This window comes from Squalius cephalus, assembly GCF_949319135.1.
Source record: "Squalius cephalus genome assembly, chromosome: 11".
NCBI lineage: Eukaryota > Metazoa > Chordata > Actinopteri > Cypriniformes > Leuciscidae > Squalius > Squalius cephalus.
In genome coordinates, this window is record NC_137132.1 from 38,914,066 (window position 1) to 38,986,154 (window position 72,089).

The 72,089-nt window shown below is 39.7% G+C and overlaps 1 protein-coding gene across 1 annotated transcript; it reads left to right on the forward strand.

The window, feature by feature from the left end:
• Window positions 1-28,976: 28,976 nt before the first annotated feature.
• Window positions 28,977-39,527, forward strand: LOC307167880 (uncharacterized protein; the record flags this gene model as incomplete). Its single annotated transcript, XM_079887186.1, has 13 exons — window positions 28,977-29,125; window positions 29,458-29,545; window positions 30,094-30,245; window positions 30,355-30,380; window positions 37,350-37,415; window positions 37,504-37,596; window positions 37,815-37,892; window positions 37,977-38,039; window positions 38,305-38,355; window positions 38,444-38,658; window positions 38,811-38,970; window positions 39,053-39,105; window positions 39,501-39,527. The coding sequence occupies 13 exons, from the start codon at window positions 28,977-28,979 to the stop codon at window positions 39,525-39,527; spliced, it is 1,221 nt and encodes a 406-aa protein (XP_079743312.1).
• Between the last annotated feature and the right edge of the window lie 32,562 nt (window positions 39,528-72,089).

Below are 72,089 nucleotides of genomic sequence, written 5' to 3' on the forward strand. Positions count from 1 at the left end.
GTACCTCAGGGACCTTCCTGAGAGGGTCTTAAAAACTATGACTGAGGCTAGGGCCCCATCTACCAGGCGCCTTTTATGCTCTGAAGTGGTCAGGGTTTTCCAGCTGGTGCTCGAAAAAACTCTTTGATCCAGGGTCATGTGTGGTATCTGTGATACTCTCCTTCCTACATGAGCTGTTGGACGCGGGCCGTTCCCCATCCACGCTCAAAGTGTATGTGGCAGCCATTGCAGCTCATCATGCTCCGGTGGCTGCCCAGTCACTAGGAAGAAACGACCTGGTGGTACGGTTTCTAAAAGGAGCTAGGAGGTTGAACCCCTCCAGATCTTGGGCCATCTTGGGACCTCTCCACGGTCCTTGGGGCCCTGAAAAGTCTACCTTTTGAACCGCTCCAGTCGGTTGATCTTAGACCTCTCTTGCTAAAGACTGCTCTCCTGCTGGCACTGGCATCTATCAAGCGAGTGGGAGATCTGCAGGCCCTCTCTGTGAGCCCATCATGTTTGGAGTTTGGGTTGGATGACTCCAGGGTCATCCTCAAACCCAGACATGGCTATGTACCCAAAGTGCTCTCAATGCCGTTTAGAGCACAGGTTATCACATTATTAGCCCTTCCCCCTTCTGCTGAGGATGGGGAAGCTAATCTACTCTGCCCTGTCAGAGCACTGAGAATATATCTGGAGCGTTCTGCGTCTTTTAGACAATCAGAACAGCTCTTTGTCTGCTTTGGTGGCCGATCTTATCGGTTATCCAGTCACTAAGCAAAGACTGTCTAGATGGATAGTGGATGCCATATCTATGGCATATACCTCAGTGGGTCAGGTTTGCCCTATAGGTATCAAGGCTCATTCGACTAGAGGCATGGCCTCGTCTTGGGCTTGGTCCTCTGGTTTTCCCATTCAGGATATTTGTGATGCGGCTGGCTGGTCCTCGCCTTCCACATTTATGAAGTTCTATAATATGGAGATACCTTCCCTGCAGGCGAAGGTATTTTTGGTATGATTAACCCTCTGAGGTCGGCAAACGCGCCGGCGCGTTTTGCTGGATTTTCTTCACATTGTAGCACTATAAACTTAAATTACTCCGTCATTTATGGTCATACAGAAAAAAGAAATATAAAAAAGAATCTGTGATATTTTTACTTTTGTATGTGTCCACTTACAATCAAATCAAAACATTGTGCTTTTGTAAAATAAAGAAAATAAACAGGGTGTGCTTTCTGCCTCTCCGTCGCGGTGAACTTTTTTTTCTTGAGCACGTCTATAAACTGAAACAAAACTCAGCGGATACTTGTCACACATTTATGAGCCATATACCTTTATACACATTTAAGTATGTACTTTTAAATGATCGGATTCAAACTGAAAACAAATATTCTCTGTTTAAGTAATTTGTATAAAACCAACAAGATGTCCAGCTTCTCAAACGCTTCCTAATTATTTTTAATTTGAACACGCCCACTCGCGCAAAAGAGATTGACATGCAAATCTCCACATGGAACGCGATCGCGCTCATTACCTCAAAAACAAAACACCAAAACACTTCACAAGTCTCTGCTTTTCGTCGAGTTTGAAAGACGCGCCGTGAGCTTACATTGGATTTAGGCTACCTCAGAAGAAGAACGCGATTTGAAGACAAGAAAGATGTAAGGTAAGAAATTCTTACATATTAGTTTGTTATTGTTGCATAAATTTCACATTGCAGTTGAACTGTTGCTAGATATATGGTGAATATTATAATATTTAGACCTGTGTTTACTGTTACTGTGTTTGTGGATATCTGCTCAAATGTAGATATGTATATGGTAACCATAATCAGGGCCGTTTGAAGGAATTTGGGGGCCCCAAGCAAAATGGACATGGAGGCCCCCCCAATAAAAAACATATTATAATATGTAACCATATTCCGTCCGTTCGAAAAAAAAGTTGCACTAACTGTTTGTTACAAGCAGCATTTGCCGTCAGGCAGGTAGCTAACATAAACATATTTTTTCTAGCCTATATACCTGCTGCAAAATTACACCATTTGTACAAGACAAGTGGAGCTATTTTATCCAGTGTAATTTATCACTTACCACTAGGGGTGTAACAAAATTCACGGTTTGGTATGTTTTCGATACAGCAAAAAGAAAGAAATGCCAATTTCCTTGATTTATTTATTTTTCTTCTTTTTTAAATTAAAACTAGCATCATAAAATATGATTTCTTTTTACTTTGAGCAATTCTGGAGCTATAATTGACTCTTCTTAGGAGCATATAAAACAAAACAGCTCCTTGGAAAAAATTAAATGTAATTGTAGTAGGCCTAGTTATAAACAAATGTTTATTTTAGTTAAGATTAACATTTGAGGGCATTGTATTCATAATGTCAAAATAAAACCGACGTAATGTTACTTGAAGGCATTATAGCCTACTATTCCTGCCAAACTATGTGAATGTTTCTCACTAGATCTCGCAGCGATGTTATTACTTCTGTGGCGAATTCAAATGCTTTCTTTACTGGATCTCTTATTAGCGCTGTGTAGTAACAGTGTCGCATGATCACGATCGGCTCGCGCTGCACTGGTCCAAACTGATAAACAACGGTCCGTCAACCACACAATAACGAGTAGCCCAGTTTCGTTCCGCTTGCATTACGTTTGCACATTTGATGCTGGGCAATGTTGTCGCGCCGGCGTCTCTACATTATGAGCGCGCTTGCCAAGCGCAACGCGCCTACATTTGAAATAACGAAATTTTGGTCGGCAGGAAAAATGATCCAACGAACCGTTCGGTTTGAAAATGCGTACCGAACACCGAACCGAAAGCCTCGTACCGAACGGTTCAATACGAATACGTGTATCGTTACACCCCTACTTACCACTATCTTGTTTTTTCTTATCCTCCTCTTCCTTTCTCTTCATTCTTTTCTGGCTTCCTGAAGCATAATTCCGCTTCATGATGACTGCCGAGGAGGTTTTGTATTTTGCCGGCAGCAGAGATCACGTGGTTGGCTGGCTGCTGTCAGCGACTACTGAGGGGGGCCCCCTTGAGGGGGATCCCGATAACAGTGTCATTGCACTTTACTGCATTGACTATCAATGGGGCGCTCACACAGTTTGTCGTTGCATTTTATTCTTAACCAGTCGTTGTCTTGGGGCCCCAGGCCAGCTCGGGGCCCCAAGCAATTGCTTGGTTTGCCTGCCTTGTCGCGACGGGCCTGACCATAATGTTTTATATTTTGGATCGCGATCGCGTTTGAAAAGCACCAAACGGCTTCATGTTTTTACTATTATCTCATTTCATATCATCATAACGAATGGAAACATTTGAAGTAACATGATAATCAATATATTTTTCTCTAGCTTAGTTGTTACTGAAATATTTTGGAAGATTTATAGGCTGCTATAGGTTATTGTTATTATTATTTTATGCAGCACTGCGCATAGCCTATGCCTACAAGGCACAACAAACCTGGTGTTCATTTATATTATTGTTGGAAACATTTGTGTGTGTGTGTGTGTGTGTGTGTGTGTGTGTATTCTGTGAATTTTAAAAAGCAATTTTAACCAGAAAAATCTAAAATTTATTCCCAAAATCGTGCAGGCCTTTCTCTTGATATCAGTATGTTCACTTTTTTTTCTTTCAGGGCCCAGATGCCACTGAGTACTGCTGACTTCAACATTCACATGAGTCTCTGTACATGAACATGGTAAAGTGAAAATCATACACTTTGGAAATGAAAGGTATGTACAATGTTTTTAGGAATGGCACAAAGGTCTCTGTCTTTGGATCATTGTTTTCAATGAGTGCTTTTTTGTCATTTGTTGTGTATCTTTGGATTATGTTGTGTTGTAAATAAATCCAAAAAATCTAAAAGCCATTCTTTTTTAAATCTCCTCATTCTTTGTGCAAGGTTGCTCAGAATGACAGGGCCTGATAGCTCCTAATAGGGCCGTTAGGGGAGGGTCTTTGTCTTTCTCAGGTGTGAAAAGCTTACATATTACTGAGCTCCCGCATAAAGCTTTTTCACACAAAACACGTCGTACATTTTTTAAATCAATATATTGTCTTATCTGAATGAGCAGTCAGGGTGATTTTCACATAGTTTTGAAGCAAATATTCTAGGCTACGTGATACAATTTTCAAAAGTCTTGTGAAGAAATAATCAGTATGGGTTTCATGACCTTATTTCAGTGAGAATTCTTTTTTTGTATTTTCACAAACCATGCATAAATGTCATTATCTCAAAACAACAAATATTTACACACATGCTGCTGATATATTATTGTAGCAGAGTTTGTGCTGAATACAGTGTAATTAGAATTTAGCCATGAAAATGTCACAAGTAACAGAAATAAGCACAAATGTCAGAGCATGTCAGAACACCTCCAGGGCCCAGAAAACAGCTCAGACCCCAGAGGGTTAAGGCCCGACGGTGTCTGGTCTTGTCTACAAATTATGTCACTGTGCACGATCACATATACATTTATTTTAAAACCCACCTTTGGCCGGTTATATTTATACATTTTATTATAAAACCCTCCTTTGGCCGGTTATATTTCCCTATACTAATAGACCCGACAGTGTCCGGTCCTATTAGTACATTATATTGGTTAAGTTACTAACATATAAATATGTATATATTACTAGACCCGACGGTGTCCGGTCTGTTCATTATATATACTTGGGTTCTGGCTTGTTTCTGTGAGCTCAGGGGTCCTGAGCTGCAGAAGGCAACCAGTTACTTATAGTGCGGCCTTTTGCATGGCATCCCCACTGCGTATAGCTACGCAATACGAAGTGACCGTTTGAAAGGGAACTACTCGGTTACTATCGTAACCTCAGTTCCCTGAGAGTAGGGAACGATTATTGCGTAGCCGGCCACATTATAGTAACCTCGCAAGTTGTCGCTTCAGTCGTTTAAACCTGCTAAAATGGCGTTTTTCGGGGACTAATATGGGCTAAGGCCACGCCCCCTTGGTGGGCTCTGACATGTAATGGCGTGATGCTAGCTCATTGGCGCACACGTCAGAGGCGCCCGCACCAGTGGATTTGCAGTTGCCGCAGCACAGCCAATGATTGAGCCAGACACTCACTGTGCTAGCTGTGCAGCTGCAAAATGCGTTTTACATTATAGGCTTCAGTAAATCGAGGAAAAGGAGTTTCCCCACTGCGTATAGCTACGCAATACTTGTTCCCTACTCTCAGGGAACTGAGGTTACGATAGTAACCGAGTAGATTTAATAGTAGGGGGGAAATGGTTAAATTTTTTTCCCGCTATTTTCATCTTCCGGTTTTAAAATCTTCATCGTGTGGCAGAGCACTATAGTACTTTGATGACTCATTGGTGTCTTATAATTATTCATGTCACTGAGTTTTCTTATCCAATAAGAAGACACTTGCTCTTAATTATTCATGACACCACTTGGAACTTTCCAATGACAGACATGTCAAACTGTGATATCACGTAGTAGATGATAGAGCAAATGATGGGACGCGCGTTTGTTTTCGTGGTGCAAAAGTTCCAGTGCATCTTTCCCCGCGATGCTGCCAGGGCTAGACTCCGGCCATCAACCACAGACACATCTAAACTATGTGTGTGTAGCAACCATTAGGGTTGCCAACCGTTCCGTATAATACGGAATCGTCACCTATTTGACACATAAAAGTCTTGTTCCGTATTGAACTGATACGGAACACACTTTGTTCCGTATTTTTGAGAATCAATTCAGTGCAAATCCATGACAGACACATCAGACTATGAACGAAGACAATTGTAGGCTATGATAAGAAAAAAAAAAAAAAAAACGACGGTGCGGTAGATATTAATTAATTTGTCTATGATCAGCGTAGCATTTTTAACATCTTGGAACATCATCAGAGAATGCCCTTTTAATTGGTCGTTTCAGTCATTGTGAGTCACGTATCGTAGCAACGATGACGACAAGTGACAACAGCGGGAAATGTAAAAATGACTACCTCCGAGCAGCCGGCGAAAAAGAAAAGAGCACAAAAATTATACATACAGGTGTTGTGTTGCTTGAATGCAGTATTTGAGTGCAATATTTTATATTTTCTTTATTATCTGTTTTTTCATGTATTATTGTTTTGCACTGGAAAGAAAGTTAACTATAATGGAAGTATAATTATATAAAGATATTTGCACTACACTTCCTTAAAATGTTGTCTCATTAAATTAAAAATATTATTTTTTGCACTGGAAAGAACATTCTAGAAGTCTAATTCTATTGCATAAGTTCACACAAGGCTACAGAAAACTGTTGTGTTTATTTTTCTTCAAATGCAGTCTAAGCCGATGAGTTTTGAATGATATATTTTGTATGTGTTTAAGTTAAAAATAAAACGTATTATAAACTAAACAAATCCATGGTTCATTGTTGGCAAAATTACCATGATAGCCTTTATATTTCACATCTATGTGGTTCAGTCTTGTATATTGATTAGGCCTACTTTGCTATTCTATAAATATATAGGCCTAATAAGTTGTAGGCCTATCATAATATGCTTTAATGTATGAAATATATTTATCTAAATATCAATTAGTTTCCACAATATTCACCAGAAGTCATCATTTCAGGGGTTATTTTTCAAAATTTTCTTCCGTGGGGGCATGTCCCCTGCCATACCACACCCACTTCCCCTCCCCTCCCTTCTTCTCACAGCCATCCACGCCCATTTAAGTTGCATTTTTCAAAAAGATTGTGAGCTAGACTTGAGCTGGAAGAGGGGGGTTTCATGACCCTTTAAGCAGCTCTCCAGTGTGGAGCCATAGCTAATGATAAAAACTTTTTTAAATATTTAACATCATAATAGTGTATATCAAAGTTTATTTTTGTAGTGTTATTTTTAATTTTGTATTTACAGTGTTTATATATAATATTTATTAATATTATTAATTTTATACTGTTTATCTGTAAAGACTGACTTTACCTGATATTTTGTAGTGATTTTGAGTCGTCGGATCAGAGGACCAAATCCTCTAAAAGATGCAGAAATCAATGTAAAAATGGGTGAGGACAAAGACGTAATAACCGGGAGATATATAAATCCCATCAAAGGTAAGTTTTTTTTGTTTGTTTGTTTCCCTTAAACCTTAGCCTATCTCTTAATTAGTTAGTTAACTTCTATTATACTAGATACACAATGGTCCACCAGAAATACAGTGATGTGTACAGTGTAACATGCATGCCTTGGATAATCTAATAATGGAGTATAATACATTTCAAAATAGACCAAAGTGTTAGATCTAACAACAAAGAAGATGGAACCTAGGGGTGTCTTCACACTAGACGATCTGAACTGTGCCTGAGCAAGTTTGACCCCCGAAGCCCGGTTTGTTTGACTAGTGTGATTGCTTACACACCTATTCATCTAAATGCAGGTCTCCAGGTGCACAGGTGCTACTGCCCTCAAATGTTAGTCCTAATTAAATGTATTTATTACTTATAATTAGGTTGGTCTTCTTTTCTGTTTTTGTTTCATAATATAAAAAAATGGTGTGAAAGTAAGCGGTACTGTTCAAATGTGTTTTGGTCAAAGGCAGGGTAGGTGATTTGATTCAAAAACATTATTTGTTATGCTGGTTGAAATTCTCTTAACATCCCGATAGCAATCACTAAGTTAAGTGGTCTAAATGTATTTATATCATCTGTGGGTGGCGTAGGACCATAAAATGTCTGTCTAATCAAAATGTTCGGTCTGAACATTACGATAGGCTGTCCTGCCTGCCTGTCAAATATGTACAGTATTTGCATATCTCTGCGCTCCCTGTTTACGCAGACATACGTCATCAGTGCGTTCCAGCGAGAATGAAAGCCGCTATTATTGTAATATTATGTGCTTTGTACTGTAATGTTTTCTCACCGGTGAATGAGACATGAGATAATCTTGACAGCACTGCATTCAATCCTCCGCAAACGCTGTCTCTCATCGTGTTACTGGTTAGTCTCTGCTCTACCTGAGCGTGTTCATGTGTTTGAGGAGGCATGGCTTTGCAGAGTGATTATGCTGGGAGGGTGGATTATGCTTGCTATGTTTATGCTTGCTATTGCTAGCCTTTCCCAAAATTGCCTACCCTACCTTTACGTAGTTTAAATTGTTAAAGGGATAGTTCAGGATTTTAGACATGAATCTCTATAGCTTCCCCATAAGCAGTGTGGTGCATTGACCATGACTTACCCCCGACAGCGTCCTGTGAGCCGAGCTCCGGTCCAGTTTTGGTCAAGATGAAATTAGTCCAGCAAGTTTGCTGGGGTCACGGCAATAAAGCTTTTTTCTTCTCAAATCAATTTGTGTTCAAAAGAGTGATATATTTGCAGCACAAAACCGCTGTCTATGGAGAGGTCAGACCTCGTAATGGCTTGGCACTATTTTCTTCCCCGTCATATCACTGCGCGCTGCCGCTACCTACAGCCAGCTGGGAGCTGCGCAGGCGCACACCACTTTTTCAGTTGTTCGGCAGTGTTTACAGCAGTGTTTACGTGCTCAGAACAGCTACACGAATGAGCTAACATAGCTACTCACCAAGAGCGATCAGTTTGTACAAGCTTTGTGGCTCCAGCTTCAACTTGTTCAACTTCTCTGTCCATCCTCTCTCTTTCTGTCCTTTCTAACTCCATCTGGCGTAACTCGTCATCTGTGTATTCAGGTTCGTAAAGATATCCTTTTGGCTGTGTGTCGAAGTCAATGTTGTCATCGTCGCTGCTGTAGTCAGACATGTTATCGTTCTCTTTACGAGCTGTAAACAAAGTGACACGTGCGCGGCTCCCAGCTGGCTGTAGGTAGCGGCAGCGCGCAGTGATATGACGGGGAAGAAAATAGTGCCAAGCCATTACGAGGTCTGACCTCTCCATAGACCGCGGTTTTGTGCTGCAAATATATCACTCTTTTGAACACATATTGATTTGAGAAGAAAAAAGCTTTATTGCCGTGACCCCAGCAAACTTGCCGGACTAATTTCATCTTGACCAAAACTGGACCGGAGCTCGGCTCACAGGACGCTGTCGGGGGTAAGTCATGGTCAATGCACCACACTGCTTATGGGGAAGCTATAGAGATTCATGTCTAAAATCCTGAACTATCCCTTTAAACAGTTTCTTCTTGATTTTTATTTCATTTGGGTCGGGGTGTGTTTGCCACAACCCTTATCTTGAAGGTTCCTTTATTCTTCAATATAGGGGAACATTATTAGAAAAATGGAAATTGAAAAAAAAAAAAAAAATTATACATACTACTTCAAACACAGAGGGCGTGAGTACTGGTAAGTTGCCTGTATTTTGCTGTATGTAAACCCCTGTGCATCTTTTGAAATGTGTTTCTCAACCCTGAAACCAAATACCACACACAGTTTTTGGGTTTAGTAAAGTGATTACTAATGATGTAGTCCTTTCTAGAGCATAACTTTAGTAAACATTTGTAACAACTACATTTTTTTTTTTCATATAGCATTGATGCCTCCTTTGATGACGTCTCACTTGGGAGACTGGTCAATGACAGTCAAAAGCCAAATGGCAAAATGAAAAAAAAAAAAAACTCAACTGGAAGGAAAGCCTCATCTTTGTTTATTTGCTATGAAAGACATCAATAACGGTGAAGAGAAAACCTATGATTATGGAGGACATGACTTGCCATGGCGTTCTCGCTGTGAGCAGGAAACGTGCAAGGTAGAATGTTTCCAAATGTTATTAAAGTAATTATACTAATATCATCCAGTTGCTTCAGCTTTGTTTCTGTCTTCCAGCTTGTCCATGAGTCTGTCGCTCCAGCCATGACAGGAAGTGAAGTCACGTCTCCTGAAGAGGTTCGTTAATACTTTTGACAATCAAGTTTCACACGCGTTATAACATGATCTGAAGTGAAATTCTCTTATTGCTACTAAATGGGATTTAGCCGTACACTATTGTTAAAAACACTTGTGTGTGTTAACAGTACCATGAGTAAACCAAGAGTAAACACACACAAGTGTTGTAAAACAATAGTCTACTGCTGAGAATGGTTTCGTATCTTAGGACATCAATGTGTCGTCACGAGCCACAGGGTTTAATTTGGATTTGCCTCTGCATGTTTTTTTTACTCTTATAGATGGAGTTCCCATTGCCGTGCATTATACGGCTGACACGGTTGTTAAAAATCATCATTTGTGTACTACTGAAGAAACAAAGTCACTTATATCTGATGCCCTGGGGGTAAGCAGATAAACATCACATTTTCATTTTTGGGTGAACTATCCCTTTAAGAAATGCATAAAGTGATACCTCTTTATATTCTCCTTGTTTTGGTCATTTATAGGGCCAGTGTAGCCACAGCTCGTAATTTGCTCACAGTAATTCGACAGGTCTGAAGTCTCCTCGATCTAGAAAGAATTTTAGATTTTCTTGAAACATTCATAAAAGGTGCATGGCAATAGAAAACTACATAATTACTAATTGTTTTCAGATATACCATTTTAATCAGTGGTGAAAATTCCATGTCATTAACATTATCCATCATGATGTTTTCAGGGTTTCCACTTAATAGGTAATTGGGTAACACTATATATTACGACCCGCAAACAACTGTGTAAGTAAACCGAAATTACGGTGTATGTTTCTGTAATTATAGTGTACTTCCGTGTAGGTATAAGGGAACAATATGTTAAGTTTTGGGTAATAAAGGGGTAACAAACAGATATACAACCTGCAAAGAACTTCATAAGTAAACCGAAATTACGGTGTACGTTTCTGTAATTATAGTGTACCTCCGTGTAGGTATAAGGGAACAATATGTTAAGTTTTGGGTAATAAAGGGGTACAACCAGATATACAAGCAAATTATTTATAATGTAATTATTTTAAAACTAACAGGTACCTATTCTGTTAATATATTCCAGGCAAAAATTGTACGTCTGTTGTATATAAAAGTTTTTATCACATTTCTGGCAAAATATGTTCTTGTGCAATGTAGTTACAGGGTAATTTTGACATCTGTGGGTTGTAAATTAAACATATTTATGTAACTCCTGCGGGCTGTAAATTAAAGTGGCGCTGTAACACTTACCCTGTAACTACACAGAACAAGGGGGTAACAAGCGGCACTTTAATTTACAGCCCGCAGGAGTTACACTTACCCTGTAAATACACAGTTGAAACGGATAACATAAACACTACTTACTATGTAACAATACGAAACAACACTATATGCACAGTAATTACAGAGAAAGGTACTCTTATTAAAAAAACAAAACAAAAAAACTTTTAATTACACAGTATATTTGCCCTGACATTTAAGTGTCATTGCAATACAATGTGATAAGGTAAGTACTAAGTACTACATGGTACGTTCTAAATTAAAATCATAGCAGAAACTAATTGTTTTGGCTTAACGTTAAGTAGTTTAGTAAGAAAAGCCAATAAATTAAATTTTTTATCATACTGTGCTTACATACAGCCATATATATATATATATATATATATATATATATATATATATATATATATATACCTGTTAGTTTTAAAATAATTACATTATAAATAATTTGCTTGTATATCTGGTTGTACCCCTTTATTACCCAAAACTTAACATATTGTTCCCTTATACCTACACGGAGGTACACTATAATTACAGAAACGTAAACCGTAATTTCGGTTTACTTACGGAGTGGTTTGCGGGTCGTAATATAAAGTGTTACCGGTAATTGTAACACCACTCCTGTAGAAATCGTGGAGCTGGACCACCTTGTGCGAGACTTACGGCAAATATTTCCCCAGCAACTCTATATAACAAGGACAGAAAAAAATCATGAAATACAACTTCTACAGTCAGCAAGTACATTTAAAACTTTAATGTTCAAAAGGCATTTGCTCTTAATTGGATTATTCGCCAAAAAAGAAAAAAAAATGAATAGAACTTCTATAATAATATTCAAATAATACCTTTGTTTTCTACAGAAAAAGGCATTTACTTTTATTTTCTGTTTTTACAGAATTTTCTGTTTTTAGACTCCTTATGTTAGTCTAATCTAAACAATGTTCGATGAACTATTTCTTTAATGACTTAAATTCTTTAATGACACTTACCGCAACAGGCCATTGTCAAGGTAATTTAAAGGAGAACTCCGGTCAATTTTAACATTGAGCTCATTTTTTTGTAAATTTGGAGAGCTGTCAATACAGAGAACAACGGAAAAAATCGGTGTTGTCTACACCGTGTTATTCTCTTTTTAAAATTGCACCCTGTTGACTTCAATGGGGCAAGTTTTAAACCTGCTTTTAGCCTCTTAACATCCTTGATGTGTCATTACAAGTAGAGCCCTGCACGGGCCAAAAACTCCAGCCCTAACCCGGCCCTGGCCCGTGGTGTTCAAGCCCTACCCAGCCCCAGCCCGACAACGGCTGCAATTTTTTCAGCCCGAACCCGACCCGACCCGACCCGAGACCAACATCAATATCACTTTAAACTCTCTCTGACGCGCGCTCTTTGATGCGCACTCTCTCTGATGCGCGCTGTCTCTGCTACACGCAAACACACGCACGTCACACGCTACTAAAAGGTAAACTTTCATTATTGGCCTGAAACATCACCAATCATGCCCACAAATATTGAACAGACTGTCCATTAGAGAGAAGCATAAGCATGCAGTAGAGAATACAGCGCTACGGGATCCAACGGCAAAAATAAGTAGCCTAAATAAACGGCCTACCTTTCTTTGCTTTTAAGTAACTGAAGAACAGTGTTCAAAACAATGTTCAAAAATGAAGAACTCTTCGCCAACTGGCTAATGTTAAATAAAAAAAATTAAAAAATCCAACTTCTCCCTGATCCTCTGCATGGTCAACTGTCACCTGTTAATGCACGTGAGTGACGCGTGCGTATGCGTATTGCGTTTGTGTTGCTTAGGCGATGTATAATATTTATAATATAATAAATATAACAATATTTCATACACATTATGTGACGTGTGCTCTGCACGTATATTATGGGCACAATGAAAGGAGAGAAGCTAAATAAGCCCGAGTCCGACCCGAGCCCGATCTGTAAAAAAAAAAAAAGGCCCGAGCCCGGCCCGAATGGACTTAGCGTGTCGGGCCCCGTCGGGTCCCGACGGGCTTGCAGACCTCTAATTACAAGTGCCCAGCCATTGTGAGTGATTCCTTCAGAGTGAACGCGGTGAATCTGACTGCAGTAGATGTGAAAGATATGAATAAAAATGATGTTATTTCAGCCAGCGCACATACCTGTATTTTCTTCCTGTTTTCGGTCGAAGTCCACAGTAGTCGATTGTCGAGTTCACGCGCATAGGTTATCACGCGCATAAACTCGACAAACTTTGCAGACAAACAGGACACAAGTCAGAATAATGTCAGCCCAAGCAACAAGGTAAATACCTTTTCTTCAGTAACAGGAGGTAAATCAGGTGAATCAGGAGGTAGATTAGTCAGCTAGAAATAGGCAAAACATTTAACATACATTTAACATAACACATGAATACTCATGAGGTTTATTAAAACAATTTATCTTACCTCTGGTTCTGAGTCAGAAAGCATCTCATATTCAGCAGTGTTGCATTCCTGTACGTGCAGAGCAAGAATCTGTAGTGGCATAGATGTGGAGCATTTCTTACATTCTGCGTTAGGCGTTTGAGAGAACTCCTGGGCATCAGATGGTAGAGGTGACAGGTCAAACTCATCTTGTAATGGATCAATGTACAACATTGTTTTCCCCCCTCCAGTTGCACTTCTAATTGTGCTCCCACAGTAGCCTTCAGACTCTGGAGGAACTAGATTTAAGCGTCTTCTACGCTGTCCACCTGAATAAATCAAAATGATTAAATTAAAATGCCATCCAATTCCATTAAAACTGTATATGATGTAATTGTAAGTGCAACTTTGTTAATGTAGTGCCTTCTAGGAGTGTTTACAAAAGTACTTTACAAAAAAGAACAGATTAAAATAAACTAACAATAGAACAAACAAAAAAAAAAAAAGTAATATTGTCATACAATCTTAACTCTGCAAATTATCTTTTCATTATGTTTAAAACAGAAAAAAATACTGTCAGTGCCAATCTATTAAAATGTACAAAAACAAATGACATGACATTCACGAAACTATCTGCACTGTGTGATAATGTTAGTTTACAGGTCATACCAGTTGCTTTGTAGAGAAGCCAGGCTCCAGATGCTGAGTTCACTTTTGGGTACGCATCACTGAACAAGCTAGAGACCTAAAATCCACATTTAACTCAAGATCAGAAAATAATGCTTACAAAGGTTTTTAGTTGTTGATACCTAAGGAAGGCATAGCTGTTTAATAAAGGAATGGTGTGTAAATATACATCGCCTCTGAATGTGTCAAGTCATCAGGCATAGGAAGATTCCCCAAGCCAGCTTGCAAAAGCTGCACCTCATCAGCTGGTGAAGGGGCCGTGTCTGAACTTTTGTTTAAAAGAAACACTGAAAACACAAAGGGATTCCATAGTTTGTTGAGCTTTGCTGGTCTACTACAGCTGGGTAGCCGTCTCTTTGAACCACGCTTAAAAAATCCAGGGAAAGACCTTCAATAAAAATTAGTATTAGCATTATGTTTATTACATGAATGTGTGTGTCATTCACCACCTTCACCATCTGTCTTTTCTGCACTACATTCCCCAGGATCCTCTTTGGTGCACCTGCACTCACTCTCCCCTGAGTAATTATCATCATCACCTGTACCTCGTCATCTCACCCCTTTATATTCAGCACTCACCCTTCAGTCATCGTCTGGTCTCGTCGATTCATGATACACAGACCCTCTACATTACCTACATGCATACTCACCGTTGATCCAGAATCTTCTTCAGCCTGTCTTCATTCCGTCTTCAGAGAAACTTCATCTTCATCTGCAAGAGAGAGATAGACTTGGTTATCATTCAGTTAAGCTTCATCTGATTATCTACTTCCTGTTTACTCACCTTTCACGCTGTGTCCTATCCATTCTGCTATTAAAATATCAAACCTACCATCTTGTCTGCTTCGTGTGTGCAAACCTGACAATGTGTTTATTGGGAACACAATGAACCTCAAAATTGCCCCTGACTACTACCACTGCTCTAATTATAAGTGCTCAAATGTGTTGTAAATACATGTTAAATACAATGTTGCTGTTTGTCATTGTCATGACTGTAGAACTGAAACCTGGCCATCTCTTGGTCCACTGTTTGACACTGCCCCGACTGCTGAACGGACTGCTGACCCGGCCTTGTGCTGGTTTTCCCCAGCGACTGCTTAAGAATTTCAAGGATGTCATGTACAGCTGCAGATGCAGCGTCTGCACCAAGATTTCTGCCTTGCTGTAGAATAAAGACCAGTTTGATATCTGTACTACATTGACACAACCTTGAATATAATAACTGTGCAAAAGAGCAAACAATCAAACTACATAACATCATGACATCAGTGCATTGCAAACTTGTGAATGACAATAATAACCCGCAACGAACTGTTGCACACTGTACATGAATAAAACTTTCATCGATGTTATTGGTTTCTTCAGTAACACAAACTTACTTCAAGCTGCCTTGAAGGACAAGTGGACAACTGTGTCTCTCCTGAGAGCTCATCTTTACAGACTGAGATGATCGAAGGTCAAATATCATTTACATATTTAGTCAAGTCATCCTCATTTATATAGCGCTTTTAACAATGTAGATTGTTTCAAAGCAGCTTTACAGAGACAAACGTATAATTTAGGGTAAAAGCGATTGTTTTGGCTTTATTTCGGTTCTTTGCTAAAGTTCTACCAGAAAGACTCGGGAGAATAAATACTGTAACAATTAACATTTATTAACAGCCCAACAAGCAATCAAGTTCTTTGGCGTAGGCCCCGTCCGTAGCTTGCAATCCGAGGGTCCGGATCTGCATATCCTGCCTGAAGACGAAGGCAGGGGCGCAGCCGACCCCCTGCGAGGTATAGGAAGGGACCATCCTGGTGGTGTTGGGGAGGATGGAGGAAAAGATCCATCTTGGTGGTGGTGGGGAGGATGGAGGTGATTTGAAGCATCAGCATCTGCGAACTCAGACGTGTGTAAGTACCGAACTTTTATACCACAAGTATAGGAATATGATTGGATAGATGAGAAGGTAATAAGTGACGTAACAATTGAGTCTTCCCGGCAGAACTTATGCTAGAGCTTCATTTATTTTCCAGCTAAAGTTAGTTTTGATTGATTCGCTTCCGTCGCAACGATCATTTGTTATTAAATTAGGGGCCGCTAAGACGACACCATTCTCTCTACACAGACTTTAAACGTGAACCTGTGAGAAACGCTGATGGCGGTCACATGAGCATTAAACATGGGTTCTATAGTTATGTGCGTTTGAATATATGTGCGCAGGTTTGGAATTCCCTACAGACCAAGCCTAAACAAAGTACTGTGGTTTCCTTATAGTTTTTGATACAGACTTTTATTTTATTTTGTCACTTCGGGGTAGGTACGCGAAACGAATTTTCCGGCAACGCTTTATCTGTAGAGTGGTAAAGGGATCCTCCATAGGGAGAGACTAGTTGGCACTTCAGCACTGCGTTGTCATCAGGTCCAGGCGAAGGTCCTTCGTCAGATCTGGATACGGCCTGGATCCGGCAGGCTGCGGGAAAACCTCGGGATAAACAAAGACACTAAAATTAGCGTAGATGCCATTCTTCTTATGATGTAACGAGTACATCAGGATTTATGGGAAGTGTTCCCAGTTCCAGCTGACCTAATCTATGCAGCCTAACATTGAATTATATAAGTCTATAATGTATTATGTGTATGCTTGGTCAAAGAGATGTGTTTTTAATCTTGCTTTGAACTGACAGAGTGTGTCTGCTTCCCGGACAATGTTAGGAAGACTGTTCCAAAGTTTTGGTGCTAAATAGGAAAAGGATCTACCGCCAGCAGTCGATTTTGATATTCTAGGTATTATCAACTGGCCGAAATTTTGAGATCGCAATAGACGTGAAGGACTATAATGCGTTAAGAGCTCGCTCAAGTACTGCGGAGCTAAACCATTTAGTGCTTTGTAAGTAATCAGCAATATTTTAAAATTTATACAATGTTTAATAGGGAGCCAATGCAGTTTTGAGGGAACCGGGCTAATATGGTCATACTTCCTGGTTCTGGTAAGAACTCGATGCTGCGTTTTGGACCAGCTGTAGTTTGTTTATTAAGCGTGCAGGACAACCACCCAGTAGAGCATTACAATAATCTAGCCTTGAGGTCATGAACGCATGAACTAACTGTTCCGCATTTGTCAATGAGAGCATATGGCGTAATTTATATATATTTTTAAGATGGAAGAATGCGGTTTTACAGATACTAGACACGTGACTTTCAAATGAAAGATTGGTATCAAAGAGCACACCCAGGTTCCTAACCGACGACGAAGACTTGACAGAGCAGCCATCAAGTGTTAGACGGTATTCTAGGTTATTACATGAGGACGTTTTTTGTCCAATAATTAGAATCTCTGTTTTTTCAGAATTTAGTAGTAGGAAATTGCTAGTCATCCAATTTTTTATATCAGCTATGCATTCCGTTAATTTTGTGAATTAGTAAGTTTCGTCGGGGCGTGAAGAAATATAGAGCTGAGTATCATCAGCATAACAGTGAAAGCTAATGCCATGCTTCCTAATGATATCTCCTAAGGTTAGCATGTACAGAGTGAACAGCAGCGGTCCTAGTACTGAGCCTTGTGGTACGCCATACTGAACTTGTGATCGATGAAACATCTCTTCATTTACTGCTACAAACTGATAACGGTCAGATAAGTATTATTTAAACCATGCTAATTTAATTCCACTAATGCCAACATAATTTTCGAGTCTATTTAAAAGAATGTTGTGGTCGATAGTGTCAAATGCAGCACTAAGATCGAGTAACACTAATAGCGAGATATAACCACAATCGGATGATAGAATCAAATCATTTGTGACTCTAATGAGAGCTGTCTCGGTACTATGGTACGGTCTAAATCCTGACTGGAAATCCTCACAGATATCATTTCTTTCTAAAAAGGAACACAGTTGTGAAGATATTGCCTTTTCTAGTATCTTTGACAGAAAAGGTAGATTCGAGATCGGCCTGTAATTGACTAATTCTGTAGGATCAAGTTTTTTTAACAAGCGGTTTAATCATAGCCAGCTTAAAAGTTTTGGGTACATATCCTAGTGACAAAGATGAATTAATGATATTAAGAAGAGGATCTGTGACCTCTGGAAGCATCTCTTTCAGTAGCTTAGTCGGTATAGGGTCTAACATACATGTTGTAGATTTACGTAAGAAGTTCATAAAGTCATTACTGCTGTGCTGCTTGGAAACATCTGGAGTTGAAGATTTATTTTTCGTTAGTTTAGCCACAATTTCAAATAAATACCTAGGGTTTTGTTTATTTTCTTCTAATAGGGTTGAAAAATAAGCAGATCTAGCAGCTTTTAAGGCCTCTCTGTATGCAATCGAACTGTCTTTCCATGAAATGTGAAATACCTCTAGTTTAGTAATACAAAGCACGACGTATTGCATACAAATCACCGCGAGAGCTTTCCAATATTAATTTTTTTCATTTTCATTGTGTTTTTCTTCTTTTGTAATGGCATATTTTTGATAGTTTCTGAAAAAGTTACGTTCAGTTGATTCATTTTTTTTTTAAACAAATATAAATCCATATAACACTGACTTGGTTTTGAGGATTTTGACCTGCGTGAAGCTCTTCGCACGTGAACGGCCTTCAGATCTGCGTTTTTGAAGAAGCTCCTGCCGCACTGTGGGCATCTGAAATCACACTCTCCGCTGGGGATTTCGATGTGGCTTTTAAGGTTCACTTTGAGTGTGAAACACTTCCCACACTGAGGGCAGAGGAATGGTGGTTTATTTGGCTTTTGTTCTTTTCTAGGAAAAATGGCATTCGGTCTGTGAGCGACTCAGTGATTTCTCTCCTGTTCTGAGGTCTCTGATACTGATGATCCTCCTCCACTTCATTCAGTTCTTCACACTCCACCTTCACCTCCATCAGGTCTAAAATCAGTTCAGACAAATAAGAAACACAAGTGACCAACAGTTTCATGGCAGAAAGCAAGAGAAAAAGCATCAGGGCTCCAGATGAACACATGAACTGATCCAGTGAAAATTACAATAGTCATATTATTACTGTACTGCACCAATACAATCAGTTCAGTCACTAATAATATTTACTAGTGATGCTCTGATTGATTGTCCGCAGATCAGTATTGGCCGATAATCACATTCTATGGTTCGATCAGTAGTCAATAAATTTCACCGATCTCACGAACTGATCGCAATTTGATGATGTAAAACTGTAAAAGGCCGGCGCTGACGCATATGTAAACGGTACACAGATGAGGCTTTTGCTCAATGTTCTGCTTTGTAACTTCACAAAACATTAGAAGTAACTCTATAGTAGGGGTGGGCGGTATGACCAAAATTCTGTTTCACTGTATGACTAATTTTATTTCACGGTAACGGTATATTTAATGATATAGTTATTTATACATGTAGTTATTCTGGAAAATCTATAAAAAGGGCTTTATATAACAAATTATCTACTTCAGAAATGAGAAGTACTTCTTGTTTGATTTTTCTTTTCTTTGGTAAATTATTATTTGTTAAACTATATTGATAGCTAAATATAGTAAACGAAACACGCTCAACTTTTAGATGAACTGCCCCAAACTGATTGATATTAAATACAACTCATAGGTGCAATTCAACTTTAAATAAAGTGTTGAATTATTTTTCAATCTGTTATTGTTTTACTTCATCAGTTAGTTTATAATATCTAAATATTTTATATTGAACTATTCAATCTTCAAGCTTTATGCGAGGAGGCGTAAACACATCATGAATATTAATGGTTTTTCACACCTGAGAAGGACAAAGACCCTCCCCTAATGGCCCTATTAGGAACTATCAGGCCCTATCATTCTGAGCAACCTTGCACAAAGAATGAGGAGATTTAAAAAAGAATGGCTGTTTGATTGTTTGGATTTATTTACAACACAACATAATCCAAAGATACACAACAAAGGACAAAAAAGCACATTATTTAACACACTGATCTGACAGAGACTTAACCAGTCACACACCTTTGTGCCATTCCTGAAACATAGTACATACCTGTCATTTCCAAGGTGTTTGATTTTTCACTTGACCATGCTCATGTACAGAGACTCATGTGAATGTTTGAGTCAGCAGGACTCATCAGTGGCATCTGGCCCCTGTATAAAACAACAACAACAACAACAACAACAACAAAACAGCTGTCTCTCTCTCTCTCTCTCTCCTCTAAGGTGGGAATTCCTCTTGGTGCAAAAGACCCTTAGTTGTGTAGTTGGTTTCTGGTTTCTGGCTTTGACCTTCTCCACTTACAGTTCAACTCAGCTGTTATTTGTCAAAAAATCACAGACAGAAACACATAAAGGAGAACTGAGAGCTCTTTAATTATATTAATGATAGAAGAGAGAGAATACAGGACAGTCTCTGACTCGATATGAAATACTTCTATAAAGACACAACAATATTACAAATAACTCTCTTCTGATTTCCATGCAAGCTCTGGTTAATATGTGTATAAAAACTTAGTACTCTTCTAATATATTCTGTGCACTTTAAATCAAGTCTTTTTAGGGATAGTTCACCCGAAACTGTCCACTGACTTCTAATGTATGGACAAAGAAATCTCTAAATATGTTTATGTTCCACAGAAGAAAGAAAGTTATCCAGCTTTTGGTCGACATGGGGGCATATGTACATTATGTCAGTTTTAATTTTTGAGTGAACCATCTTTTTAATACATTTACATTGAATCATTTAGCAGACGCTTTAATCCAGAGCGATTTACAAATGAGGAGAACAATAGAAGTTAAACTAACAATATTCAAGTGCTGTGAATAATAGCGTGAGTAGTAGTTATTTGGTAAAAGAGTATAATGTACATGCATTAGGAACACAAGCAAGACTATGACATTAAACTACTTGATGTTGTTGATCTGTCAGTCTATCGGGGGAATTAATGAGAATAAACCGTGCTTTATACAACCCTCCTCTCCATCGTATGATAAAGTCCTGCTGATACAGAACGTCAGCAGAAGCATCAACGGCACATCGATACATCTTATAAATAAAACTCTGTTTACCGTATGTGTTTAATGGAGCGCAAACAGAGCAATTGAGTTTTGAGTTTTATGAGTCAAGAGTTCTCTCTAATAAACCTAAATGTCACAGAAAGGAAGGGTGTGTGCAGTGAAAAGAATAACATTGACTTCATTTATTGAGTGCAGATGTTTAAACTGAACTGCAGGCGGTCTGTGAATGAGACGCAGGCTTTTGCATTGAAACACAGCAGGCAAACGCTGCGCTACTGTCTCGAGAGTGTTCGTCCCGGCTGTGTGTCGAACTCTGATGTGTGTCAGTTCTACAACAGCAGTGAACAGACTTCATTAACCCTCCAACATCAGGCCTCAAGAACATGTACAATACACAGTCAGCCAGTGGGTTTAGATACAGGAGATAACTAGACAAATGCCAAAATATATAAAACAATGCATGGCTGTATCTGTAAACATGATCTTCAGTAAAAGTCCAGATTATGTAGGGGAGAATGAGAAAAGTGTAAGTCAGAAGCACCAGGAACAAACTGCCCAAAATTTTCTTGCGCTTTAGAGAAGTAAGTGATATTGCGCGTGAAAGACCGCGACAAGTGCCAATAAAACACAGAATGATTATCGGGTAGGGGATTAAACAGGCAATCGATCGAGACAGACGTCTAAACAGCTGAACAGGGTTAAAGTCTGCAAAGTCTGCAAAGATCAGAGGAACAAACCAGATGATCACAGAAACGACACAGCAGACTTTTAGTGAATGATGAGATCTGTACCAGATAGGATGAGAAACCAGAAGATATCGTTCAAAAGCAACACATGCCATAAAATACACACCCACAATCAAACTATACCAATATGCCTTATACGCATCCCCTGACCTTGTGATTGTGTGTGTTAATTTACAAATGATCTGAATGAGATCTGAAAGAATCAAATGAATAACAAACACTGGAGTGGAGCGATGAGATTTGATAAGAGCACACAACGCAAACAGAGTTAAGATCATGATTGGAATCTCTATGGCTGCAATTATACTGATAATTAATGGTTCTGCAGACCGAAGTTTACTGAGAAATTCCCTCATCTGACGGCTCCATTCATCTTCATAATCTACTCCACTTGATCTGTTGCTGCTGGCGTTGATATAATAATCTTCACTTGATCCGTTGATATAATAATCTTCACTTGATCTGTTGCTGCTGCCGTTTTGTTCTGCCATTGTTTCATGAAATCTTGACAGGCAACACTAAATAACAAACCAGTCATTAGTTTAAAAACATGCATTCATTTACTATTTACTACTTTATTAAAAACATTAGGCAAAAATATATGACATAACTTGTTTTCTGTGTGATTGTTGAAATAAAGTTTCCTCAGTTTGCTTTACATGTTCTTTAGAGGAGATGTGTGTAATGTTAGAAATGTAAGATTAAAGTTTGGAAATCCTCCATTTGAACAATATCACAGAAGCAAGAATGCTGTTGTTCTGAATATTCAGTCCAGCACAGCTGCAAGTGTACAATGGTGTATTAAACTAGGAATAAATCTTGAAGAACTTACGTTACTGACAGGATTGTGTGTTTCGTCTGCAGGTCAAAGCAGAAGTTTGTGGAGCAACACACAGACTGACAGATGTTTCACAAGTTTCCACTGCCGTGTTTAAAGAGCTCTTCATTCACTGCACACACTGTAAAAACACACATCTTAAAGCTTGTGGATCTAATGTAGGAAATGCCTGAGATTACAGACAAACTATTTGATCCAACGTGTGCAACTGTAAATACCTTAAAGACACAATTAACTAACAATGGTGGTTTGAGTAAAAAAAACAGTCTAACTTTCACAAACGGTTTGGCTCAACTACGACAACTGAAGTAATCTGAGAACGCTTTATATCTGATGCTTTCAGTGTTAAAGTTCACTCAGCGTTTATAACTCTTTCCCCACAAGTGTTTTTGCTCATTTTCACTAAAGCTTCACGGCCACAGAATATTTTGTTGTATGAATATCAGAACATGTAATATATCAAAAGAAAGAATCGACACTCTGCTTTAAAAAAAGAAAAAGAAAACATGCATTCCTTTGTTTTAACAACACTTGAAAGTGGGAAAGTTTAATAAAAAAAATATAAAAAAACAACATTGAGCAAAAAGCTGAGAAAATCATGTTTATGTCAAAGACTTCATCCAGATCATATTCAGAATGATGATCAAACTCAGATGGATGGATTATTTATTTAGTGATGTTCTTTTCAGAAATACAGGTATAACAGAAATGTTCTACAAAAGTGTATAATATAGCTCTGCCATAGCATTTCACTGATCTTTATTATAATGTATTTTGTTCAAGAGATTATATCTGCTGCTGTACTTTTTTAATGTACTCTAGGTATTTATTTTGCAATGTACACAACAATATACTATATTAAAGTTTTCTTGATTTCAAAGTGTATGTCTTCAAATTTATATTTAATTACTTTTGCACTTTTAATATATCATTTTGAATACTGATTAAAACAGCTTTATAATAAACTATTAGTGTAATGCTAATATATTTCTAATGAGCTGAAATGCTATTAAAATGTTCTTGAAGTGGTTCCATTTTAATACGATTTAATATATTAAAATATATTGCAGATAATTTAAAATTGATCTTAAGCATATCTTGAAATACACTTAATATACTGTTGTTTCAAAATAATATGTTTAATACGCACTTAGTACAGTATAAATTAAATATATAAAGTACATCCAAAAAAGCACAATTTAAATACATTTCCTTTTCACCTGGGAAACAGAAGATGAAGTTTATGAGCTGATCACATCATCATCAAATGAATATCAAGAACCTGAAATGGAAACTGGTTCCGACAGGACCTTAAAGAAAACTTCCAAACCTGCTTTAAACAATTCCATCTTAATTTCTTTAATTTCTTCTACACATAATCAAGCACACTAGAGAGTCAACAAGCTGAACAACATGTGCTAACGTTTGAATAAAGGCTGAAACACAACGACACAATAATATGATCTTACCGGGAATCAGACTGAAGACTGAAGACGCTGCTCATCAGGAGATGAAGGTGTTCATGAGCTGCTCACGTTCTTTTATAGCCTGAATTAACTTCAGAAACACCAAACAGATATGCATTAAACATCATTTACAGTTAATGCACATGCAACCGCATCAGCAATCAGCAAACCAAACCAAACTCCACAATATAAAACCATAAAAAAAAGCCACAAGTGCTATAGAAAGGAGAATGTGAACAGCCAGAAATGCAGTGATATAATACTAAGATTATGTCATACTGTAAATTGATCAAATTATGATTATGCAGTAAGAGCAAAATAAAAACAAAATATGGCAAAAATACAAAATATTATAACAACTTTTACTACCGAAAACAAAATCACTTTATTTGCAGTTTCATTCCAGACACAGAAACCCTGCAGCACACAAAATATAAACACATTAAACAAAATACAATAATAACTAGAAAAATGCATTTCCGGAGGAACTGCAAAGTGTGCTTGCTCGGGTGCAGTGCACTAACGTTAGCAGGTAGTGGATAGATGCGAGATGCGAGAAAAATGCGAGAATGCGAGAAAAAAGATGTCAAACTGTCATTTATTTTCGAATTTAATTCCTCAATCAGTGCTGGACCGGCATTTTCTGTCTTCTGCTGAGCCCTGGCCGTAGACAGATCATATGTTTCACGCTGTCAATGCAGTGGTCTGCGTTGCGCTGATCTTATTCACACTATCGAGTGTAGGTGCAGCATTCTAACATTGAGTCATAATGAGCTGTTTGTGAAAAAATTATCCGCTTCCAAATTATGTCATTTTAATCACAAAATTGAAACATTAAAAAACAATTTGTTCTTCATGGTGTGCGAGTGATAGAGCGCGGCAGCAACGAACCATCAGCTTGCAGCGTAACAACATTGAATGCTCGGCCCAACAGCTGATCATAGCTGTACAGGGTGCCTTATTATTTTCCATCTCCATAAATATATCTAGTAGTAAAGCTAATGCAAGGGCTAGAAATCTATTAATCTTTTGCTGATACTTCCTTAGCTGTGTCTGAAACCGCTCACCCGTTCACTCGTTCACTAATCCCGTATAGTGAATGGCAGTTGAGTGCACTACATCAGCAAAGAATTTGGATGCTGACATAATTATCACGCGCCAAAGAGCTCGGACAATTTGTCATAAACATTACCTACCCATCTTTAATATTTCCTTTTTTTGGCTGTATGAATTGTATGTAACGATTGTATGTATTTTTCACGTTTATTGCGTTATTTGATTAAAAAAAAGATAATAAAAACACTTGCTTGTCATATTTATTTACTTTTTACATTTATATGTGAAAATAAAAGAGAACAAAACACTACACAACACATTTGTTTATTCAAATATAGATATAACGGTATATATAAATAAATAACCAGGCGTCTGGTCTTATAAATGATTGTTTTCTAACTCTCGTGCACCGTTGCCATGGTGACATTTTTGTTTATTTTTCATTCGCGCTCTATCGCCTTATTGTTTTGGATTGTGGGAAATAGTGTCTCAGCAAGTGTACATCGTATGTACACTCGAATTCAGAGAGGATTGGGTAAAAGTAGTGAAGAATGGAGGGAATGATGTCGTTCACTCAGAATTCGGACACCTCTACAAAATGGCCGACACCCTAAATAGTGCACTATATAGTGGATAGGGAGCGATTTCAGACACAGCTCTTGTCATCATGGAGAGCGCAGTTCACGATTGCATAGCAACGACAGACGCCACAGGAGAACAAGCGCTTGTGGAAAGGAGACAGCGGCGCGCTCGCGCTTTCCACTTGTTTTTACACATCTAATGTGTGTTCCATTCGACAGGGTCCATATGCAGTGTTCACTGCTCCTCTGCTCCCTGAGCACAGTATATGAGTTGAAGTGGACTTCACTGACAATAACCACTCATTTGAAATGCCCTGCAAATGTCATCAAAGAAAGTCAACGACGGAGTCGCGCAGATTATGATATAACATAAATATAGGACTACATTCATATTTTAATTTTTATTATTATATTATATATTTACAATTATATTGCACTATTTTACAACTACCTAAAATAAAATCACTTTACTTCACAAACTAGCTAAGCTGGCTGCATTCACTGAGGTAAATTATAATCATCAAAAATAGTATACCCAGTCAACACGTGAGATCATGCGATGATCACAGTGACATCACACAATCCTCATACTGTGATCCTCAGCATGTTTGTAAAGCGTGAGCTCAACGTGAGTTCATCTGATCCTCATACTGTGATCCTCAGCATGTGTGTAAAGCGTGAGCTCAACGTGAGTTCATCTGATCCTCATACTGTGATCCTCAGCATGTGTGTAAAGCGTGAGCTCAATGTGAGTTCATCTGATCCTCATACTGTGATCCTCAGCATGTGTGTAAAGCGTGAGCTCAATGTGAGTTCATCTGATCCTCATACTGTGATCCTCAGCATGTGTGTAAAGCGTGAGCTCAACGTGAGTTCATCTGATCCTCATACTGTGATCCTCAGCATGTGTGTAAAGCGTGAGCTCAACGTGAGTTCATCTGATCCTCATACTGTGATCCTCAGCATGTGTGTAAAGCGTGAGCTCAACGTGAGTTCATCTGATCCTCATACTGTGATCCTCAGCATGTGTGTAAAGCGTGAGCTCAACGTGAGTTCATCTGATCCTCATACTGTGATCCTCAGCATGTGTGTAAAGCGTGAGCTCAACGTGAGTTCATCTGATCCTCATACTGTGATCCTCAGCATGTGTGTAAAGCGTGAGCTCAACGTGAGTTCATCTGATCCTCATACTGTGATCCTCAGCATGTGTGTAAAGCGTGAGCTCAACGTGAGTTCATCTGATCCTCATACTGTGATCCTCAGCATGTGTGTAAAGCGTGAGCTCAACGTGAGTTCATCTGATCCTCATACTGTGATCCTCAGCATGTGTGTAAAGCGTGAGCTCAACGTGAGTTCATCTGATCCTCATACTGTGATCCTCAGCATGTGTGTAAAGCGTGAGCTCAACGTGAGTTCATCTGATCCTCATACTGTGATCCTCAGCATGTGTGTAAAGCGTGAGCTCAACGTGAGTTCATCTGATCCTCATACTGTGATCCTCAGCATGTTTGTAAAGCGTGAGCTCAACGTGAGTTCATCTGATCCTCATACTGTGATCCTCAGCATGTGTGTAAAGCGTGAGCTCAATGTGAGTTCATCTGATCCTCATACTGTGATCCTCAGCATGTGTGTAAAGCGTGAGCTCAACGTGAGTTCATCTGATCCTCATACTGTGATCCTCAGCATGTTTGTAAAGCGTGAGCTCAACGTGAGTTCATCTGATCCTCATACTGTGATCCTCAGCATGTGTGTAAAGCGTGAGCTCAACGTGAGTTCATCTGATCCTCATACTGTGATCCTCAGCATGTGTGTAAAGCGTGAGCTCAATGTGAGTTCATCTGATCCTCATACTGTGATCCTCAGCATGTGTGTAAAGCGTGAGCTCAACGTGAGTTCATCTGATCCTCATACTGTGATCCTCAGCATGTGTGTAAAGCGTGAGCTCAACGTGAGTTCATCTGATCCTCATACTGTGATCCTCAGCATGTGTGTAAAGCGTGAGCTCAAGGTGAGTTCATCTGATCCTCATACTGTGATCCTCAGCATGTGTGTAAAGCGTGAGCTCAACGTGAGTTCATCTGATCCTCATACTGTGATCCTCAGCATGTGTGTAAAGCGTGAGCTCAACGTGAGTTCATCTGATCCTCATACTGTGATCCTCAGCATGTGTGTAAAGCGTGAGCTCAACGTGAGTTCATCTGATCCTCATACTGTGATCCTCAGCATGTGTGTAAAGCGTGAGCTCAACGTGAGTTCATCTGATCCTCATACTGTGATCCTCAGCATGTGTGTAAAGCGTGAGCTCAAGGTGAGTTCATCTGATCCTCATACTGTGATCCTCAGCATGTGTGTAAAGCGTGAGCTCAACGTGAGTTCATCTGATCCTCATACTGTGATCCTCAGCATGTGTGTAAAGCGTGAGCTCAACGTGAGTTCATCTGATCCTCATACTGTGATCCTCAGCATGTGTGTAAAGCGTGAGCTCAACGTGAGTTCATCTGATCCTCATACTGTGATCCTCAGCATGTGTGTAAAGCGTGAGCTCAACGTGAGTTCATCTGATCCTCATACTGTGATCCTCAGCATGTGTGTAAAGCGTGAGCTCAACGTGAGTTCATCTGATCCTCATACTGTGATCCTCAGCATGTGTGTAAAGCGTGAGCTCAACGTGAGTTCATCTGATCCTCATACTGTGATCCTCAGCATGTGTGTAAAGCGTGAGCTCAACGTGAGTTCATCTGATCCTCATACTGTGATCCTCAGCATGTGTGTAAAGCGTGAGCTCAACGTGAGTTCATCTGATCCTCATACTGTGATCCTCAGCATGTGTGTAAAGCGTGAGCTCAACGTGAGTTCATCTGATCCTCATACTGTGATCCTCAGCATGTGTGTAAAGCGTGAGCTCATTGTGAATGCTTCACACTCCGGTCCAGTTGGCGGTGGTAATGCACCATCTAAGCTGGTCTTCCAACCACCATAAAACATGTAAAGAAGAAGAAAAAGTTGTGCATGTGTCACAGGTCGGGATGGGCCAAGCCGGACTGCGCCCACCCCTGAACCAGGACCACCCTGAGGAACGTGTCAGAGACGAGACGGAAACAGAATAAAAGGGAATAACAGTTCTCTTTATTAAAGTTAAAAGTAATTTGAATAACCTAAACTAAAATCTTCCTTTCCTCTTCTTCCCCGGAATCGAGGCAATGCAGCAGTCTCCGGGGCCCACTCCCACGCCGGTACAAGGTTCGCAATGGCCTGTGATGGATCGATGGATTTCCACAGATGAGTATGCGGTCGGGGCTGTCCCTCTTCCCACACTGATGCAGGGTCCGCAGGGACCTACGACGGACAGGTGAGTTTCCACAGGTGAGTAGACAGTCGGGGCTGTTCCTCTTCCCACACTGATGCAGGGTCCACAGGGGCCGACGACAGACAGGTGAGTTTCCACAGGTGAGTAGACAGTCGGGGCTGTTCCTCTTCCCACACTGATGCAGGATCCACGGGGACCGACGACAGACAGGTGAGTTTCCACAGGTGAGTAGACGGTCGGGGCCCTTCCTCTTCCCACGCCGCTGTAGGGTTCACAATGGGATGCGGTAGGCAGGTGAGTTTCCACAGGTGAGTAGACGGTCGGGGCCCTTCCTCTTCCCACGCCGCTGTAAGGTTCACAATGGGATGCGGTAGGCAGGTGAGGTTCCACCCGGGAGTAGATGGTCAGGGCTCTTCCTCTTCTCACACCGATGCAGAGTTCACAGGGACCAACGACGGACAGGTGAGTTTCCACAGGTGAGTAGACAGTTGGGACTCTGGGGCTGCAGCAAACTCGAGTCAACAGGCTGAACGGCGCTTCTCTAGGACAGACAGTTAGGACAGACAGAGTCAGCTTCAAAGCAGTATATAGGCCTCACGTGTGTTGCCGGGGACAGGTGACTTCACCCCATGCAGATGGGCCGGGGGCTATAGCAGACTCAAAGGCGCAGGCCGAGCGGAGCTTCTCCTGGACAGACAGAATCAACTTCAACAGCAATATACAACTCACGTGTGTTGCGGGGGACAGCTAACTTCACACCATGCAGATGGACTTGGGGATGTAGCAGACTCAAAGTCGCAGCTGAGCAGCGCTGCTCTAAGACAGACAAAATCCACTTCACCACAGTATACAGTTCTTACATGTGTTGCAGGGGACAGATAACTTCACACCATGCAGATGGGCCTGGGGCTATAGCAGATTCAAGTCGCAGGCTGAGTGGAGCTTCTCTAGAACAGACAGAATCAACTTCAACAGCAGTATACAGTTCTCACGTGTGTTGCCGTGAACAGATAACTTCACACCATACAGATGGGCCGGGGGCTATAGCAGACTCAAAGTCGCAGGCTGAGCGGAGCTTCTCTAGAACAGACAGAATCAACTTCGACAGCAGTATACAGCTCTCACGTGCGTTGCAGGGAGCAGATAACTTCACACCGTACAGGTGAGCTCAGGGCTGCAGCAGACTCCAAGTCAACAGGCTGAGCGGAGCTTCTTCCAAGACAGTCAGAATCAACTTCAACAGCAGTAAACAATTCTCACGTGTGTTGCAGGGAGCAGGTAACTTCACACCGTGCAGGTGGGCTTAGTGCTGCAGCAGACTCAAAATCAACAGGCTGAGTGGAACTTCTACAAAGACAAACAGAATCCACTTCAACAGCAGTATACAATTCTCACGTGTGTTGCAGGGGGCAGATAACTTCACACCGTACAGGTGAGCTTAGGGCTGCAGCAGACTCCAAGTCAACAGGCTGAGCGGAGCTTATTCCAAGACAGTCAGAACCACTACTTCAAAACAGGGAGGTTAGTTTGACTTACAGATGCTGTTCCTTCTAGTCCTCAACAGATGGAACCAATCGACATTATGAAGCTCCAGTTACTGACAGTAGACCAGCATGGCACGAGGAGAGTGCACGACAAGAGAAAATAAATCTTCCACACACACACGGCAATTTCACTCCAAACATGCAACGTGAGGGAGGGAAACGTCAATTTAGGCACTGCAATCCACTTCAAATAAGTGCAGATAAGGCCAGCACTCACCCAGGGGTCTCCATGCCACAAGCAACGAGCTTCAATGCTGGGAAAAAGAGGTTTCGGGGTTTTCCTCCACAGACATAGACAGGATTCACATCACCGTTCCAACACGGGGGAAGAGGGTAAGAGATCGAACATGAATCAGTATAATTCACTCAGTGACGTTTAGATAGCACAATCAAAGCACTCCAATCCACCTCAAATTCAGTGTTGAAACATGCAGGTACGAGATACGATGGTCGATTACTTATCTCTCTCCCTTCCAGGCAAACGGTGTGTTTTCACAACTCTTCCACACTCCTCGAGTCCCCTCCAGCAGCACTTCCCTTTGCACACCACAATTCTTCCCTGCAACACTCAAATAGAACGACTTCTCACGGGAGAGAACCACACAACAGTCTCTCTTCACTGGCTTTTTATATCCTTCTCAATGCCCACATGGCTTTGTCATAGCTCCAAATTAATTGCTCACACCTGGTGTCAATTTCCTCATCCCGGTTGGCAGGGCAACAGATATACACTTACACGGGGGGGTAGTGTTTCCTTATTATTGTACCGGAGGGGACACAATTGCGGCGAACTTTAGTTCCGCCCTCATTTGTCACACCGTGACACATGCATGGTATTGTTACACTGCAGAAATGGTGAGTGGCCTATTTACATACTTTTGGATGTGCAATGTGGTCTGGTCTTTTTTTTTTTTTAGCAGAGTACTGCTCACACATGCTACATGTGCACCAGCCATTTTACCTTCAGTAATCACACCAAAATTGCTAGCTGCAGCTAGTTTGCATATCAGTATTTGTGAATTGTTAGGCCTGTTATGTCAGATCATTACAACATTACTAACTTTATATTTCAATATATTATTTGTTTTTATTTATACTTATATTTCAATAATTAACAAGCGCTGTAAAACATCAGTAAGCAAGAATGCTGCACTGGTGGAATAGCGTAAACTATCATTGCTCTTTGGATAAAAAGATGAAGTACGCCTACTCTTAGACACTCATATTAAAGATAAAAAGCCTTATTTCACCACGCTATATGACTAGTTTTTTAACAACAACTTCTATCTGCGGAACTGTAGCTGTTTTATGTTAAAAGCCAACGTCACTTCCCATCAAAGCTCAAAGTGACTGACATTCATCCTCTTATTAACATAACAAGCAAATTTACCCAGACATCAGATGCAACACTACTACTATATTCTCATAGATTCACGTCATATTTCTAAAGACAGGAATAATATTTATTGAATTTATACCCAAATGCGTCGATGTAATCATTATGATCGCTTCTTACTGAGATGTGCAGTGTTTTCAATTCATACCAATAGCCTGAGGGCGCTATATGCACAAAAAATAATCCATATATGGGACATGAAGAAGAGCCATAATCATGTGACATTCCAGGACGTCACTGCTACACACAAAGCTACAGAGATCCCGCTGTAATATGCATGTTTTGAAGACAATAAACATGTTTGCTATGATATTTGATTTGCCTGTGTTCTTCAAGCCATGCCAGGTATTTTTATAATAATAGATTATATTTATAATGTAATGCTAATCGATATAGACTTTATCATCGTGCATAAAACTATAAATAATGTTTTCTGTCTGATTTTTTTTTTATCTGAAGCCAAATTATATCACAGAAGATTATTTAAAACACTCGATTGCATTATGAAGTAAGTTTGGAGCACAAACATGGTTTTAATCTCATAAATGGTCGTGTATTGATGGTGTGCTAAGCTAACATGCTAGCTAGCCCAGGTGCACCTGCCACCAGGGGTTATTCTTTTATGAATTTTGTTCTAAATAAGAATGCTTACTGATATGTTTTAGTGCATTTGACCACTATTTAGTGCACTTCAAATGTGAAGTGAGAACTTTGATAAAAGAAATTAGGGATTGAAACCCTATGAATAGGCTGTGAATAGCCAGTCGTTAGTAACTATAATGCAGACAAAAGAAATGCATATTTCGAGCCATAACCAGGCTGGAGAGGTGTGAATGTGTGCAGGGGGAGACTGAGACTGAATGGGGCTCGTTTGCACCACAAAACAATAGAGACAAAAGTCTGAATGGATGCTTAGAAGACGACTAAACATCAGTAGCATTTTTAGAGTAGCCTAATCAAAATAAAGTCATGACATGATCTTGAAAAACATTTAACTAAATACAGAGTTTTAGACTTATTATCTTCATATTTTAAATATAAAATGTTTAGACATGTGGCTTTAGCTGTAGTGCATTTCTAGATTGCTCCAGTGCCAACTTCAATTTTATTTTCATTAATATGTTTCATAAAAAAAAAATTCTAATAACTTTACAAAACTTTGAAGCTATTTAAAAAAAAAAAAATCATTATGACAATAATTAATTCTACATTTACAATAAACTACCAGGTGTCAGCTTTCAAATGAGATCATACTTGTGCTTTTAGTGCAAAGGGTTCATGAACTGTATCTGTTTCAGTTTGGGTATGTCATTTCTGGGGATTTTTCAAAAGTGGGGTTGCAGCTTAACAGGTTAAGAATGTAAAGTGTAGATCTACAAAAGTGTAGTTTAAAGTACTTTAGGATACACACTTTCTTTAGGATACACAACAATTGTCCAAAGAAGACTTCTTAAACAATTATCAAATACAGTAATCAGTGAGAGTGGCTAAGGTTGTCCTCTCAAACAAAAAAAAATTGTAAAAGGTTTATGTGTTTCATATAATGTTTTACTAATACAGAAGTTCTTTTTGGCCTGTTAGGATTTGGAAACAAAAATTAAGGCATTGAAAAGACAGCAACAAAAAGCTCGTAGAAAATCAAAAAAGATCATTTTGGCTCTTCAGAAAAAAAATGAAAACACTTCTGATAGTGAACACTCCTCCAGAGAACTTGAATCAGACTACTCATCAGACGACTCAGGAAATATGCTGAATGTTGTGGAGCAGCATCTAAATGAAGACTTGCAAGAACAGTATGATTCCGAATCACAACAGAATACCATAATTAATATGCAAGATCAAGTGCTATGGTATGAAATTGATAGACTAAATGATTCCATGGATGTTACCAGTGAAAGTAACTCAGAGCTAGCTTTGTCTCTGGAGAAAAAGCTGTCTGAGTGGGCAATGAAATTCAACATCTCCATGACCTCTCTCACTCATTTGCTTAAGATTTTGAAGGAACATGACATTGATGTTCCAGCAGACGGACGAACACTATTAAAAACACCTCCTTCTGGCAGTTTGAGAATAACTGAAAAATCAGGTACATTTTAACTTTGAAAATGTCCATGCACTCATTTGGCAATATTATTCAGAAATTTCACTGAACTGTAAAATCTTGTTTTTGATAGGTGGCAAATACACATATTTTGGATTAAAGGAAGGTCTTACGCATGCTCTGTCTGAGCAAGACACTTCAAAATACGACCACTTTGAGATTTCTTTGAATATTGATGGCCTACCCATTTTCAAGTCCAAAAACCTCACAATGTGGCCACTTCAGTGTGCTGTCATCAACATTGATGAAGTGAAAAACAGTCCTTTTGTTGTTGCTCTGTTTTCTGGAGCAAAGAAACCAAATGATTTGGAGTTTTTGAGGGATTTTATGGAGGAGCTGCAAGAACTGATGGAAACAGGCTTTAAAGGGAAGAGAATTGTCCTCAAAAACATCATATGTGATGCACCAGCACGAGCCCTCATCAAAGGAATAGTTCAGTTTAATGGCCGCTATGGCTGTGACTTTTGTGATGTAAAGGGAGTTCATGAGAGCAAAATGCTTTTTTTGTATAAAGGAAATCTCAGAACCAATGAGTCATTTAGACAGAAGACAAATCCTGAACATCACAAAACAGATAGCATTCTTTTGAATCTGGACATTGATATGATCAGGCAGTTCCCAATAGATCCCATGCATTGTGTAGATCTAGGAGTGACTAAGCGAATGTTGATGCTGTGGAAAGAAGGACCTTTGGCCCATAGATTATCAGCTGGACATCTTAGCACCATTACTTATTTTCATCAAGCTGTCCGACATCACATACCTCCTGAATTCAATAGGAAACCCAGGGGGTTAGATGAACTGAAGCACTGGAAAGCAACTGAATTCCGAACATTTTTGCTTTATACTGGACCAGTGATTTTGAAATATGTTCTCGATAAGGAGAAGTATATTCACTTCCTTTCACTTAGTATTGGAATGCGCATCTTGTACAGTGAAAACCTAATGGAGCATCGTGATTATGCAGATGAGCTGTTAACATATTTTGTTGAAAAAGGTATCAGCCTGTATAGCACGAGTTTCATCTCATATAATGTGCATTGCTTGCTACATCTCACTGATGTTGCACATTACAACAGATCATTACACTATTGTTCAGCGTACAAGTTTGAGAACAATATGGGTCAAATCAAGAGGTTTATCCGCGGTTCAAGTGATCCACTGATTCAAGTAGCTAACAGATTGGCAGAGAGGCAAGCAATATCAAGTTCTAAGAAATCAAATGTTAACTCTGGTACGCCAAAGACAAAAGAATGTTACAGAATGACCAATGATAGCTACTGCCTTATACATGGAGTTCAAGAAAATCAGATTTTTTGTGAGGTTTTTTGCAGAATGGAACCTTTGTACACTAAGCCATGTGACTCCAGAATAATTGGCATATTCAAAGGATTTCGGAATCACACTAAAATGTTACATACTGACACCACTCAACTGAGACATAAAGCAATCATGATACCTTTGTCATTGATTGATAAAGATGAATACAATGCGGTAGCGCTTATACCGCTCATGCATTCAGTTTGATTAGTCAAGTAAGTCAGTAAGGCAGGGTTTTTGCCTTTTTTATTGCATGTTATCCTGATTTTGATCCAAAGACTATGAATAATGTGTGTGTGTGTGTGTGTGTGTGTGCGTGTGCGTGTGCGTGCGTCTTTCAGTATCGAATTTGTTTATTCGGTGATGGACAGACATCTGTTGTACCAATCAGTTGGATTTTTGATGACAATGGAACATTGAAGTGTCGATGGACATCATCACTCTCAAACATTAAAAACAATTCTCCACCAAACCCTAACTGGAAGGTTTATGACATTGTGAAGATCGTTGGACCATCAATTGGTAAGAAATTGCAATAATGGTGCATTTGAATTGAAAATGAATGTGATGCTGAAATGTGGGTATAAGAACACAAATTCAAGTTGTTGTGCCTAATATAAGACAATCACAATTTTAGTTTTACATAAGTATTTAACATTTCTGGAAGATTTTTTTATCAATATTATGATAGGTGGTCTTATAAATGTGCTAATCATAATATATTTATGTATTCTATGATGAATAAATAGTTGACTGAATTTCCATTATACACATAGTATACATAAATTTACCACTTACAGGAGACTATGATCAAGCAAATCAATACATCTCAGATTACACAACGGGGATCTCAGCAGCAGAGGACTCAATTACTTATTCAATGACAGACCCTGCAGTTGTGGAATTACCTGAGAAGAGAAAAAGGAAAAATAAGCTCTGTGATGAAAGTGACATCAATTCAGAGACATCTTCATGTGAAGGTCTGTATATATTGAAATGATTGGTATGCAGAAAACAATTTAGCCATAACTCTGTGATCATTCTTTATTTGTATATACTAAACAGATGATATGAACTTGAAGCAGTCAGGAAATTAAGTGAAGCAATCTGGTCTGAAGTCAAGAAATGTCCCACTGCCCAAACCTCCTATATACCATGGTTAGCCTGTTTTAACTTTGATGTAGAACTTTGAACTTGCTAAAGCACTTTTATGTTTTTTCAATCAATTTTTTTATTAGTTTGTTTTTTTCTTCTTTTGAACATTAGTCAATATTCAGCTCATTCAGAAAGTTCAGTGTGACAGTGTTTTAACTTTTTAACTAAACTTTTATTTAATAAAAAATATTTTTCTTCTGCATGATCTATCTTTAAAGATACTCTTCAGAGAAGTGGGAAAAAAGATGATGATCCCAAGCCCACAAGCTCTGATGTCTCAGGTGATTTAAACATATACACACATATACAAAAGATAAATTCATGTATTAATGGTGTGTATAATGTGTTACTATGCAGAGGTTTTTACACTTTATATTGCCAAAACCCACCATATATGATGAACCTTTAGCTAAGGAGTAATGTTGGACATGTAAACCTGAAGATAAACATTTTTAGTTCAAATTTATTAGTTTTAGAGAAGCTTTACAAAGAAATCTGTTTTACAAAGAAATACAAATCCCATACTACAGATAAAAAACAAATATAAACACTTAAATGTCTCTATCAATAACTTAAAAATGTGACTGTAACAATGTTTGAATATATTAATATTTATGTTTTTTATGAATTTTATGAAGACCCTTACAACCCTCTGGAGGCCTGTTGTGGGTCCCCTGACCCCGGTTAGAAAACCCATGCATTCATGTATTGATGTACATTAAACCACTTACTTCTATATCTTCCTCTCAGAATTTCATGATCTTCAACAACATCACATGACTTATAAAGAAATTACAGTGCAAACCAGGATACCAGGTGTGAATACATTGTTAATTCATTGTGTATACAAGGTTTGTTATGGCAAAAGATTAGGTGATCATACTAATTTCAATGTGATAAACAGATGATGTGCATTTAAAGAAGTCAAGAAATGCAATGAAGCGAGTTGGTCTGAAGACAAAGAATGTTCAGCTGGCCAAAACTCCCAGATACCATGGTAAGCTTGTGTTTTAACTTATCTAAGGAACTTAGCAGAATCAGCTTTATAATTTTATTTGCAGATTTTTAATGTCTTATGTCTTTTCTTGAAAGTAGTCAAGAGTCCACTTATTCAGAAAGCTCTGAGTGTCAAAACATCTGGTGAGTATGAAACACTTTTTCTCTTAAATTGAATCTGGTTAAGCTAATTTGATCATTCTAATTCACATTGTTCAGGTGACTGTCTGGATGATAACAATGAAAGCCCTGATGACAGTTATTTAAACTCAAGCCAGCCCAACCCAGTATTCTTAGGTGAGACAATAGATATTCCCTTTAACACATGCAAACACATCACAAGGTACCTTATAAGAGAATTTTGTGTCATGACTCTCACAGATACTCTTCAGGGAAATGTGGCAATGCATGAGGATGATCATCCCAAAAGCTCTGCTTCTTCAGGTGAGTTATAATTTATTGTGTATGTGTGTGTATGTGTGTGTGTGTGTGTGTGTGTGTATGTGTGTGTGTGTGTGTGTGTGTGTGTTTTTTTTTACATTGTACCAAATGTCCCCACAATTAAAGTGAACCACCTACATGTGCATTGTGGATAAAACGATCAGGGAAAAAACGGTTTAATTGATATAGAAAAATAAATATAGAAACAATATAACTGATTTAGATAAATGCAATTTCACTGACCTTATGTATGTAATTTTGATAACAGGGAAGGAACCAAAGGAAACAAAATGCAAAGTCACCATGGAGAAATTGTTTGGTATGTGATATATCAATTAGACATTATTTATTTATACAGACATAAAACATCCTTTGCTATATAACAATCTAACTTTACAATTTTTCAGATCTGAATACTAAGATACTCCAACAAATTCAAATGCTGGAACAGAGACAAGCTGTCATCATGAATGACTTGGCAAAAGTTAAGTCTGTTCTCATGAAGCGGGCAGAAGAAGATGCCCATGAGGAACTTTTTAAACAACAACAGTGCTCCAGCTTTGAAACGTTTGAAGCCTTCTGTCAGAGGCTTGAAGAAGACAAAAATTATCGAGAGCTTTATGTTAGTACTACTATATAAATTTAGCGTTTATTTTTACAACAAAGCCACAGTTTTTTTTTTTTTTTTTTTTTTTTTGCAGCAGATACCATGTAAAAGAAATGTTGAAGCCTGGTATATTTTAATCATGACAATATTATGTATGTTTTTGTCAGGTACACTATCTCATCCATACTCACGGCAGCTCCAATATAGGTGAGATGGTGAGACAGGCTTTAAAAAGCATAGCGTCAGACAATGTTCTCTGTCTGTACAACAGAACGGGGAAAGATGGGAAGAAGGTGTTGCCACCTGTGCTCCTGACATGTTTGAAAAGTAAGTGTTTAAGTTTTGGTTTGTGCATCTGGATGCTGCTATAGAAATTGTAATGTTAACACCTTGCTCTTTGTGTTTTTAGAATGTGTCAGGTATTTTCACAAACAAAGTGAAATAGAGGTGAAGAAGCTAAAAGTAACCACCAGAACAACACCAGACGCGGAATGTATTCGCCAAGTAGAAATTTTTTTGGCCAACGCCAACACCAGGCTGAAAAGGAAACCAAATAAAGGAAAAAGCTGACTTTTTGTTGGATTGTTTTTATTGATGGAAATAAAGAATGTGGGTGTAAAAGTTTGAGTTAACTGAATCATTTTAGATAACAGTGAACTAACAAAATTATTGCATAGTGGTGTTATATGGTGATCTCACAGTATGAGCACACAGTGACCACAGTATGAGCACACAGTGACCACAGTATGAGCACACAGTGACCACAGTATGAGCACACAGTGAGTGCGCAGTGACCTCACAGTGACCACAGTATGAGCACACAGTGAGTGTGATGTGACCTCATATTTCGACCACAGTATGAGTGCACTGTGATTGTGCAGTGACCTCATGTTGTGAACAAAGTATGAGCACACAGTGAGAGCTCTGTGTGGTTACACTTTTAGTTCACTGTGACACTCACATTATGACCGCACCATGAGAATATTGTGAGCTCATAGTGACATCATTGTGAGATCAAATTGTTGACTGGGTATGTAATATTCACAACAATAACCGTTAAAAATACTGTCATTTGTATGGCGAAATGTATTACTTACACACATACGTAAACTCCTCCATCGTTAGTTATGACCGTTCTGACTGGTGATGACGTGGTGCGCGAAATGACAGTTGGGTGTGTGATCATCGCTCTCCACTTCCTGTGAAGTGATGTATCGATGTTCCCTTATTCCCTAGGCCGTGCCCTTCGAACTGAACATGTTCGCTCCCTTCGGATTAGACTCTAACTTAAGATGGCGGAAAACCCTGTGAAGTCCACTTCGCAGTCCACAACGCACCTCTAGAGCGACGTTGTTGATTGTTTGAGCATGTGACTGCGCGTTTCTCCTTGTTTTCTATTGTTATGCGCAGCATATTTCCCATACGCACAAACACAGCCACAGACAATGGATTGTTTGTTCGGTTATCGAAGAAGAGCATGATGTATTTTGTATAAAGTTTTTTTTTTTTTTTTTTTTTTTTTTTTATTAACTGCTTTGAGGATTGGAAATGCACAATCCATGCATACAAATCTGTATATATTAATAAATGAAGATGATTAAAATAGACCAATGCAAAAAACGAAATTCATGCCTGCATTTATTAAGACAACCCTGGTAAAAACGAATGCAGTCTATACACTGACTTGGCTGCTCTGTGAAATGTAATACAACAGTGCCACCTACTGTCTAAATGCATTAACATTAAAAGGTGAAACTCTTGCATAGACATAGGTAAATGGGTTTGTCTATTAGCCTGAAATAAAAAAAAAATTAAAAAAAATTCAGATCTTGTGCTTCCTCACATTGGAGTCCCGAGTTCATGTATAAAGTTTGGTTTCGATACGTGACAGAGTTCCTGAGATATGGACGACTTCCTGTTTGGCGACTACGCCGCTGATTTCGTTTGGCTGTGACGGGCAAACGCTTCCGAAAATCAAAAATCCTTCTAGTAACTTTTGTGAGGCTTGGTCCAAGGATCATGTACGTCCAGTTTCGTGAAGTTCGGACCAAATTTGTGACCTGTGAAACTTTAGTTTAGCTTTCTGTTCAATCCAATATTGCGGACAAACGGCATGGACTCATGATGTCATCTTCACGAGCAACTTACACCGGTACTGACCGGACGTTTTAAAGTTGGAACGGTGTCTCTGTCTCAAAGGGCCTAGGCGCAGGAGCTGGCCAAATAGTTGGGGGGGGGGGTTGCCAAATTATGTAAAATTTTGGATTTTTAAAAAAAAAATTTATCTTGTACATCCTCACATTGGAGTCTTGAGTTAATGTACAAAGTTTGGTTTCGATACGTGATAGAGTTCCTGAAATATGAACTACTTCCTGTTTTGGCGACTACGCCGCAGATTTCGTTTGGCTGTGACGGGCAAACGCTTCCGAAAATCAAAAATCCTTCTAGTAACTTTTGTGAGGCTTGGTCCAAGGATCATGTACGTCTAGTTTCGTGAAGTTCGGACTAAATTTGTGACCTGTGAAAATTTAGTTTCGCTTTCTGTTCAATCCAGTGTGGCGGACAAACGACATGGACTCGTGATGTCATCTTCGCGAGCAACTTAAACCGGTACTGACCGTACGTTTTAAAGTTGGAACGGTGTCTCTGTCTCAAAGGGCCTAGGCGCAGGAGCTGGCCAAAAATTTTCTCCCGGGAATAATAATAAGAAGAAGAAGAAGAAGAAGAAAACTTAAGAAGAACAGTAAGTGTGCTGCTTTCAGCAAGCACACTTAATAATAATAATAAGAAGAAGAAAACTTAAGAAGAACAGTAAGTGTGCTGCTTTCAGCAAGCACACTTAATAAAATAAATAAATAAAAAAGACACTGATGTGTGTGAATCTCCACATCAATCCGTCAGTAAACGTTGAGTTAGTTTGATTCTGCGCTACGCTTTAATAAAGTTCCACTAATCTGTGTCTGATTCTAATTATGGACACTTGATGTCTTGATGTAGTGATAAATGTAAAGCATATTAACTGTATCCACACGAGAAATGGGCATTTCTGTTAAAGATTTATTATTAAGTGTGCTTGCTGAAAGCAGCACACTTACTGTTCTTCTTAAGTTTTCTTCTTCTTCTTCTTCTTCTTCTTCTTATTATTATTATTCCTGGGAGAAAAATTTTGGCCAGCTCCTGCGCCTAGGCCCTTTGAGACAGAGACACCGTTCCAACTTTAAAATGTACGGTCAGTACCGGTTTAAGTTGCTCGCGAAGATGACATCACGAGTCCATGTCGTTTGTCCGCCACACTGGATTGAACAGAAAGCGAAACTAAATTTTCACAGGTCACAAATTTAGTCCGAACTTCACGAAACTAGACGTACATGATCCTTGGACCAAGCCTCACAAAAGTTACTAGAAGGATTTTTGATTTTCGGAAGCGTTTGCCCGTCACAGCCAAATGAAATCTGCGGCGTAGTCGCCAAAACAGGAAGTAGTTCATATTTCAGGAACTCTATCACGTATCGAAACCAAACTTTGTACATTAACTCAAGACTCCAATGTGAGGATGTACAAGATAATTTTTTTTTTTTAAAAATCCAAAATTTTACATAATTTGGCAACCCCCCCCCCCCCAGCTATTTGGTCAGCTCCTGCGCCTAGGCCCTTTGAGACAGAGACACCGTTCCAACTTTAAAACGTACGATCAGTACCGGTGTAAGTTGCTCGCGAAGATGACATCACGAGTCCATGTCGTTTGTCCGCAATATTGGATTGAACAGAAAGCTAAACTAAAGTTTCACAGGTCACAAATTTGGTCCGAACTTCACGAAACTGGACGTACATGATCCTTGGACCAAGCCTCACAAAAGTTACTAGAAGGATTTTTGATTTTCGGAAGCGTTTGCCCGTCACAGCCAAACGAAATCAGCGGCGTAGTCGCCAAACAGGAAGTCGTCCATATCTCAGGAACTCTGTCACGTATCGAAACCAAACTTTATACATGAACTCGGGACTCCAATGTGAGGAAGCACAAGATCTGATTTTTTTTTATTTTTTTTTATTTCAGGCTAATAGACAAACCCATTTACCTATGTCTATGCAAGAGTTTCACCTTTTAATGTTAATGCATTTAGACAGTAGGTGGCACTGTTGTATTACATTTCACAGAGCAGCCAAGTCAGTGTATACTGCATTCGTTTTTACCAGGTTTGTCTTAATAAATGCAGGCATGAATTTCGTTTTTTGCATTGGTCTATTTTAATCATCTTCATTTATTAATATATACAGATTTGTATGCATGAATTGTGCATTTCCAATCCTCAAAGCAGTTAATAAAAAAAAACAAAAAAACTTTATACAAAATACATCATGCTCTTCTTCGATAACCGAACAAACAATTCATTGTCTGTGGCTGTGTTTGTGCGAATGGGAAATATGCTGCGCATAACAATAGAAAACAAGGAGAAACACGCAGTCACATGCTCAAACAATCAACAACGTCGCTCTAGAGGTGCGTTGTGGACTGCGAAGTGGACTTCACAGGGTTTTCCGCCATCTTATGTTAGAGTCTAATCCGAAGGGAGCGAACATGTTCAGTTCGAAGGGCACTACGCACGGCATAGGGAATAAGGGAACATCGATACATCACTTCACAGGAAGTGGAGAGCCATGATCACACACCCAACTGTCATTTCGCGCACCACGTCATCACCAGTCAGAACGGTCATAACTAACGATGGAGGAGTTTACGTATGTGTGCAAGTAATACATTTCGCCATTGTTATACAAATGACAGTATTTTTAACGGTTATTGTTGTGAATATTACATATACTATTTTTGATGATTATAATTTACCTCAGTGAATGCAGGCAGCTTAGCTAGTTTGTGAAGTAAAGTGATTTTATTTTAGGTAGTTGTAAAATAGTGCAATATAATTGTAAATATATAATATAATAATAAAAATTGAAATATGAATGTAGTCCTATATATATTTATGTTATATCATAATATGCGCGACCACGTTGACTTTCTTTGATGACGTTTGCAAATGAGCGGTTATTGTCAATGAAGTCCACTTCAACTGATATACTGTGCTCAGGGAGTAGGGGAGCAGTGAACACTGCGTATGGACCCTGTCGAATGGAACGCACATTAGATGTGTAAAAACAAGTGGAAAGCGCGAGCGCGCCGCTGTCTCCTTTCCACAACCGCTTGTTCTCCTGTGGCGTCTGTCGTTGCTATGCAATCGTGAACTGCGCTCTCCATGATGACAAGAGCTGTGTCTGAAATCGCTCCCTATCCACTATATAGTGCACTATTTAGGGTGTTGGCCATTTTGTAGTGGTGTCCGAATTTTGAGTGAACGACATCATTCCCTACATTCTTCACTACTTTTACCCACAATCCTCTCTGAATTCGAGTGTACATGTACACTTGCTGAGACACTACTATTTCCCACAATCCAACACGATAAGGCGATAGAGCGCGAATGAAAAATAAACAAATGTCACCATGGCAACGGTACACGCGAGTTAGAAAACAATCATTTATAAGACCAGACGCCTGGTTATTTATTTATATATACCATTATATCTATATTTGAATAAACAAATGTGTTGTGTAGTGTTTTGTTCTCTTTTATTTTCACATATAAATGTAAAAAGTAAATAAATATGACAAGCAAGTGTTTTTATTATCTTTTTTTAAATCAAATAACGCAATAAACGTGAAAAATACATACATACAATTGTTGCATACAATTCATACAGCCAAAAAAAGGAAATATTAAAGATGGGTAGGTAATGTTTATGACAAATTGTCCGAGCTCTTTGGCGCGTGATAATTATGTCAGCGTCCGAATTCTTTGCTGATGTAGTGCACTCAACTGCCATTCACTAGGGATTAGTGAACAAGTGAACGAGTGAGCGGTTTCAGACACAGCTAAGGAAGTATCAGCAAAAGATTAATAGATTTCTAGCCCTTGCATTAGCTTTACTACTAGATATATTTATGGAGATGGAAAATAATAAGGCGCCCTGTACAGCTATGATCAGCTGTTGGGCCGAGCATTCAATGTTGTTACGCTGCAAGCTGATGGTTCGTTGCTGCCGCGCTCTATCACTCGCACACCATAAAGAGCAAATTGTTTTTTAATGTTTTAATTTCGTGATTAAAATGACATAATTTGGAAGCGGATAATTTCTTCACAAACAGCTCATTATGACTCAATGTTAGAATGCTGCACCTACACTCAATAGTGTGAATAAGATCAGCGCAACGCAGACCACTGCATTGACAGCGTGAAACATATGATCTGTCTACGGCCAGGGCTCAGCAGAAGACAGAAAATGCCGGTCCAGCACTGATTGAGGAATTAAATTCGAAAATAAAAGACAGTTTGACATCTTTTTTCTCGCATTCTCGCATTTTTTCTCGCATCTCGCATCTATCCACTACCTGCTAACGTTAGTGCACTGCACCCGAGCAAGCACACTTTGCAGTTCCTCCGGAAATGCATTTTTCTAGTTAATTACAAAATGTGCGTTCCACTACATTTCCCATCATCCTCTCTGGCCCTCACCTGCATGCACTTCCTCTGTGTTCAATGTTCAGTTTCCATGGTTACGTCATTATTAGTTCTTTGGTTTCAGCTGTGTGTCATTTTAGGAGCTTGTTTCAGTGTGTTATTTAAGCCTCACCCTTGCCTTCACTCTTGGTCCAGTCTCTGTTATGTTTAGATGTGTCTGTCTGTCTGTCTTTTGAAATATAATTAAACTTATTAGTGTTTTGTGAGAAAGAGTCTTCTGGCTTCAGCTTCCCTGCGTACATCGTTACAGTTGTGTTAAAGGGGCCATATAATGCATTGATTCAATATTTTAAATTCTCTGATATCTACATGTATGCATGTGGCTTAGGTAAGGGCAAAAATCCTCCAGATATGGTTTTACATGTTCATTTTCAACCCTAGGATTTGTCCCTGGAATGAATGGGCTGTTATTTTCTTATTTGGAAGGCTCATGAATAATAATGTTGAGCTCTGCTCTGATTGGCTGTTTCACAGATTTGTACGCAGGAGCTGTGATGTACTCTGAAATACAAACATGCAAAATAATCATACTTCAGTTCGCAAACAACACAATATTTTAACAAATTGACTAGATGCCGTTTCAACTGAAGCGGTGAAGGTTGTGTTCGCTAGAAGGAGCGAGTGAGCTATCTGTAAGAAACCAAACTAACCTAGTTAGCTCCTGAGTTATGTGTTGTTGATGAAGATAGGCCACATTATAATACTACCCGACAACTGCCCCCTTCTTCAGTATCAAACGCTGAGCGAAACCTGCTTGATATTGTCCCAGGTTAGAAAAACTGGCAGAGCAAACTAACATAATATATGACAATATTGGGGGCGTAAATATTAATGATCTCGACTGCAACGTCACAGTCGGTGTTATGCTGGGATTTGCCCGTTTTACATAGATTTACATACAGTATGAAGGAGGAAACAATGGAGTTTGAGGCTCACGGTATGTCAGGTCCATGTCCAGAACTCTTATTATTCAACTATGCCAAGGCAAATACAGTTTTCCATTCTGTGGCACCTGTAATATTGGTGAAAAGCTAATTCATGTTCAAGTATTGTGAACATTAGACTTTTCCACAGTACGGTACACTTGAGGAACAATCAAACATCATCTTAGCTTAATGGTAAATAATGACAGTTAATGAACACTTTCATCCACATGTTGATAGTGAACATAAAAGTGATGTGATGCATATATTTCACATATGATGACTTAGAAGATTATAATAGCTAAAATAATAAACAATAGAGTTTTCATGCATTCTTTAAAGTGTCAGTCATGAAGGATTTAACTTGAAGCACTTCTTCTGAGTATCATAATTGATTTGGTTTCTTCCATTAGAAAACACTTCCCTATTGAGTGGATGTGAGTGATTTTGTCCTCAATTTTCAAAAGCTTGTTAGTAAGAGACTCAGTATGATTGCACATTTCCTCATTTCCCATCAGCATTAATTCATTATGAATGATGCCACAAACCACCTCTAATATAACACGAATGTTAACTGTTTCCCACTGAAAGTATCTGCACAAAATCTGTGACTATCTGTGAGTTGTATATGCTTATGTAGACTTAAATCCTGACTAGCATGAATTTAGTCGTTGATTTTGATACAGATTGAACCAGATCACTACAGGTGCACCTGAGTATAAAAGAGCGTCTGTAGTGACGTCATAGTTTAAGTTTAAGTTTAAGTTTACTTTATTTATATAGCACATTTAAAACAGCCACAGACTGACCAAAGTGCTTCACATCAAAAGAAAAGCATTATAATATAATTAAAACAAACAGACAGATAAAAAAAAAGAAAAAAAAAAGAACTACAACAAAATTATATTAGGCAGTAATAAAAACCTAATATGCCAAAGAAAATTGATGCAATGATTTAAAAACAAATAATAGAATTTTAAAATGTATTCTAAATTGCACTGGCAGCCAATGAAGGGCCTTTAAAAGTGGAGTGGCGTGATCCCTTTTTTCTTTTTCAGAAGAAATCTTGAGGCAGCATTTTGAATCAACTGGAGACGGGCAATTTGGGCCTTAGAAATGCCACAGTATAACGAATTACAATAGTCAAGACATGACGTAATAAAAGCATGCACAGCCACCTCCAAAGTCTTATCAGTAAGGAAATGTTTAATTTTTGCAAGTATATGGAGCTGATGAAAACTGGACCCAACTACTGAAGAAATTTGTTTGTCAAATTTTAGAGAGTCATCCAGGATAACGCCCAGATTCCATACCTGCGGGGACCTAAAAGCTGATAGTGATCCCAAATCCAGATTAAATGCTTTCGTATTTTCAGAAGGGCCAAAAAACAATTACTTCAGTTTTCTCCTTATTTCAGGATACATTTTTTTGAGATAACCAGGATTTAACCTCATCTAAACAAGACGAAAGAGCAGTCATGGCCAGTGGATAATTTTTCTTAAAAGGCAAATAGATCTGAGTATCATCGGCGTAAAAGTGATATAACACCCCATGTTTTCTAAAAATAGATCCCAGAGGTAGCATATATAATGAAAATAGAGAGGGGGCCAAAATCGAGCCTTGCGGAAGGCCACAGGGGAGAGAAGCAGTGGAAGATAAAAATTCTCCTGTCCTAACCACAAATTTCCTGTCAGATAAAAATGACTGGAAGCACTTTAGAACTGTGCCAGAGAGACCCACACAAGATTTCAGTCTATTAATTAATACCGAACGGTTAACGGTGTCAAAAGCAGATGATAGATCTAATAGAACGAGGACCACAGAGTTACCCATATCAGTTGCCAAATAAATGTCGTTTAACACTCTCAGAAGGGCAGATTCAGTACTGTGTGCAGTTTTAAAACCAGATTGAAAGTGCTCAAACAGAGTATTTACAGCAAGGAAGGACTGAAGTTGAAAAAACACAATCTTTTCCAAAACCTTGGAAATAAATGGTAAAACAGAGATAGGGCGATAATTTTTTAGAATAGACAGATCGAGTGAGGGCTTCTTGAGGAGAGGTATGACAGTTGCCACTTTCAGATAAGCAGAAACCACCCCAGTTAAAAGACACTTATTTAAAAACGACATTAGACCCGGTCCAACCGAGTCAACAATTTGCTTTAAATACCTAGGGTGAATATCTTCATATGAAGAAAAGGAAGGTTTCAACTTGGCAATAGTGTCACTGAGTGCCAGAAGGGAGACAGGTTCAGAGACATCCCAGGATATAGACAACTGTGGAGGGACAGGCAGCTCAATAGAGGGAATATGAGTTACCAGTCCTAAATGAACTGCTTTATCCTTAAAAAACCTCAAGAAGCTTTCAGAAAGAGCAGCAGAGGCAACAGACAGAGTATTGACTGGAGGATTAACAACAGAATTAATAACGAAAAATAGGACTTTAGGTCTAGAGTGATTATGTAACATTAAGTTTGAAAAATAGGTTGCCTTAGCCGATTTGGCGGCTCTCTGATAAGCCAGTAAACTGTCTTTAAACAACTGTAGTGAAATGTAGAGATTATCCTTCTTCCATTTACGCTCAGCCTTTCTACAAGCTTGCCTTAGCACCCGAGTCTCAGCGGTATGCCACAGTTCAGATTTATCTTTGTGCTTAAGAGGCCTTAAAGGAACAGTCTCATTCAATACATCAAGCCAAACGCTATTTAACAAACTCAGGTGTTCATCCGCGTCCAGGTCAGCTAACGGAGAGTCCAGGAGTAGATGAGAACAAGATTAAAAAAAACACTGACTAAAACTTTCACTGAACTGAAGAGAGTAGACCCTGGACATAGACGTCGTTTTAGTAGAGACATGAGGAAGACTAGGAAGAGACATGGAAAATAAAATAGGCTTATGATCAGAGAGCATATAACTTCTTTGTCATCCACTTCTTTGTCTTGTAACAGGCTCAGACCTGTTGCCATGTTCTTTCGCACTGAGTGTACTACTACTACACACCACCAGAGGCGCTATGGTACTCTAGTGCAGTGGTTTTCAAACTTTTTCAAGAGCGACCCTTTTTTTTTTTTAATTGACGCGACCCATAGGCCTATATAGGCCTATTCTTAAGCCAAGCATACAGAATACAATGGGGCTAAAGGCGCATTAGACTTTATTCTCATTTAAAAGTGCTCTGTTGTGCACAGCTGGCACAAAAATTCAGCTCAGCACTTTTCTTAACAACCGCTTTTGATGATGCACGTGCAGTGGCTTATCCGTGACGCGATCGCAACGCAAAGTTGATTCTGCACTCTTTTGATCTAGCTAAAGCTACAGGGATGCTAATTAACAGGTTAACCATTAACCATTATAAGAATTTTAACCAATTAATAGCCTACTATCGTTTGCTGTATGCTTAAAAAATACACTAAAAATATTCCACAACAAATCCTTTAAATTTTATGATATTCAGAACAGAACAAGAATGAAAACAAGCCAAAACGAAATAATTTAAAGCAAAAGTGAAAGTAAGCAGCGTTGGGCTCATGTAACTCTCTCATTCGAATACATTTTTTTCCATATTCGCGATTTATTTGGATGCTAAACTATTATTTATTATAGGCTTCTAAGAAAAAATGAAAATGATTATCCCCCCAGATTTTAAATATTTATTTATTAGTTTTTAGTTATTAAATATTTATTAGGCTTCAAAAAAATATAACAACTTTTAATTTAAGTGAACTTAAAACAAACCTTACATAAACCCATTATAAATGTCATATTTACCTGTGTCTTTCCTGTCTAACAGGTATGAAATATACAGAAATTGAATAAGGTTATCAAAACATTCCGCACTGCATAAATTATAAACTAAATATAGATAAATCCTTATTAAAGCTACACGCATTCTTTAGTCAAGAGCAGTTAGTAATTTTCTCTGTTTTCTTTGTCCTTTGGTTAACTTTACTGACAGAGAGAATTAGCTGCTGCCACTTTAGGACCAGCCGCTGCTGACGATCTCACACATCCCATTCTCTCACTACTCTTTACTTTCATTTAAGATTTTATTTAACTCATTTAAGACTGTTCTTGTGAGGATACTCGACAGGATACTTCAGCGAAAAGAGGAGGCGTGTTCTGGCGCAAACGTTCCCTGGTGCTATTTTGCAGTTTCAGAAAACAGTTCCGCCACTAAAGTCAGTGGCGCGTTGCGCATGTTATTCATATGCTATTTTAAGGGTGCATGCTTGGCCATAATGTAGCTCGTGCACAACGCACATACACTTTGATTCTCTCATCTACACAGAAGCAGCAGTTTTCATTTTTGTAAACCATACATTATTACAAGGAAAAATATTCCACACGAGGGAAATCATTGTTGTGTCCATGAAGATGTGAAGATAGGCATAAATCTAGCTTACACATTTACCCAAATTATCATACGCCTGTTTAACCGAAGCTAATCTGGGTGTGTTTCTCCATCCCCAATGTCACTTCTCTGTGTTTTACGGCCCTGACGAGAACGCCGGTCTCCTCGGCTGTGAACCGCTCCTGGCAAATCCGCCGTTATAACAGCAATCCGCCATGGAACAAGCGCGCCTGCTCTTAAAGGAAATGTGAGATGTCGCTCTGGTTTATTTCACGTTACGCCCAAACCACACCTATGAGTAATGAAGCTACTTCAGACCAACACATTTTAGATTTGCGTCAGGCGCAAGAGTCATTTATCCCGCCGGTATAATAGCAACAGCGCCTGAGACCCGCCCACAAAGTTACTTGCGTTTCAGATCGTTAAAATAGGGCCCTATATACAGGTGCTGGTCATAAAATTAGAATATCATCAAAAAGTTGATTTATTTCAAGAATTCAACTCAACAGGTGAAACTAATATATTATATAGACTCATTACATGCAAAGTGAGATATTTCAAGCATTTATTAGTTATAATTTTGATGATTACAAAATTACAGCTTACAGCTTATGAAACCCACAAAATCAAAATCCCAGAAAATTAGAATATTACATGAAATCACACAGTAATTACACAGTGATACCATGGTCATTGAACCAGGTTTTGGTTATTTTGGCAGTGTGGGCAGGTGCAAATCCTGCTGGAAAATGAAGTCAGCATCTCCATAAAGCTTGTCTGCTGAAGGAAGCATGAAGTGCTCTGGAAATGTCCTGGTAGACGGCTGCGTTGAGTGGACAGCACAGTGGACCAACACCAGCCGATGACATGGCTCCCCAAACCAACACAGACTGTGGAAACTTCACACTGGACTTCAAGCATCTTGGATTGTGTGCCTCTCCATTCTTCCTCCAGACTCTGGGACCTTGGTTTCCAAATGAGATGCAAAATTTGCTCTCATCAGAAAAGAGGACTTTGGTCCACTGTGCTTTATATGGTCCACTGTGATCTCGATTGCTCCTGTCTGCTCGATTGCTCCTGTCTGCCCTGCTGCTCTGCTGCTGCGTTGCATTGGTTTGCGTCTGTAAGCTTCGTATCTTTCTGTTTTAATCATTATTTATTATCATTCCTTGTTATTTATACTGCTAAATATAACTTAATCAACACCACACATTAACCTGACATCGCTAGCTTCAATCTAAATCTTTATTGCTAGCACAACACGCTTGAAATTCACTAGCCTGTTAGCGTGCCATCCGTGCGCTTTTTATTTATTTATTTATTCTCTAGCGCGCTCGCGCCTTCCGTGCGCTCTTTATTTTTAATTTTTTAATTTTATTTTTTTTCTCTCGTGCCTTTTTACGTGTTCATCAAAAAACTGTGGTGAGTATCAGTCAACAAACATGGTAAGTCATGTCATCTTCTCCTTTTATTGTCATCTGCACTTCATGTAAAATGTATAGCATAGCCTTCTCTGTCAGCACAGGATTTACATGTGATAAATGCAGGGAGATAGTAAAGCTGACGGGGAAGATTTCAGAACTAGAGACACGCATCCAAACTTTAATCGAGGTTAATTGTAAGAGTGGAAGGGCTTTAGATACTGCTTTGGATGCGACTAGCTTAGTGAACTCTGTACATTGTTCGGCAGAGGTGTGGACTCGAGTCATGTGACTTGGACTCGAGTCAGACTCGAGTCATGAATTTGATGACTTCAGACTCGACTCGACAAAATGTACAAAGACTTGCAACTCGACTTGGACTTTAACATCAATGACTCGTGACTTCACTTGGACTTGCGCCTTTTGACTCGAGAAGACTTGCTACTTCCCATGAAAACTGGGGAAAAAAATGTCCACACGGCCGCGCCGCTCTCAGTTTATCTGCATCTGTGAAAAAAATGTGCACCACCTGTATGCATGCAGAGAGCGCGCGCGCTGCCTGCACGGCATCCAATCACTGTAGTCCCACGTTGTTTTGATTCGACAGCATCTAACGCCCGTTTCACACATACTCCGTTTGCAGTGCGTATGCGCCAGCGGTGCGTATTTTTTTCCGTACCCATGTTAACAGGTTAGAGCTTTCACACTGCACGCGGTTGAAGTCCGTCGATCCGTTCCAGGTACGGTGCGTATACAGCAGTGCCGCGATCGTTTCCGCACCGAGTTTATTTCTGCTGTGCTGCAAACGCTGAATTAACCCTCTGGGGACCAAAAACGCGCCCGCGCGTTTTGCTCGTTTTTTTTTTTTTAGCAATGAAAATAAACACTAAATGCTCTGTTAATTTTGATCTTTCATTTTCGTGTAATACATCAATCGATCCTGTTCAGTTTCTATTTTTTTCTGTATACTCACAATAAAAATAAAGTGTTTTGCTTTTTGACAAATAAAGAAAAATTAACATGATGCGATTTCTGCCTTCTCACTGTCAGTAAACTCCCATTTGAAACGCGTTCGAAAATGATCTATAACTCCGCGAAAATTCAGTCAAACAGGCAAACAGACCCACGGGCATAAAGCTTGAGATCGCATCTGTTAAATGAAGTAACTTATATAAAAAACAAATATTCTCATCTTCTGTAATCTGTATAAAAAGAGAGCGACTCCAGTCGACCTCATTACGAGCTAATTCACAGTAATGTGACCACTCCCCGGAGAGCGCGTGCTATTCAAACGCAAATTCTGAGAACTATTGAAGATCTGTGAAACGCCCACATCAGCTGTAAACAAAGCGCGTCGCGATCGAGTGAGGCATAATATAGCCTACCTTATGGAGAAAAGATTCCTCAGAACAGTGCTGATATGAGGAACAATATATCCTGATATGAGGAGCAGATCCCGCTGAGGAGTGAGGTAGGCTGTTTTCTTTTCTCAAGTGTGGAATAACGTTAGTGTAGGCCTATGCAAACCGCAAAAAGATGAATCGCATTTCTATAATATGACTCGCCTTTCTGTGAGATGAATGAAGGGTACATATTTGTAAAGACTGTTTAGCCTAAATATAAATCGCGCGTCTGTGTGTGAAAGAATAAACTGTTTTGCTATAGCCTACTGAGATGAGTAAAAATCGACTGGAATATGTTGAAATAAAATGTATTTGTATAAGCAACGTATTAAACTGCAAATTAGCATTTATATGCCCTAATATTTCATAAAAACAACGTCACAGTCAGTCACTTGTTGACTAGATTTGGGTACAGTTTTTAGGCTACTGTAAAATATACTGCCACATAAAATAAGCTTTTGTTTAGCAATTTCTGCTCATATCTAACGTTTTATATATTTGTCAAAAATAAAGTCATAGACTAAGATGTTAGATGTTCCAATGTTGGCTATATTCAAACTAATGAATACATATGATAAAATGTAGGCCTATAATCTTTTTTCTTTTTCTTTTTTACAAAGAAAGAGTACACTTGAAATATTGTTGAAATTGTAATTATTGTTGTAATTGTAACATTTTTAATAAAATAGCAAAACATATTTACAAGAGAGATGTAAGCAAAATCTTAAATGGTCAATATAAGTCTTCTTCTAAATACATCCTTTGTCCTTGCATTGTGGCTCAGTCAGTGTCACACCTGAAAGAATGGCTCATTAGGCAGAGTCATTATGCAGAGTGGGTGGGACACTGTAATCTCAGGTGTAAACTGCTCCTCCCCCTCGCATATTGGCTTTCCAAGCAAAACCTGTTTTACACCATTTAAATCAATGTATTTTTTTTTGTGAACGATAAAGCAAGACTATTTTCATATAATTTTGAAGCTAGAACTCAAAGGGACCACATCCATTAGTCAAAAGTCTTGTGGACACATATTTAATATGTGTTTTGTGGTCTTAATTCAGCAACTTTCATTTTTATTTTTTCCAATAACCACGCATAAACATTATTCTCTTAAAAATACAAACATCTACATACAAGTTGCTCGCATATTATGGTAGCCCTGTTTGTGCTATATAGAGTGAATTTACACCTTTGCCATTAACATGTTTATAAATAACTGAAAAAAGCACAAATGTCAAGGCATGTCAGAACATCTCAAGGGCCCCAAAAACACCTTGGTCCCCAGAGGGTTAAAGTGACAGCGCATGTTTCGTGGTCAAAATGAACACAGATTGACCTAAAAATGTAGTAATTTCACCATAAATGCGATTAATTAAATAATATGTAGTAATCTCACCATAAATGTATTTAATTAAATACTATTTTCACTTTAAGACCAGGGAAAGCAAGGAAAACTACAATTTACCTCAACAAGGCTACATAATGAACGACACTCTAATTCGTGGAGGTGGAAAAACATATTCCTTGTGACATGCGAGATTTATTGTATTAATTTAAATATAAAAGAAAAGGCATGAGAGTCGGCTGTTTTTTATATAAGTAGCCTACATGGTTAAATATTTGACCACTTGCTTTAGGAACTTAATATAAGTAGAAGTAATGCATTGAATAATAGGCCTACGTTGTTTAAATTGTGTTTAAACGTGCATACGTCTATTAAAGAGTGTATATGTGTAGCCTACAAAGAGAATCGCAATGCTGAGACGTTAAGACCGGGGTAAATCAAGGGAAAATACATATTTCAACAAGGCAACATAATGAACACTCGTCTCATTCGTGGAGGTGGAAAAACAAGTTCTTTGTGACATGCAAGATTTATTGTATAAAGATTTAAATTATGCAAAAGAAAGAGTATGAGTCTGCTGTTTTTGTCAATTTTAAGTTTTAATTTAAAATGTAGGCTATGCTATTTTAATATAAGTGCATGGTTAAATATTTTACCACTTGCTTGAGCAACTTAATATAGAGTAATGCATTAAATAATACGTTGTTTAAATTGTATTTAAACGTGAATACGTCTATTAAAGAGTGTATACGTGTGTACAAAGAGAATCGCAATGCTGACAAAAAAACTTTTTTTAAATAAAAGTTGCTTAACTTCTGGATTTGAAATACAAATAGTGAGTAGGCTATGTATTTGTGGTACAGCCGCGGATCACGCACTGCAAACGCAGCATATGTGAAAGCACTATTGCGCGTGCTGGTCTTCCACCGCATACGCACTGCAACACGCACCGCTTACGCACTGCACACGGAGTATGTGTGAAACGGCGTAAGCAGGCCATTGCAAGACAACCAATGAAGCGCAACAAGCAACAACGCGCCAGTAGGCAAAATGATACCGAAGGTAGTTTCATTTGACTATAAAAATTACGAGGTAGTCGACAAAAAACGAAGTTGAGTGAAGTTGCACAAAGAAAGGTAAGTTTTGAACGAATGCTAAGCACCTTATCGGATGTACCGTAAAACTTCAAATAATAGCCGAGTCCCCAATAGACGCCTGTCTCTTTTAAACTGTCTTCTCTCTCTCTCTCTCTCTCTCTCTCTCTCTCTCTCTCTCTCTCTCTCTCTCTCTCTCTCTCTCATACACACCAGTCTCTATGGAGGCATTCCAATTATATTGGTTGGTCCAGTTTTTCAGAAGTGATCATTTTGAGGAGTGAGGATTTTATTGATGACATGTTTAAAAAGGTTTAGGCTAAAACGACCCATGTCTATTTGAAAGTTAAACTGTTTTGCAATATGAGGTCAATACAATACAGGACTGAAGCTGCATGCTGTGCATTGTTGTAGTGCAATATGCTGTTGAAATACAAGCATTTTTTGTGAAAATTAAATTTTCTGTTTTTTACTGTATTTAATTAATGTCATTGTATAAAAAGAGGTTTAAATAAATACAAATCTTACAGACATACATGATTTGTATAAATTTTATTTCTGTGGTAGAGGACTTGAAATGACTCGAAACTAAAATGGTAGGACTTTGGACTCGACTTGAGACTTGTTGGCTTTGACTTTTGACTCGACTCGGGACTTGCCTCATCTTTGACTCGACTTGACTCGGGACTCGAGGGCAAAGACTTGAGACTTACTTGTGACTTGCATAACAATGACTTTGTCCCACCTCTGTTGTTCGGTTCCGGCTGAAATAGAGCCTGTGCAGCAGGGCGATTGGGTGACGGTGAGACGCTGTAGTCGCGGGACAAAACACCGCTCTTCCGTTCTGATTACAACATCAAACAGATTCTCCCCTCTCAGTGAAACACCCACTGAGAATCCTGTTGATTGTGCCCTAGTTATTGGCGATTCTATTACACGGAACGTGAAAATAGAGACACCAGCCACCATAGTCACATGTTTGCCGGGAGCCAGAGCGTCTGACATCAAAGCAAATTTATAAGTGCTGGCTAATGCTAATCGTAAATTCTCTAAGATTATTTTTCACTTCGGCACTAATGATGTTAGACTCCGCCAGTCGGAGATCACAAAAATTAACATTAAAGAGGTGTGTGTACTCGCAAGTACGATGTCAGGCACTGTAATTTGCTCTGGCTCCCTTCCAGTTCACAGGAGTGATGAGATAGTTAACCCTCTGAGGTCGACAAACGCGCCCGCGCGTTTTGCTGGATTTTTTTCACATAGCAGCAACATAAACTTAAATTACTCCGTCATTTATGGTCATACAGAAAAAAGAAATATGAAAAAAGAATCTGTGATATTTCTACTTTTGTATGTGTCCACTTACAATCAAATCAAAACATTGTGCTTTTGTAAAATAAAGAAAATAAACAGGGTGTGCGTTCTGCCTCTCCGTCGCGGTGAACTTTTTTTTCTTGAGCACGTCTATAAACTGAAACAAAACTCAGCGAATACTTGTCATACATTTATGAGCCATATACCTTTATAAACATTTAAGTGTGTACTTTTAAATGATCAGATTCAAACTGAAAACAAATATTTAAGTAATTTGTTTAAGTAATTTGTATAAAACCAACAAGATGTCCAGTATCTCAAACGCTTGCTCATTATTTTTTAATTCGACCACGCCCACACACGCAAAAGAGATTCACATGCAAATCTCCACATGGAACGCGAACGCGCTCATTACCTCAACAACAAAGCACGAAAAAACTTCACAAGTCTCTGCTTTTCGTCGAGTTTGGAAGACGCGCCTGAGCTTACATTGGATTTACCTCAGAAGAAGAAGAACTCGATTTGAAGACAAGAAAGATGTAAGGTAAGAAATTCTTAATTATTAGTTAGTTATTGTTGCATAAACTTCACATTGCAGTTGAACTGTTCCTAAATATATGGTGAATATTATAATATTTAGACCCGTGTTTACTGTTACTGTGTTTGTGGATATCTGCTCAAACGTAGATATGGTAACCATAATGTTTCATATTGGAGCCCGATCGCTTTTGAAAAGCAAAACGCACCAAACGGCTTCATGTTTTTACTATTATCTCATTTCATATCATCATAACGAATGGAAACATTTGAAGTAACATATGATAATCAATATATTTTTATCTAGCTTAGTTGTTACTGAAATCTTTTGGAAGATTTATAGGCTGCTATAGGTTATTGTTATTATTATTTTATGCAGCACTGCGCATAGCCTATATGCCTACTAGGCACAACAAACCTGATGTTCATTATATTATATATTGTTGGAAACATTTGTGTGTGTGTCTGTGAATTCTGTGAATTTTAAAAAGCAATTTTAACGAGAAAAATCTAAAATTTATTCCCAAAATCGTGCAGGCCTTTCTCTTGATATCAGTATGTTCACTTTTTTTTTTTTTTTCAGGGCCCAGATGCCACTGAGTCCTGCTGACTTCAACATTCACATGAGTCTCTGTACATGAACATGGTAAAGTGAAAATCAAACACCTTGGAAATGAAAGGTATGTACAATGTTTTTAGGAATGGCACAAAGGTCTCTGTCTTTGGATCATTGTTTTCAATGAGTGCTTTTTTGTCATTTGTTGTGTATCTTTGGATTATGTTGTGTAAAAAATCTAAAAGCCATTCTTTTTTAAATCTCCTCATTCTTTGTGCAAGGTTGCTCAGAATGACAGGGCCTGATAGCTCCTAATAGGGCCGTTAGGGGAGGGTCTTTGTCTTTCTCAGGTGTGAAAAGCTTACATATTAATGATATGATCACGCCTACTCGAATTAAGCTTTCTCACACAAAACACGTCGTACAAATTTTAAATCAATATATTGTCTTATCTGAATGAGCAATCAGGGTGATTTTCACATAGTTTTGGAGCAAATATTCTAGGCTACGTGATACAATTTTCAAAAGTCTTGTGAAGAAATAATCAGTATGGGTTTCATGGCCTTATTTCAGTGAGAATTTTTTTTTGTATTTTCACAAACCACGCATAAATGTCATTATCTCAAAACTACAAACTTTTACATACATGCTGCTGATATATTATTGTAGCAGAGTTTGTGCTGAATACAGTGTAATCAGACTTTAGCCATGAAAATGTCACAAGTAACAGAAATAAGCACAAATGTCAGAGCATGTCAGAGCATGTCAGAACACCTCCAGGGCCCAGAAAAAAGCTCAGACCCCAGAGGGTTAATAGATTGTCCTCACTCAATGGCTGGCTGTCGAGTTGGTGTCCGCAAAATAATATAGAATTCATAGACAATAGGAAAAGTTTTTGCGGCAGACCTGACCTGTTGAAAAGAGATGGCATTCATCCCTCCTGGGATGGTGCTGCTCTTCTCTCTAGTAATATGGCACATAGTCTTAGAGCTCAAACATGACAATCTGGGGCTCAGGTCAGGAAGCAAACAGACTGGCTAAACCGACCGTCTGCTAGCGGCCTCGCGTCACCAAGGTCAGATAAATCCCATCACATAGAGACTCTTTCACCTAGCTATCATCATATAGAGATTGTGTCTGTTCCCCGAATTAGGACATACAAAAAACTTCTAAACCCATTCAAGGGTAAACATTTAATTGATGTTCAACAAATAAAAAAGAGATATAATACGGATGAACAAATGATAAAGCTCGGGTTGCTGAATATTCTATCCCTTACTTCAAAAGCACTCATTGTTAATGATATGATTACAGATTATAACCTAGATGTGCTGTGTTTGACAGAAACCTGGCTAAAACCAGACAATTATATTACTTTAAATGAGTCAACCCCGCAAGATTACCGTTATAAACATGAACCTCGTCTGAAAGGCAAAGGAGGAGGTGTTGCTGTAATTTATAGTAATATCTTCAGAATTACTGAGAAGTCTTGTTTTAAATATAATTATTTTGAAGTGTTGTTGCTAAATGTAACACTATCTAGTGTAAGTGATAAATCACGTTTAACATTTGTGCTGGCTACTGTATAAAGGCCACCAGGGCACCATAAAGACTTTATCAAAGAATTTGCTGATTTTCTATCAGAGTTAGTATTGGCTGCAGATAAAGTACTAATTGTTGGTGATTTTAATATACATGTAGATAACGAAAAAGATGCATTGGGGATTGACATTTAAAGACATTCTTAACTCTATTGGAGTTAGACAACATGTGTCAGGACCTACTCATCATCGTAATCATACTCTAGATCTAATATTATCACATGGAATAGATGTTGATGCAGTTGAAATTCTGCAGCAGAGCGATGACATCTCAGATCATTATCTAGTCTCGTGTAAACTTCATTTAGCCAAGGCTGCAAAGCCGACTCCGTGTTACAAATGTGTTAGACCTATCACTTCTGCCACTAAAGATTGCTTTATTAATAATCTTCCTGATCAGTTTCATCATCTCAGTAATGACTTTATGAACTTCTTTACTAACAAGATTGATAATATCAGGGAAAAAATTATAACTATGCAACCGTCTACTACAGTATCGCATCAGGCAGTGCATTGTTGTCTCCTTGAAGAAAAATTTGATTCATTCGTTGCTATAGGAGAGGAAGAATTTACTAAACTCGTTAAATCATCTAAATCAACAACATGTATGTTAGACCCTATACCGACTAAGCTACTGAAAGAGATGCTTCCAGAGGTCACAGATCCTCTTCTTAAAATCATTAATTCATCTTTGTCACTAGGATATGTACCGAAAACTTTTAAGCTGGCTATGATTAAACCGCTTGTTAAAAAAACAACAACTTGATCCTACAGAATTATTCAATTATAGGGCGATCTCGAATCTACCTTTTCTGTCAAAGATACTAGAAAAGGCAGTATCCTCACAACTATGTTCCTTTTTAGAAAGAAATGATATCTACGAGGATTTCCAGTCAGGATTTAGACCGTACCATAGTACTGAGACAGCTCTCATTAGTGTCACAAATGATTTGCTCTTATCATCCGATCCTGGTTGTATCTCGCTATTAGTGTTACTTGATCTTAGTGCTGCATTTGACACTATCGACCACAACATTCTGTTAAATAGACTCGAACATTATGTTGGCATTAGTGGAATTGCATTAGCATGGTTTAAATCATACTTATCTGACCGTTATCAGTTTGTTGCAGTAAATGAAGATGTGGTGAATAGCAGTTCACGAGTTCACATGTTAATGAAATCTGATGTAATATTATAATGCGTATTTGGCTTGCTGTCCGGGGGGAGGGCTCCGAGCTCGGAATTCGGCCCGACCCCAGAGTACTCCCCCCATGAATGTATAGATCATAGGTATCTAAGAGCAGACCCAGCTGAGTGTGAGGTGATGGGGTGGTGGCGGGATGCTGAGAAATTTGTCATGAGACAGGAGGTAAGGGAAGACTTTATTTATACTGGCTTCTTCTTGTGCTGATTGGATGATTACCTGAACATGCTCCTCCCGAACTTTGTTACATAAAACTTCATTTCACGAGTTCACATGTTAATGAAATCTGATGTAATATTATAATGCGTATTTGGCTTGCTGTCCGGGGGGAGGGCTCCGAGCTCGGAATTCGGCCAGTGGCGGTTCTAGACCAATTTTACTGGGGGGGCCAGGCTGGGACCAAGGTTGTTATCAGAGGGACACATTCAACACTGACAAAAGTGTTCAAGTATTCAAAAAAATAATACATAATAATACAATAACACAAAGTATTCCAGTTGCAGTCAAAGTCTTTATTGATTTTTATTTTTTTTAAATTATAATTTACAAGGAAATCAAACAAAACAAAACATCCTTGTTGGCTTCAGCAACAATGCCGTGTTCAAGCCTTCAACATAGCTATTTCAGCATAAAACAAAGTATTGGTATTTATTTCAGTAACAATACTGACAATGAAAACAAACAAAATAAAACAAGTGCATCCACTATAGCCTTTATAAGGTTAGTCTAGATGGTCTCTGTATCCCAGTCTACTTTCCTATATAGGAATTCAAATTACAGCAACTGTATTCTGCGGTTTTGGTGATTTCTAGCAAAATGATCAACAAATGACTCAAGATTTAAAGCCTTTGCCCTCCTTGACTCAATGCTCAGTACACCCAGATTGCTTAACCTGTCATCATTCATGGTGGATCTGAGGTACGTTTTCACCAGCTTTAAAGTAGAAAAACTCAGCTCACAAGAAGCAGTGCTCACCGGGATCACAACGGCTATTTTGCAGAGTCTGTAGAGCTAAAAAAAAACTTCTCTATATGGCTCAATGAACTGTACCAGCTCCACTGTACTGGAGGGTCTCTGCATCCCGGTCTGTATTTTCCTGTCCAAGATCCTGCTAAACTGATGCAGTTCATGTCCCAAATCCTCAATACTTGAATCATACAATCGAGCAAATGAGTACAGAGCTGTCTCTTTTAGAAATGCATCATTTTTAGGGTTTAGAGCCTGGATGCTGTTCATTATGTCACAGTTTGTCCTGGAAAAACGCCTGTTAATCTCACTGAGCATTAGATCAATGATAGGGTAGAAGAAGGTTGTGCGAAACCCGTCTTTACCTCTTTCCGACTCTCTCTGACCAACAGTTGTCATCACACAGTGCTCACCGAGTTTAGAGCTTAGCATTTTTTGTCGTTTTGCCGGTGGCTGTGTTGCATCACATTGTCCAGAAATGTTCAACACCTCATCCCAAACATCATCAAAAAACAATTCCTGCCTGAAGTCATTTAATGTCTGAACTAAAGCTTCAGCTAAATCTACAGCTTTTGAAATATCAAGAGTCGAGGCCTGTAGCATATCAGAGAGAAGTTTTGTTTCTCCAAACACTTTACGGAGAGTAACAAGATGCACTATGAACTCAAGATCTATCTGTGCCAGCAGACCTCGAGCCTCAACAGATCTTTCACCATTATGTTCTTGGGCTATCTCTTGCAGGAGCCGCTTGAGGGCAGGCAGTCGATCCATAATGTTACGTAGAGCTATAAATCGGCATGCCCAACGTGTGTCACTTAATCACTGAAGCTCTCTTGGTGCCCCTTCATACATCTCTCTTTGTATAGCTAGCCATTTAGGATGAACAGCTGATCCAGATGTGAACACGTAAAGTTTCTCTAGTAAAGAGAAAAACTCCTCGGCCTCCGGGACAGCTTTGACTGTATCTACTAAAACTAGGTTTAGACAGTGGGCACAACAATGGATATAAAAAGCATATTTTGCTTGCTCTTTGATTCTTGCCTGGACTCCAGAATGCTTACCACTCATGACAGAAGCCCCATCATATGCTTGACCTACCAGGTTCTTTTTGTACTCTAGGCCATGACTTTCTAGCATGTGGATTATTTTCTCACTAAGACCTGCTGCATCCAGCTTCTCTGTGGACTCAAAATGGAGAAAACTTTCCTGGATAGCTCCATTGTAGTAATATCTCAGCACCAGAGAGATCTGTTCCTTTTTCTTTACATCTTTTGTTTCGTCAGCCATGATGCTGAAGACTTCACTGCTTTTCACTTCTTCTGCAATTTCAGTTCGAACCATGTCCGCTAAACAATCCAGAACCTCATTCTGGATTATTTTGCTTGTATACTTTGCATTATGAAATGAAGTTAACCTTTTTTTAACAGCTTTATCATGGTTAGCAATTGTCTCTAGAATTGCCATGAAGTTCCCTCTGTTATCAGAGTCTACAGACTCATTGTGACCTCTTTGGGCCATGTTTTGAGTGGCAGTAAGTAGCAGCACTTCCCCTATAGTTTTTATGTATTCCCTGTTTTCTCTGATCTGTCTGTTGTGTTCCTTGTTTAAGACATTTACCAGTGTTGCATTAGCTGCTGCAGCTTTCTGATAATCCCGCCAGGTAACCATAGCTTGTTTGTGCCTCTCAGATCTTGCATGCATTGCAAAAAACCCCACTTTATAGGTTGCCTTCTTCCAGTTTTTGAATCCGGATGGCGAGTCAAAGACGGTGTCAGGACTATTAGGAGGGCTAAAATGTCTGCATGCGTAACAATACGCAGAGTCCGAGTTTTTTGAATACTCAAGCCAGGGGTAGATGTGGTACCAGGCTGCCTTGAAGCTCCTCCTTCTGTCCCCCATCAAGGTTCTTGGGAACAATTTAAGGTTTGGCTGCATCGGTGGGTCTTCTCTACATTTGCTGATATCTGTGGAGAAAGACAAACCCAATACATGTAAATATATATTCTATGAAGACACACACTCTCTCTCTCACACACACTCACACAACACATACACACAAAAGAAAAGGTAAACTTGTTATACTAATCCACACATGATTATAAAAGGGTATCCCCTCTGTATTGTGTAAATGTTCGGAACATTCATTAAAGTGCACATTTCCTAAAGCTGCTCTCTCTCTAATGGGAAAGAAATGTGCATATAACAGATGATTTAAACATAAAATTAAATTATGCAATTGATTAATTTCTCTCTCTCTCTCTCTCTCTCTCTCTCTCTCTCTCTCTCTCTCTCACACACTTTATGCAAATGCTTTTCTTTTTCCACATCACAAACCTGATGGTCCAGTGCTTGTGGATGCACATGGATCCTCTGTCTGTGTCTCAAACTCTACTTGTATGTCTCCCTCAGGCTCGTCTTCACTATTAGGATCTTCATCTTGCTCTTGTTCCTGCTCTGTGGCCTTACTGCTAATCTCTCCAAAGTTCACTGGCTCTCTTTCTGTGGCTCTCTCAGCCTCCTCACACATCTCTGCATCTCTGTCTGGCTCTGTCTCTGTCACGGTTTGTAAATTCACTGTGTCCTTCTTGTCTCGTGTCACTTATGTTTACATGTGTGTGAGTGTGCGCGAGTGGGCGTTTCCACTCGCGCTCAGTTATCAGCGCTCCAGCTGATTCCCATCATCTCATTACCATCACACAGCTGCAACTCATTCGCGATCCATATATATACTCACTCCTTATCTCCTCTCATTGTCAGATCGTTGTTTGATGTCCGTGTCTGAGATCCTGTGTTGCTCGTTGGTGTTCCTGTTTCGTGTTCCTGCTCGTTCATTGTTTCACCGCTCACGAAATCACCTGGATCACTTCTTCAACCGGACTTTTCATCACTTCCACTGCACTGACCATCTAGTCCCTGCGTTGCCAGTTGCTGTGTGTGCTGGACTGTTTGTTTGTGTGTTTGATGATTATTTGTGCTTCAATTACATTAAAATCTGAGTTTCTTGCATCTTGCTTCCATCATCCTTTACCATGACAGTCTCAACATTTGCCTTGTAATTCTCATCTTTCTTTTGGGGGCGGAAATAGGACGCAATGTCCCTTTTTCTCCTCATTTTGAACTATTGACAAAAAAGCAAATGAGAGGAATACACAACATCAGCAAACCAGAATATAAATATTACATATGATAGGTGCTGGCTTTCTTGGATTTGTGTTGTGATATAGTGAGCCTTTGTGCTTACATCTGGGTTCTGTTAACTAAAGTGTGTGGAGAGTCTTCTTCTTCATCTCTGAACAAACTAAGTTTGAACTTTCCTCTTTGTTTCTGGAATGTTTGGAGAACATGTTCACTTCGGATTCTAACAAATTCCTCTTTCCATCTTTACAACGCCGTTACCATTACTGACGATAAAAAACGTTACTGACAGTGTGTTATTACTATTGTAAAATAATTAAGAGAGAAGGCAGAGTGATACGTTTCAATCTGGAAAATACGCTCAGTGTTTGAGTAAAAGAAGGGTTGCTGTGGTCTGCTGTGAACGGTGTAAGCTCAGAATAAAGCAGTCAACAACATTACCTGACCAGAAGTCTTACTTTATAACAGTTACACAAAAGATACTAGCTTTGCTTACCTTAAATCTCAGCGGTAATTCTTGTTGTATGACTCCGGTTCTGTAGACGTATTCCCTTTTTTCCGGCGCGCAACAGTCAGTGAGCTTCTGGCGTGTAACGCTCCAAGGGGGCCGGCTGGAACCAAGTGCGACACGCATTTGTTCCGCCTGTCACATCAGGTCGATACCTAACCAAAGCTTTTTAGTTTAGAGGGGGGGTCACAGGGGGGTCCGGGTTCAGTTTTACAGGGGCACCGGCCCCTGTTGGCCCCTCCCCAAAACCGCCGCTGAATTCGGCCCGACCCCAGAGTACTCCCCCCATGTATAGATCATAGGTATCTAAGAGCAGACCGAGCTGAGTGTGAGGTGATGGGGTGGTGGCGGGATGCTGAGAAATTTGTCATAAGACAGGAGGTAAGGGACGGCTTTATTTATACTGGCTTCTTCTTGTGCTGATTGGATGATTACCTGAACATGCTCCTCCCGAACTTTGTTACATAAAACTTCATTTCACAAGTTCACATGTTAATGAAATCTGGTGTAATATTATAATGCGTATTTGGCTTGCTGTCCGGGGGGAGGGCTCCGAGCTCGTAATTCGGCCCGACCCCAGAGTACTCCCCCCAAAAAGGCCAGATGAATGGAGGACAGCGAGCATAGAATTTATCCCCCCAAAATGTGAAGGGTATGTATTTACCAAGGAACGAGCTTGCCTGTTCGACTGGGAAGGCTCTCGCAATGTCCGACGGGAACTTGGATGCTCACAACATCGGACGGATGAGCCCGTTCTGCAGTTGAACTGACAGCTCGATGACGCAAGAATTATGCGAGCGTGAATTTGTGAACGAGTTAAACCGTTCACCCAGGAGGGCTCTCGCAGCGCCCGACGGGAACTTATATGCTCACGGCATTGGACGGGTAAGCCTCGCCAGGTTGGACGGAGGGCACCTGCTGAACTCGGTCGGGAAGGGGGCTGGGGCACGGGGATAGACCCCTCGCGGCCCGACGAATGGGGAGCCCACCTAGCGACACGAGCGCGGCCGTCCGGCGATGACTAAGACGGGCAGGCTCTCACTGTAATTCGAAACGGGAGGGCTCAACCATCGCTTCGGAAGGGGGACAGAGCCCGGCCTTCGAACGGGTGTGCCATCACAGCGTGCGAATGGGGGAGTCTGCATATGTTTGTAAAAACGTTAGCTATGAATATTAAAGCGAGCGTGCAAGCGGCGAGCCCAGATACAATCGGAAGTGGTTTGGTGTAATGGAGGTAACTAAAAATTAAGCGCAGCAGGTGATGGAGATAAACAAACTAATTAGTTAGGGCTTGGTGAGCATTTCGGCTGGATCTAATATAGGTTTTGAAGGCATTCGATGACCAGCGACCGAGGGTTTTGATTTGTTGTTGGGAGAGACCTTTTTGTGCGGCTGTGGTAGCTGCTCCGATACGGAATGAGTGGCTAGACAATTTATTTGCTGTGACGCCGGATTTGTTGAGGACTGCTTTAAGGTGCTTTTGGAACCAGAATCTCGTGGCTGGATGATTGGAGTCATTTGTGAAGAGTGGGTCGAGTGGGGATTTGGACGTGGAACGTTTGTACTGCAGGTAATTAAAAAGAGCATGTTACGGTTGGATGGGAGTTTGTAGATTGAAAATATAAACGAAGTGACCTTTTTTAGCTCGGTCAGTTTTACTTTGTTTAATGAAGAATGATATGGTTTCATTATCTACGATCTGTAAGTCTGAAATTGTAGGATGAATATTTGGGTCGAATAAGGAAGTGATGGTCAGTTCGGAGCAGCGGAGGAAACCGAAGAATGCTAGGATGAACATTACTTCTAATGTATAGGCGGTGTTGGTGGAGTGGTATCCAAGACGGAGTGATGAAATGCATCTGGTGAGTATATCGATTGTGATTGGTTGTCTGGTATCTGGGCGAGTGGGGCGGGTTCTTTGGATTCCCTTAATTAGAAGGGACGTTTGGGAGTTATTTATTGCAGGTGCGGTTTTATCGTGGATTAATTTATGGAAGAATTGAATGCCACTTAGATAGCTTTTTATGGTTCCGGCTTGGAGACCTTTGACTCTATGAAGATTAGATATATATGAAGTTACGGTTAAAAGAGAAAATTCGGGAAACGACAGGTTGTGAGAGAGGTGGAATGATTTGAACGATTTCCACTTGGTGTAATATGTTTGCAGAGTTCTGGGAGAAACTGCTTGGAGGATGGAATCAATGGACGTGTCCAGGAGGGATTTTAGCGGATGGTTTATGGCAGGGTTCACCAATCTCGGTCCTGGAGGGCCGCTGTCCTGCAGAGTTTAGCTCCAACCCCAATTAAACACACCTGAACCAGCTAATCAAGGTCTCACTAGGCATACTAGAAACTTTCAAACAGGTGTGTTGGAGCTAAACTCTGCAGGACAGCGGCCCTCCAGGACCGAGATTGGTGAACCCTGGTTTATGGGAAGATCAGGTGAGAATAAGGAGGTACTGGGGTTGGAGTGGGGTCTGCTTCTGGTGCCAGCATCCTGAATTTCTGAAAAGAGAAACGGGTGAGAGAGTCAGCGATTTGATTTTTAGCCCCTGGGACGTGTTTTGCAGTTATTAACAACTGGTCGCATGCGGAGATCCAGATGAGGCGTCTGAGGAGTGGCATTAGCGCAGGTGAGCGAGAACGACCTTTGTTAATACAGTGTACGGTTGCTTCGTTGTCGCAATGGATTTGGATGCTTTTGGTTGACAACTCTTTCCCCCATAGGGAAGCTGCGACGACGATCGGGTAGAGCTCGAAAAGGGCCGAGGAGGCTGAAGACTGGGGTGTGTCTAGGAGCTGAGGGGGCCAGGGAGACGAGAACCAGCGTCCTTGGTAATAGTCGCCGAAGCCGATCGAGGGAGCTGCGTCTGTAAACAGTTTGATATCGACGGGGAGAGAGTAAAAAAAAGTCGTCGTAAAAAAAAGTTAAGCCGTTCCACTGGTTAAGGAAATTAATCCATATCGGATGACGTGAGGGTGAGGAGATGCGCGATAAAGAGGCGGCCCTGTGGAATAATGCACATAGCATATTTTAGGTGGCCCAGCAGCGAGAGAAGTTTGCGTTTTGAACAATCTGTGCCGTCTGTAAAATTGGATGTGATTAAGATGATACAATCGATTTTTTCCTTAGGCAGTGAGGCCTGGAAATTTACTGAGTCCAGATTGATGCCTAGGAACTCGATGGATGTAGTTGGACCCGATGTTTTCTCCTGAGCTAACGGAATCCCTAGCTGGGCAAAAACTTTTTGCACTGTGAGGAGGTGAGCGCACGGCGAAATAATACTTTTTTCACTAGTTCACGCCGAATAAGTGTCTCGAATCAGGATGGATTGGCATTACTTTAAGGCAGAGGAGATAACTACTTTTGCCAACCATGCGCCTCGTCCAGTTATTTTAATCATGGTTATGGCTTATTCGATATTGTGATAGTTGAAAGAATATTCTTCGAGAGGGATAAGACTATTGATGCTCGGATATGGAGAATTATGGGGGGCTGAAAGGTCGATTATCAACTGCTTTTTTCCCCGATAATTTCCTGGTAGCCACGCCTATAGGGCTGATGCGAAATTTGTCGAACGAGGGAGCCTCGAAGGGGCCTATCATGAAATCGGATTCGATTTATTTTTTAATTAGTTTGTCTACTACTTCAGGCTCTGCTAAGGAGGACTGAAGATTAGCGTAGATGATGTTTTGCGTGGGATGACTTTCTACTCCGGGTTTAAAGCCTTGATTGAGACCTGTCAGCAAATAATTTGTGAAGTTGACATCGGGGTGGTGGGATAATTCCTCGGCCAGGTGGAAAACATTCACAGGAGTCGGGAGATAGTTTTTTGCATTTTTATTGACATATTTTTTGACTGGGCATACCACGCGGGTGTGGGCACCGCCACAGTAATCGCAGACGTGGAGAAAACGACAGCATTGTCTTGGGCATCTCCCTTCATTGAAATTTATACAAACTTGTCTGTCGGGTGCCATGTATGGTGCTCTAATTGAAATATCTTTACCGAAAGTAGGGTCTTCTCTTGCGGGTCGAGGAACGTAACTTGTGGATTTTATGGCATTCTGCTCTGGGCAGGGAGGGATCGAGGGATTGATTTGAAGGCATGCCGTGGTGACATGTATTGTGGATCTGCAGATTGCGCAGGAGATGTTTCGGCACCCGAGGAGGACTCGGTTATGGAGATCAGTGTCCAACGCACCCCAATAGGGACACTGATTCCATTGAGAAATGCGGACGGCGCATTTTGCAGAAAACAACTTGTGGTAAGTGTAAAAATGACTACCCCCATAAGACAACGCGAGCTCCGCTATGATAGAAAGATAATTGTTCAGCTCGCGCCGTCTATGGGGGAAAGTCGAGCATATGATTTCTGTATAGCGGCTGAAGGCAATACAGAATTCGGCCAGTGACAATGTACGTGATGAAACCTGTGAGTTATTTTTTGGAGTAACTGATATATCACCACAGTCCACTTGGCGATTGGACTCTGCTGGGGGAAACAAGGACAGGAGAGAACCCAAATCTACATCTGCACCTGCGAGGATTTGAGCTCTGATGTTGTTTGTCACTGGAGGAGGTTCTGCGGCAACTGCGTTCGGAGGGGCTGGTTGAGGAGTGGCTGAGAAGAGAGAGAAAGGAGATCGCACTTGGAGAGGGTTAATGGGAGGGAAAGTCGGGGCTGTGGCCGTTTGCGGAGGCATCCTCGCACAGAGATCGGTCCCCGGGATAGGTGGAGGAGGAATAAGATGAGCATAGTGTGGAAGGGGAAGGGGAAGGAATTGCGCCGGCGATTGACCGGTTAACGGAGGCATCCTCATGTTAGGGTGAGCACCTGGCGCTTGGAAAGAAGGAAAACTGAAAGATGTAGAAGGGAAGGAAAACATTTGAGGATCGTGTGTGAAACTGGTGTTGCAGAGATCTGGAGCGTGGGGTACCATGGTGGGAGGGGCTGAGGAGAGGAGTTGACCCGGAAAAGGTTGGTGCCCTTCCGCGATTGGTTCTAGGGCGCGGCCCAGGCTAGCAGAAGGTCTGCGACGACGTGGTGCGGGGGCGGGGCCCGGCGCTGCTTGTGAGGAAGGTGCTCGAGCTGATGGGATGGGAGCTGAAACAGAAGGGTGAGTAGATTGTAAAGAGACATATAAATTAAACAATTCTGCTTCTTTCATTCTGCGGGAAAAATTTGCATCGGAATTAATTAAGGCTTGTCTCAGCCCCTTAACTGTCCACATCCCTATGGGAGGGATGTTTGGGTGAGCTGAAGAGTGAGAAGGCGCGGAGGAAGACGATGAGGAAGATGATGAGTTCCTCGCTGGCGGTGGTGAGGGGAGTCTTCGGCGTCTTGGTGTATGCGGAGAGGATCTGGAGGGCCGGCGTCCCCTGTTTGAGGATGGAGGCTCGATGTTGTTAGCTGCTGGAGAGGAAAAGGTCTCTGGATCGGCGGTTTGCGATGGAGACGCCTCCGTGATGAAAGACTCATCGTCGGAGGGGAAGAGCTCTAACTCGGACATGACGGCACGAAGGCGGAGTCCGATGCTGAGAAATTTGTCATGAGACAGGAGGTAAGGGAAGGCTTTATTTATACTGGCTTCTTCTTGTGCTGATTGGATGATTACCTGAACATGCTTCTCCCAAACTTTGTTACATAAAACTTCATTAAGTTTGATGACAGAAAGAACTTGGAAAAGACAGGGAAACAAAGCAATAAGAAAGAGAGAGAAAGAGAAAGACAGAGCAAAGAAGGAAAAGAGTCGACTACGCCACCCTGGTCACTAAGCCAGGGAAGTATCCTAATGAGGACACACAGGTTCGATTTTTCCCTTACACAGAGACTCTGAGACGTGGATATGACAAAGTACAAAAATATTCTTTATTGGACAAAGATAAAATATTGAAGTGCAAGGCAATTAGGCTCAATCATAACCACAACACAATAACAATAAAGGATTACCAGGACTCTGGTAATAATACAATTTTATTTTATTTTATCAATCAATAAATTCCACTAGAAACAAACCTGTATTATTTTAATTTAATACTGTGAAGCTGCTTTGATACAATCTGTATTGTGAAAAGCGCTATACAAATATACTTGACTTGACTTGACTCGTGATTACCAGAAGCAGGACGAGCTAGTGCCAGACTTCGCCAACATCAGCGATGGTCAAGGAGCACCCGCACGTGCACTACACTGCACACACACGCAGACTCACGTCAACCAAGATCAATCACTATGGGTTGTAGACCACACACACTGTGCATCATCAGGACCCACCACCAAATAGAGCAACTAGCCTTCCTGCTCCGGACTCACAGTGCCTGAAACACAAGAAATACAAATTACAAAAAAAGAAAATAATTGTTCTTACATATGGGTACCCAATTTACAAGACACAATATACAAAACAAATATAACAAAAAGACAAAGACGACCCACTCAAACCTGCACTCATCAGTTTCAGTAACTGTGAATAGACCAGTGTCACCAACCTGTCCAAACTTCACATGC